This window comes from Rhea americana, unplaced genomic scaffold, assembly GCF_003343005.1.
Source record: "Rhea americana isolate MKP2758 unplaced genomic scaffold, rheAme1 scaffold_337, whole genome shotgun sequence".
In the NCBI taxonomy this organism is placed as follows: domain Eukaryota; kingdom Metazoa; phylum Chordata; class Aves; order Rheiformes; family Rheidae; genus Rhea; species Rhea americana.
In genome coordinates, this window is record NW_028186465.1 from 2,865 (window position 1) to 74,953 (window position 72,089).

Sequence of the window (72,089 nt, forward strand, 5' to 3'; positions counted from 1 at the left end):
GCAGACTGATCAGCAGAGATATAACCTATAGCAGGGGACAGTGACAAATAACTGAGAGTGTAGTGAGAAACGAAATCTAACAAGGATTCTTCTCGGCAGCTTTGAAAGATGGTCATAGCCATGGCCAGGTGCTCTGGAAAGCACGAAGTCTACTCTTGAAAATTGGACAATTTCTAAAATGAACAAAAATCCTTATGGCTTAAGGAAGTTCAGTTTAGAAAAAGGTTTTCTAGATGTCTAGGTTGAAACTCAGTCAAGGTCGGTTTATTTTCGAAAAGAAACAACAGAAAAGCAGCTGTTCCAGATACGACTCTGTGATACTTGGGCTAAGGGACAAGCTTTCAATCTACTTTTATACTGTAATCTGGAGGTTCCCTACTAAGGAGGTTTACCTTCTTAAAAAGCAATGTGTGCCAAATGCAGGCATATTTTCATCTTTTAAATAGCTCACATATAACCAGTTGTATCCCTATTTTGCACAGTTCTGATTAATGAAATTACAGATTTACACACTTACTCAAGAACTGTGTTTCACTGATTGGTTTGCTTGTTTACCAGTCTTTGCAAAACATGTAATTGATACAGCCCTGCCATTCATTATTTCCTGTTTTATTAGTAGGGAATGGAAAAATTAGCGTAATGCTAGCTATGAGACAAAATTCTCATAACTCTGTCCAGAGTAAAAAAAAAAAAAAAAAAAAAAAAAAAAAAAAAAAAAAAAAAAAAAAAAGGAACTTAATTAATTAAGAGGATCCATTCCCCAAGCCTTCTTACGTTTCTAAAACTGACACCAGTGTTCAAAGCTTCTAATTCTGTGGGAAGCACTAAAAGCTGTTACAGCTGTTGCTTTTCCAAAAGCTGTTGCCTGGATGCTGCTATTATATGCGTTCATCCTCATGCACACATGCGCAAATTAAAACCTTGCTTTTATTTAATATGGGACAGAGTAATCTGTGAAAAAAATAGAGTAAATATAGTATGTTTTCAAGTCACTTAATAAGGCGGTCAGGAACTCTTTGTTACCTGCAGTCTCTGGCTATGAACCCATTTTTTTTTTTCCCTGTACATACTGCTATCTGTGAAACAGTTCAGTCCTTGAATGGGGCAGTCACAACATTAGTGTTCTCATTGCTTTGTACTAGATTTTTAGGCTCCTTTGTTTTGTGCTTTCTCCGACTTTCATGAACCCTGCTGAGCCTGAACCAACACCCTCATGACTCATCCCCTCTGTGCAACACTAACCCGTTGCTCTGTTACCAGAACAAACTGACTCTGCAAATACAGCGCAGCGGAGCTGCTGCCAAGACATCCGAGCTAATCACTGCCTTGCTATAGATTGGGAGGGCAGTTACAAGTGACTAATGCAGTGATAAGTTATCCTTGCACATTTGTTGCAGAGTCTTAGCTCTAGTAAGAGCAATGAAGGAGGGGAAGTGTGACTGCTGCAAACCACGGAGAGCTAGACTGCAAACTTGCTAATGTACAAAGTTTGAACTTTCAAACAGGACTGCTAAAATGGTAAGAAAGCCAGTGAGGTTGATTTCTGCTAGAATATAGTCAATTCCCAACAATTTGTAGGCTACTCTGAACTGGGAACAAAAGTTGCTGGAAATATTCTGAGTATTTTGAAAGTGCTTCTAATGAAGTTATTTAGAGCTGTCAAGGTTACTGTTTCTCTAAAACATGGGAAAGGACACAAAGGACAGTGTTGCTTCACCTGCTTCAATCCCTTTGGTGTCTGACAAGCAAACTGGGATTTTGAGATCCAGAGGAGTAAGAGGAAGCAAAGCAGTGCTTTCATTTCTTTCCAGAACAGGGTGGTGGTGTCTTGGGTGTTGCCTTTGAGGAGTGGCTGTGTTGGCATCCCAGAGAACAACAGACTCAGACTCTTTGCCAGCTGCCAAACCAGCTGCAATTTCAGTATACCTTACAAATATTCATCTGCCCAGCAGCTCCTCAGGATGTTGTTTTCCCTATTTTACATGGAAACAGGCACTTAAAGGAGATAAGCAGCACTGGAAGATTCCAGCTCCCTGCCCTTGCACTCGCTGGTTTATTGGCCATGCTTTTCTGTTCATCCTTTCTATTCCTAATTGTAGGCAAAAATGAGATCTCCACTCATTAAAATCACAGCTAAGCTCAGCCTCCTGCAGATTGCCTTTTCTCCCCTCCCTTCACACACAACAAACTGCTGAAAGACAGAGGCTTCCCTGAATCAAATGCTAATAGCGAAAGCCCAGGGTGTACACAGAGCTCACTCAAACCATTCCCTGCAGTAAACCCGGGTGGATCACTAGCTGCAGTAGGAACAAGATGAAACAGAAAAACAGCATCAAGAGCAGTCCACCACAGTAGTAGAAGTATTGGCATTGCACACCAAGATGAGGAGCCATTTCAAGCTCTGCTTGCACTGCTTCCTCACCATCACATCATCCTTATCGAATGCTCTCGTTATGACCTCCTCCCCTCCTCCCTGTCCCACACCACTAGCTCCTGGCCTGACTGTTCATGGTCACTCTGTACCTCTTCAAAAACATAGCTGTTGATCCCTTTTTTAAAATTCTGTATGTTTTCAGGGTTTTCTTTCTCTAGGACACTTCTTCAGGCTGGAAGTGTATGGAAGAAAAAAAACTATCCTGAATTTCTACTATACAGATGACTTCAGGCATAATCAGGGAAGAACAGATAAAAATGAGGGTAAATATTAACTTGTTGAGCTGGAATGCACAATCTTGTCTCAAACATGTGCACTCGTCCTTTGCTCCCAGTTCCTCCTTAACTGATGACTAAAAACTCCCAGTTAGTACAGCTCCTGGTCATCCAATCAAACTTTTAGTTCAGGATAACCTGAAAAATCTGTAATGCTAATAACTCCTGAAAAGCTATAAGCAGAGAACTTTGTGTCTTTTATATGGGATGTGGCTGCTTGTTTATGCTGTAATGAAAGCTCTTACTAAATCAGTAACAACTCAGCTAAAATCATTTGCTAATTATACATTTAATAGTCTTCCCCTTGCTTGTAATCCATCTTGTACTATGCAGGGAGCAAAGGAAATGGCATGGATGCCACTCGGGTTTGAAGCAAAAGCCAATTCTTTGAAACATATTGTCCTCATTAATAACACCTGCGCTGGTCATCAACGGGTTGTGTTGCAACTTCCCCAATAATGAAGAAAGAGGTAGACTCTTACTCAGCTTTTTCTCTAGGTCCAGTTGTGCTTCCCCTTCAATCATGTCCTAAGATTTCTTCTCAAAGGAAACTGGTCTCTTACATCCAGCCAAGCAGCCGGCGGAGTCTTCGCCATGGGCAGCAAGCTCCGCACCAAGCACCAAGTCGCACTCCTCCAGAGCAGGGATGGACCGGGGAGGGGTTTCCAAATCCGCCTGTTGTGCAGGCATTTTCTAATCTTTTTGTTCCCTTAGTCCATCCAACCTACTCTCTGCACTGTGATCTCTTGCTAAACCTGGACTTGCCCCATGCAGATGACCCAGGGACCTAGGAGCTCCAACCAGCCAACGATGTAGCAAGATGCCATGCCTGTGCTAGCTTTGCTCAGACAGGCCCAGCTGCATGGAGTTGTAAGGGACTGTATGAAAAAGCAGTGCATGAACATTTGCCAAATATATGCATAAACATTCAATTAGCAAAGGAAGAGGAGGTAATTACAGAAATCCAGAATTTTGAAGTCATAAATATTTACTTAAAACGCTGTGGTGCCTCTGGACCCTGCCAGGATCCTTTCATCTAATTCTGGTTCTTACTCAGGCTTTAGCTCAGCTTCTATCTTATACTTACAAACCTGTTATTTTTATTTCTATTGACTGAATCACTCTTATCGTGGACACAGATGGGATATCAGTTTGAGCTTGGCTTCACTTTAAGGCAGTATTTAATCTATCCAGATAGGTAGGCAGAAGCTTCAYAAACAGAGCTTGAGTTTTGGTACTTACTATTCAAATGAATAAGATATTAACGGTTCCCTTCAGAAGAGATATTCTACCTTTGAACTGCATAATGCCTGATTACAGAAAATTTTCTCTTTTCCTCATTTATTCACATTTCTTTTTTCCTGTATAGAATTTGAAGCTCCTTAATGAAAAGTAATTTTTAGTTGATACCCCTGGTGCTAATAATCTGATCAGACTCAAAACATTCATGAAACTCATCCACAAAGATGTCATTTTTTGACCTTGCTTAACCAAGAACGTTCTATTCTTCAATTTCTGTTTTAATATTTTGAACCTTCCACCTGAGGTAGATTTTAAAAATCTAAAATAAAAATGATTTTATCAAAATCATTACTCAGGTTACTTTGATAAAATTAAGTTTATTTTATTTTGATAAGGTTAAGAACTCACCTCAGTGAAACTTTTTCATTTTTGCTGTTTCACCTGAATAAAAATAATATCAAAATTAAGTGCTTAAGTGTTAAAATGAAATATTACAGTCTAACCTAATCTCTTTTTGGTTGAAAGTCTCGATGAAACCAAACTGATTCATCAAAATTGTTTTGATTTGTTTTATCTAAATCTGCTTTTTGCATCAGGAAAATTTTCTGTAATACCATTTTTAACAAATTCTAATTTAATAGCCACCTAGTCTCTTACCTGATGAAGCTCTGAAACAGGCAGTTAGGTGGTTCAGTATGAGCCTATAAATATCTAATTATAGGAATTATATTTGTTTTTAGTAATATGTTCCACTGGTCACAAAAGGTAGAACAAAGATTATTAAGAGGAAACCTTTTATTATACAGATGAAGGGAGAAATTTCCTTTTAATATCATAATGGACATATCCAATTATTATTATTATTATTATGGGCAAAGGTGTTGCTTAAAATTATCCTCATGAGGTTATGGTCTTTTCTTAATTTATATCTACATGAAAAGAATGGACAAACACAGAGTAAGTCCCTGCTGTTGTGAAACCATCTTTCTTTCACCAGTAAAGAAGAAAAGGACAGAGTGTCAGAAGTGGGATCTGTATGTCAGAGCAAGGAACATTTACTTGGAATTTCCAATGTACTAACCAAGTAACACATACAGGCAGAGAAATGCTATCTATCCAGATGCAGTAAAACTGAACATTTTCAGCAGTTACCTACATCCTTATTTCCCGCTGAAGTAGGTTCTGCCAGCCTCCATTGCAAATCAAATGTAAACACACTCATCCTGATCTCATCCTTGCTATTTGCCACTCACTGTGGGTGACTAATCATTTAAGGCCACAGCAAAATTTATGTAGTTGACAAGATTTTTGAGATGCAAATTTTTTTGTATAAATTTTGAACTTGAATCAGGAATTGCAGATGTTTCCAAAACCTGTGTTTAAACCTGCAGTAAGTTATGAGACCTATGAAGCAGTTTGCAATATTTAGTAAATTATTATTACAGTATTAATACTATTAATTACTATTAATACAGTATTAAAATTTTTAGAAAATATTTTAAAATTCTATTAGTTGTACAGTTCTGATGTTGCACAACTCAGAAGATCGGACTACTGAACAGCATTGAATTCTCAGTGAAATTTCTGGGTCTTCTAGGATGAATTAGAGGTAACCAAGGAAGCCCTACTAGAGAAGATACAGTACTAGCATCTGGATACAGTTTGAAAGCTTAGATTAGGTTGGAGAAATAAGCTAGGAAAAGGATGAGCTTGTATGTTTGAACTCAGGAATCTGAAAAATAGAAATTCAATTGGATGTAGAAATTCTATGTTATATTACTTTGAGAGACAAGTAGAGATCTGTATAGAAGATCATGATGGTATTAATAGTCAGTGAAGGCCAGCTAGCATTTCATAGGCTGCCATGTGTTAATGGAGTCTATGAAGTGGGTCTTCGGTTACTAAATATTGATTATAATAGATTCAGGCTAAATGAGAGGAATCCATATGTTCCTTTTTTTTCCCATGCAGATAACTGAGCGCTTCCATGTACATCCACAGAGCAGGTGGCAAAGTCTGGTGAGAAGAGAAATTGTGGGGTCTCATGGCTGCAGGCACAAACTCTAGGGGATTATACGGCTTTCTGTGTCACTTGCTAACACATTTAGTGTAGGATTTCACTCTAGATAAATCAGAGTTGACTGACAGTGGAAATAACAGTCAGGCTGAATTACTACAGAATTTGCACTCTGATGCTTTGCTGCATAGTCTCAAGTTCCCTGTCCTTCCTTTCCTACCACATTTCCATTCCACTCCCTGGCCATTTTAACTTGTGGCTTTAAATGTACTGTCAGTGACTCTRTAAGAGAAGATTAAGCCACTCAGCTGAGAAACTCAAGGTGGCACATAAAGTAAATTTTCCAGATTGCACCCAGCTACTGACCTACGCAGAATAATCATCCTTGGCTTCCTTGCCCTGTTTGCAGACTGCTTGCAATCCTTATTTGGATGAGTACAACTGTTAATTGGAAATAAGGGCAAGAGGGTGGAGGCTCTTAAAGCATAATTATAAAGTGCCATGCTATGTCCTTGCATTGCCATGGGAAAGCAGCTTGTAACTTTAATTTCAGCGCTGTGATGGCTTCTCCGCCAACTGTCTCACTGCCCTCGAGCAACTGTGGGGGAGCTGCTCCCCAGAATGAAGTGTTAAATGACTGTACCTTATGCACCTTTCCCGAGGAAGGACCCAGCCCTAGCTCCAGGTACATTTTCTGCCTAAGAACTGATACTGGATGTCTCATCATCAGAGTCTCAGCCCAGGCTTTTTTTGCTGATTCAGCTTTTCAAGACTGCACAGCATGTTTCTTAATTTGTTGTGACAGTAGAAACAAACTGGCTGCCCCAAAGCTGAAAGAGAACCTTTCTTTGTGCTGCCCAGATTAACTCTTCCATGCTGGGCTTAATCTTTATAGAAGATTATTATAGKTTCCTAGTGTTTGCCTCTATGTAGAACTTTGGCAGTCCAATAATCTGATAATAATGGGTGTTTGACGGGTATCAGTTCATTTTCCTACAAAAGGTGAATTATAGCACTACTTACAATAGCAAAGATGGAAGCAAGGAGCACAGTGATAAAGTTCTATAATAAGAATACAAACTCTATTTTTTCGAATGGCCCCTACCTGCTAGTTCATTCATTCATTTTTATCACTAAATAGGCCTGCATTTTCAGTTTGTTAATGCATACTAAAGAAAGCTTCACAACATATGAAAACAAAAACACCTGCAGAGCTGYAGTCAGGCTTAAATCATTTTTTTAGGGGCAAGAGTGTATGGCAACAGTACTGCAATCATTTGGTGTTTGTCTGTAGTACCTCTCTGCCTTCAAAATACTTTTCACGGGCTGTCAATGAGACTTTATATTTGTATTAGGCTTGGCATGGACTCTCAAAACCAGACAAGCAAGYGAGGAGGAGCTCATATACAAGCYCAGTCATATGTAACCTTGCTTAGTCTTCTGCGATCGCTCATCCGATAACGTTCAAAGCYCTGCYGTTTGCTACAAAATGTTTTCGTTCRCTGTTCRTAGCTTATTGCTACTGACAGGAAAGAAAGATTCTCTTTAGATTACATTACCTTTACTACAGTTTTTAATAGCAAAATAGCTACTATACTYACAACTGTAGAATGAGTCCTGGTTTTGGACAGGTAGATTATTCACTAGAAAACAAATTGGATCTCCAGCTGACCTTAACTTCTCTCTCAAATTTGTTATTTGGAAATATTTCCTCCCATTATAAAATAAAAATAACTAAAATGTTTTATCTATATTCTTTCTTAATAAAACTTAAAYATGTTGTTTCAAAATGTTTATTACTCTGAAATTGGTTGAAAATGTAATGGCAGAAAGGAACCTGAAAAAATATTTTGTTTTGGACTGAACTAAAGTTCATGAAAACAGCCAATCAAAAAGAAACCCAAAGATAGTCTGAAAAAGCAATCATTTAGGTTAGTGTAATATGAAACTTCTGGATTTTTTTTGCGAATCAACACAGTTCAAATTGGAGCTATTCTGGCAACATTGACGTTACTGGATATCAAGCTCCCTTTCCAATATTAATCCAGTCTTGTACCCCACCTGTAGCAAGGTTTAATGCTTTAGAGCAAAGCGTCCTTCCCCCCAACATACATGGTGTATGATCTGTATATCATCTGTATAATATATGCAGATGAATAAACATGCAGTTGAATTTTCTTTTACCACCTTTGTAGTATAAATAGGTGGTCTCATGTGAGWGCTTAAGAGCAGAAAGAGTGGAGATGTAGCTCCAGAGCTGTGCTCAGAGGGAAGAAGACCAGACTGTTCTCCAGAATGAGGCAAAGGATAGAAGCTGAAGCAATTTGATGTTTCTTGTAACTCGGGAGAAAAAAATGGGAATTGCATAGGGAGAAAACTTCTTTTCCTCAACCTTTTTGCAAGCTTAGACATCTTTTCAATGTCTATAAATACTTTAACGGAGGGTGTCAAGAGGATGSGGCCAGACTCTTTTCAGTGCCAAGCAACAGGACAAGAGGCAACAGGCGCAAACCGAAACACGGGAAGTTCCGCCTGAATGTGACGGGGAATTTCTTCACTGTGAGAATTACAGAGCACTGGAACAGGTTACCCAGAGAGGTTGTGGAGTCTCCTTCTCTGGAGATATTCAAAACCCTCCTGGACACAATCCTGCCTAACATGCTCTAGGTGACCCTGCTTGGGCAGAGTGGGGGGCTGGACTAGATGATCTCCAGAGGTCCCTTCCAAACTCAACCATTATGTGTGTGTGTGTGTGTGTGTGTGTGTGTTTGTGTGTGAGATACAGGAAGAGATAACCTGCCACAAAACCTGAAATAATCTTTTCTCCTTGGAGATATTTTGGCTTTGATTATTTTATGTTATTTATACCCCCATTCCAGACCCAGAACAATCTTTTGAGTTGTACCTCTAAAAGGAGGTGGAAACGTCTGTTATGTTAAAAAAGAAACCCTACTGCTTGCTTTCAACCGTTAGAAGATACAATTCCTCTGGGCACTGCTGTCCCAGAGTGCCATCAGGAGTTTGGAAGATGAAGGCAGAACATGTCATTTCAAGTCCACCATTGCAAAAGCTTTTAACCAACAGTTCCTGTGTCCTTATTTGTCTTAACAGCGCAGGTGAAAATTGAAGAAGTTTGCTTTTACCTCATTCTTCACATTTTTTTCTGCAGTGTCCCCTCATGCTGACCTAGATGCTACATAACCGAGCAGTGCCAGAGAGAGACATGAAGCTCCTCTCCYGTCTGTGCTTGCACCACTAGGGTGAGGACTCTTCTTGGGCTGGCTGTTAACAGAAATGGTCAGTTCAAAATAATTGGTGCTGGAGACTGGGCAAGAAAGGGGAAGAACCTGAAGGACTGGCCCAGGGYACTACTCTGTAATTATCCGGGGCGGCACATGTGACAAGTGAGACACCAGGCATGACAGGAGCACTGGTTTTGAAAGTTTGTAAGCGCTCTTTGGGGAAGGACGCACTGAAGGAGATGGAACAGATAAAATAGAAATCCTTGGAGTCAAAACAGAAGTTCTGCTGGAGAAAAGCTCAGAGACAATTATACTGCTCCAGAGTGAGATCTGAGTATGGTTACCTCCATCAGCAGAGAGGGAGAGAAATTCTTTTGTCACCTTATTATTGATATATATAGGCTGGAAATAAGAGGCCAACTCTCAAAGCATGATATTTCAGATCAGCCTCCTATAAAAGTGGATAGCAAAGCAGTACTGGAATCAGATAACAAATAAGATGATAAGAAATTTCCTTTGATAGCCAGGGGCTGCAGTCAGCGTCTCAGGAGGACCCTTTCGTGTTCAGGTACCTCAGGGTACACTGTAAATGTTCAGCTTTTCCTACTCAATCTCCTATTACTARTCAGAGAGCATTTCTTGGTGCAAAAACACCAGATATAATAATTATGAAAATAAATGTGTGAGTCTGTTCCTTCCTTTTTTTTCATTTATTATACATAGGAATATTTTAGGAAGGTTGTAGCTCTTGGTGTAGTGAATTTCTGATTTTGTAGAATAATTTTTCTTTGAATAGCTCACATAGGTTGCTAAGTCTGTGCCTACACACAAACCCGTGTCAACTGGATATAATGGCACTTTCAACTCACTAGTAAGTTGTGTGTGACCGTCAGCGAAAACTGAGGGAAACTTCCACTCAAGTAGGTAATCATGCCATTCAGCAGTGAAGACACAAGCTAAATCACACTRGAGCTAGAGGAGTCCTTCAGGCTTCCCCCAAGAGTCCCTTGCCCAGGGCACTGTAGGAGGCAGGAGCAATGGGCAGCTCCACTTTGCTGCATACTGAAGAACTTGGAAACTAATGTCCTAAAGATCTGGGAACATTAGTGGGCAATTGCAGGTACCAAGTATACACACTCCTATGAAGAGGAGTTGCAAAGGTTATTTACGTGCTAACCATGCCATATTTTTCCTTCGTTACTGTAACTGCACTTTAGGACACAGTTTTCACACCAGATGAGATTTTTCTCTTAAGCCTTGGTTCTTGTTTCTTCCTTGTTTTGAAGGTTCATTCTAAGCCTGCCAGCCTGGGAAAATGGCCCTTCCTTTCTTCTAGTTTACCTAAGGTCAGTAAGATTTTATTACTTCAAACCTTTCTTATTTAAGAAGCAAGGAGGGAGGGTTAGGAGGTAAAATACTTGTTGTATTAACACTTAGTATGAGCTTCAGATATGAGTGCAACAAGCCTGGGTGTGTTTTAAGGGCTGGGTGTGGTAAAACTGGGACAGCTTACCAAGAGCTGTAAGAGCACTAAAGTAAGGTGAGAAAGTTTCTGTATGGAAGATAAAAAGAATGAAAAATGGAAATAACAATGCCAGCCCAAATATGTTTTACATAACCTTGGTGTACTATAAAATAACGGATGATACAAAGTATTTATATGTATATGTCTTTATGTAATACGTTCCCCAAACTGCTTTACTGGTTTGCATTTTACTTATTCAATTAATATTTCACTAGGCACAAGAAGTAGATTTTGTCCAAGGCTTTGGAGTACTAATTGCTTTGTGAGAAACTGTGAGCTGTGCATACAACCCAGGCCTACAATCAATAGTTGAGTGAATCTGCTTCTGTTGTTTTACATTATTCTATGGAAAAAACCCTACAAGCAACATCCCTACTTTTGCCTGAATCATGAGCAATGTGATCTGTATAATCAAGGGTTATTTAAAGGGGTTYATGGTGGGTTTATCATGGGTTCTCTATGGATGGCTAATATAATTTCTTTTAAATACGATATAATTATTAGAGTAGGTTTCTGAGAATTGTTTTTACAAAAGAATAGAAAGCAAGGTAAACTGTGGAACAAGTAAAAAGATGTATCAAAAAGCCATCCAGCAGAGGATACTTTGATCTAATCTCACCACATTTATCACAAATAGTGCAGTTATTTTGAAAGTTGTTGCTATAAATTCTTCTCATTCCCAAAAGTTACATTCAAAAATTCTCTAATGCACCCACTTTTTCTCTCTGATAACAAAAAAAGGTAAAAAACATTGAAAAAAATTTCTACATCATTTCATTTGCAGCCAATCTGGGTAACTAAACAGTGTGTATAGACAGGAACTCTACCCTGTAAGCCCCTTAAGGAACCATTTATATAAACAGTTCTATTGGCCTCTGCTGAACCATCTACAAGCTTAAAGATATCCATGTGTTTTCTAGATTTTGGCACTTAGCACTAAGGAATTTTATAGACAAAATTTAGACCAAGTCTTTATTATGCAGCTGCACCAGAGTAGCAAGTGCTCTTGAAATAAAAATTTSTAGTGATGGCAGTATTTTGACAACGAGGGAAAAGACAAAGGAAGATCCATGTGTCTTCATCCTCTCTCTCCACGATTAACCATTTAGTAGACCTTTATTTCTYGGTTTTCTTATTTGACTTTCAGATAAAATTCAGAACTAATTCTTTGGTTGTTTAGTTCAACATCATTCCAGTAGGTCTGTTTGATTTTGGTTTCCTACTAAAGTGTACAAATGGACCAATTATTTTCTCCCTTACCACAAGCTTGGTTTTTCATGATTTTCTTAGATCTATCATCTTCAGAGCACACATAAGTCCACTGAATATAAAAACATGCAAGTAAGTATTCCAAGAATGTGAATTATAAGAAATAATAACTGTTGCACAGTTGAAATGTGTCAAAAGGAAAATTTATCTTTTTAYTCTGGCCCCATGGTGTTTCTAACAAAATATAATTTTATCGGGACCCAGGTTCTGCTAATCTTGTGCAAATTGAATTGTCCTTTATTTTGTGAATGATCTCATCTGCCATGACTCTGGTCCCCTGGACCACTATCCTACTCCAGGAGTATAGCTGTTAAAATCAGTGGAGCTACTCACAGAAATGCAATTGATTCTGAGCACAGGTAGCAAAAATGTTTGTCCTCCAAGGATGAAATACCAGCCTTATGGAAATCAATAACAGTTTTGTGAGTGATGTCAATGGGGTCAAAATTTCACTCGTGGCATTAGTCTGTACAGCAAAATGTGCTGCCATCTAGACTGCATGGGAATTATTACTTAGATAAGCTATTTCTAAGAGCACATGGCAGGTGCCTGAAAGATGCATAGTGAAAGATGGAAATGTTTGCAAAGAAAATTGAAAGGACCAAGACATTCACACATTACACAAACTCTGATACAAATGTCAAAAATTAAATGGAACATATTAACTTACTGCTAGAAAGTTCTCATTATTTCTTTTGCTTCAGTTTCCAACTGAAAGGCTGCTTGACATTCCACTTGCTTTCAGAATGATTCTGACTTGTTTTTCTGTGATGTATTTGAATTAAATAAAATATATTTGTTAGAGGATGCTTCCTCAATAAGTCATTTGAAATGTTGACAGGAATAGCAGCAATGCCTTTGGCAGTAACATCTTTACTTTTCTTCTRTTGTTATAGCAAACCTTATGTTCTCAAAAACTGAATCTTGTATCTGTTCTTTCCTGATCTCTCTCTAGCATTTCTGTTGGCCACAGGGAAGCTTTAAGACTATTTTGCTATCCCCTTTTCCCTGACAGGTGGGACTTTAAGAGAGATCCCCACCTAAGAGAGATGCAGAACTTAAGAGATGTCTTCTTTTTCTCTAATTTCTCCTTTGTTTGAAAATACGGATGTTTTTACATTGACTTTACTCAAGATTAGTTCAACAATTAGTTGACAATGTTGCTGAACTATACCCTCTGCTGCTGGATTCAGCTTCCTTTTTCTGTCAAAAGTGATTGCCTTTTGCATGCCATTTTGCTGTGATCTCTCGAGTGGCTGCTTCCTCCACCACAGCAGTCAGAGGAGATGGCACTGGAATCTGTGCAACAGTGTCTGGAAAACAGAGAGCTTCATACTCTTTTTCTTACCATTTTTCTGTCTGTGGGGCTTAGAATTTTTCTTTTTTTTTTAATGAATCTGTCGTGCGCTGACCTGACATTACTGGAAATAAACTACCCTAAATACACACACTTGAAGTCTGGTATTTGTGATGCTTTTGTGTGTTGGATACCCACCTGATCCACTTTTTCTTACAGAAAGCTTTCCCTTACAAGGAGCACAGCAGACCYACGGTAGCGAGCTGATCTTGGCTCCCTTGTGGTTGCTCCTGGGTTCGACAACACYAATTTCCTCCCTCCTTCCCTCTGGGAAGAGGAAAATGGCAGTAGGGAACTGGGAGGAGAAGGAAGAGGAGGTGAAGGTGCTGAGTCCAGCAAGSGAGGAGTGAGAGGAGGGGAGATTATTTGTCACTAATGATTTTCTTTGCCTTTTAATTATGCTCTGCTCTGTCAGCAAAGTTGGTGTCCTTCTCGTAAGCCTCATTTTGTGCCCCTTCCAGCACACTGGGTCAACATWGAGCTARTATTGAAGAAACTGTAAATGTAACYRTTGGTTACYCAAGTTCCCTTTTGCTTTCTCCAAGGGATTGCCACGTCTGCTGGAACAAAGGTGTGGAGCAGGGCCACGCTGGCTGGCTWTTTGATGAACATGAGTTCACTGTCCTTCATGCCAGAATGAACTGTAATACAGACTCACGTGTATAGTTAGTTGAACCCAGATGGAGCATAAGTTTAACAGAGCAAGTTCAGGATTCATGTGTGCATRTGGACAAGGCCATAGGATACAATCAGAATACAGCTAAAGAATAATAAAAGCTGTTGTGAAGCTCTATTTGTAAATTACTCTCCTTTCCCAAAACTCCAGGATACCCAGATTGCTCCAAAATGGTACCTTAAGAGAGAATACTCTGGGGAACGTCACCTTTYCCTGTTCTTAGTATTCTAAAAAAAAGAACAAATCTAAGACTCATTTGTGAAATAGTACATACATACTGTCATTTATTGGGTATAATAAGCATAATAAAACGATTTGTGATAGATTTCTTCCTGATTAGRTAACATTATATAAAGAATTGCAAGCCATTTTATACAAACTACTTTCCCGACTCTATTTTATTTTCATTTCTTTCCAAATAGGAAACATCTTCTTAATGTGTTTGAAAGCTATTCTCTGGTGTGTATACACTGCACATTGGTCTGACATACTCATGTTTATTGATTAAAGTTAAAAGTGACTCCCTAGAAGTGAACGGAACTAATTGCTGGAAAAAAAGATTAAATCCTGTTCCTTTACTAATTTTAGATACTGAAAGCTTATTAAAATATTTTTCTACYCCTTATTCTTTGCAGTAAAGAACATTTGGTATGGCCCTTTACATAAAGTACAGATTACTGAAAAATTGGAGATGAGTTACAAGGTAATAAGCCTCTCTAGCTAACGATTTCAATGGGACTTCCTTTTACACATAGCAGAATTATCTATCTTGTTCACTTAGCAGAAGGAATAGAACATTTTAAAGTTAGGCTATGCAAGGCAGAAAGCAGTACTATCTTGAGTGTACTTTATTGCTTGCAATTTACTAAGGCTTGCAGCACTGTGGAGTATAAGATAAGATACTGTATGATGTGGTTTCTTCTCACTATGAGTCTTTGTATGAGATGGTAGGGCATATCTGTGCATTTTACAGCTATGTATTAAAATATATACTTAAAGYTCTCTGTTCTTAAAGTACTTACAAACAGCAAACTAATGAAAAAGAGGCCTTTGCATAGATGTTTCATATCTAAATTCAAACTTCTATGGTAGCTGCTACCTATTTCTACACCTAATGTGTTCCTAGATGGCTGAGGGGAATCATCCATCTCTTTAARTCCTTCCTGACCCTTTCAGGCTGGATAAAAGAGCTGGAATAGTATAAAGGAGATTTTAAAGCCACAGATTTTGATACAATGGATTAAAAGGCAGATGCCCATGAAGGACACACCTGGAGCCCGTTCAACCCAGATCTGTACTGTGYAGGGATGGCTTGAAATCTCCTCTCTTTTGGCCCGGTCTGGGCTGGCTCCAGTAGTGACATGCGAGGATTTTTAAGGATGCCTGGGTTACTGATGGTTCTTGCTCATATTCTAACAGACGGATAAAAGTTGGGGTGCTGGCTTTGGTGGGGGCAAGGGAGGTTTCTCTCTGCCTTATCTTACCCTGTGCCTGTACCTTAAATTATTGAAGGAAAACAGGAAGCAAAGCTATGAAGTGCTGKCTGACTAGTTTACCTAACTTACTACTTCAGCAGTCAATGAATGAAGATACTTGGCTCCTGAAAAACATGTAAAATCTTCAGGTTAAAGTAAACTGATATGTACAAAATAGGACTATTGTAARCTGCTTTGCTTCAGGCAGATGATATATGTTGTTTGGTTTAATGAAGATTTTAAAAACTTTTCTGAATTCAGAAATACAAATGCGTGTAATAAAAATCAGAATCCATATACACCCTCACTAATGGGCATGAATGAGGAAACACAAGGTTTTTAATTGTTTAGACTTAATCTAATCAACCCACCTCAGATATGAAGGTCCAGAATAGAGTAGATAACTTTATTGTAAAATGCCAGTACTGTTTCTATACATACATTTAAAAAGTTTCCAGTTTTTTCTACTAACATCGAATGATGATATTCTGGAAAATTTAGATGATCTGTCAGATATTTTTGGAACATAAATGCATTTTTCCTGGTGTTTACGGGGAAGAGTAAAAATATGTGGGCTTCACATTACCCAAGACTTGATCTTCATAGTTAGGAAGGCAGCAGAAGAAGAATCCCAAGCATATTTCCATAATGGCAGTGGTCCAGCCAAAGCCATAGGCCCAGCTGAACATATTGATTCCTGTCATTTCAATCTCAGTTGAGAACTTTACAGGATAAATGACCAGGCCCATGATGGAGAACATAGCTGAAGAAACAGGAGAAAAAGAATGATTAAGCTAGTACCCATCATATTGCTGGCCTCCATAATACCTATAGCTAAAACCACCCATGGTCTGGAGGATTTGAAAATTGATCTATGGTCATGATAGACTTTATATTATTTTTCATAGGGAGTTCAAGTATGTAGAGACACTAGAACGAGGTATAGAATCAACTGAGGGAGATATTGGTTCTGATTCCCTGTATAAGTAAACTTTACTTCATATATTGTCTTACCAGCGACAAAAAGCAAGCCGCCAATCCCTCTTATGAAGTTGAATCGGAGTGTATCAATGGCAAATGCTATGATGGCCAGAGCAAAGCAGATGACTAGAAGTATAAAGCCAACAAGGTATGTGGCAGCAGCAGCTCTTCCCCAAGCTGAAATCAAAAGAAAGATATATTAGAAAGACAATATATATATATATATATATATATATATATATATATATATATCTTGCAGTGTTTCTGGCCTATAATGAAAGGCTTGTTTTAAATAAATGTGAAAAGAAGGTTAACTCTCATGAAGCAAAGCATGGTAGATTTCTTGTATAGTGTGAGTGTTTCTGTTTCACAATAAATCATTCATTAAGTGCAGAATGCTTAAAAACATCAGGTCTGACCTCTCATATAGAATGCGATAAGACTTTCATGCAAGGTTCCTGTTTAGATTTAACTATTAAGACTGGAGATAAAAATGACTTTAGAAAAGTAATGATAGGTACTTCAATAACAAATGTCATTACCTCAAYAGATGCTATAAAACTAGAATCATTTTGCATAGACAGGAAGAATTAAATTGTCCCTGAAACTAATTAAATTCTTCCTTAAAAAAATATCAAAAAGTGTTCATACAAGCACTACCACTCAGGCATGCAAATTTAAAAGCATGGTGATACTGTACTAATATCAACATTCGACGATTCCTGACTTAGTACCTTTTGTGTTTTGGATTATAGATCTGTATCCTAAATGGCGGAAAAGATTTACAGTCTATTTTGTAGGGAAATTCGACTTCTGCTTTTGATCCAAAGTCAGATCTGTTTTATTCTGAAAACTTATTCAGGATATTAATACTTCAGTTTTCAAATTAGATAACTTTATGTTATGACATGCCACACTGTTAAGCAAATGTGTTGCCATAGCAACTGAAAATATTATTATTTATTTATTGTTTTAAGTATTTAGGAGCAACTACTTCTCAGAGGTCAAAGTAGCTGCTCTCAGTGTAAAAAAGCCCCATGTGACACTTGTTAAATTGTGCATGTAGATGGAGTAGGCAGTTGAAGTCTGCTGGGCATTTACAGGCTTCACCTCCTCGCCTACACTACGTATTTCTAAGATGTTGGCTTCTAATCAACTCCACACAGCATTAGTGCTGTAAAATTACCACAGCCCAAACAACCAYGAGGATAATTATAACCAAATTTAAAAGTAGTGCACGCTGTTCAGTGAAAGTTCCTTCTGGAACTCAGTGACTTGTGACTTCTGATATTTAATAACTTGCAAATGTATTTGCTTCAATCACAAGAGCTAACCCCCTCAGTCTCTCTGRGCCCAAGCTGAGGCCTTGCTGGCCACACTCTCGATATATGCCCTGTCTACACTGCTTGGCCTTTCTGCATGGGGAACACACACTGCCCACTGAGCAGACGGCACTGGACAGACACATAGAGGGAAGTAGCCAAGTTCACTAAAGAGCTTTTATTTATTCCACTTTCTCAGACACCTATCTTCTGCTTCCGTGACCCATATATACTTTATCGCTTGCCTGTCTGTGCAGGTAGGACCAGAAAATGGTCTTCATTCCAGCACCTTTTTCCTGCTGCTGTAGTAGCCCAAGGCATCRAGAACAGTCACCCACACCAGAGCATGTGAGCAATAAAAAGCCAAGTGCCCTGCCTTTCCCCTCCCAGCATAAAAGCCTTCTGGGCTCTGACACTATCCTGTCCTTGATGGGTGACACCTCTGTGCTCGACCTCTCTTCCCCCAGGCTCCACATCAAGGCAGCTATTAGACTAGAGAAACAGTCACAGTTTCCCAGCTGTCCTTTCCCTACCATCAGCCCATCAAAATGAATTTCCCATTTTGTTYACTCTTCACTCATCTCCCCTTGCTTTATGAACCCTGCTCTATTTCAATTATTTCACTGTAATTTCAATTTTATCTAGTGTCTTTCTTCCTTATGCCAAAATCTCTGTCTGCTCTAGGCCTTTCCAGCCCTATTGCCTATCCTACAAACAGTTGCCTACAAGGAGTCTGAAAGGGAGGGCAGAGACATGCTTATATCTCAGCCTGTAGTCCAGTATTTTAGCCTAAACTCTTCATTGGGAATTTACACAAGGCTCAGAGGTAGAACATGTAATGTGCCRACACTCAGCCCGGTATGGGAAGGGGCCATCTCAGGCAAGCTATCAAAGAAGGCAGTCAAGAAGAGAATGTTCTCATACTACACAGCTCAATTTAACCAGTTTAGGCTGCTCCTATTCCCAGCCTCTCTACCATCCTGCTAAAATAAATAAATAAATAAATAAAATAAAAGACACCTAAGTGTAACCTGTCCCATGCTGGAAGTGCTGAGGAACGATGACCTCACTGCTCTCTGCTGCAAGAGTTACAGCTTCTGGCAGCAGGGTGAAATCCAAAGAAGTTCTGGAAGTGACGTGTAGTGTTAGGGGCACACCTGGCTGGGACAGCAGAAATCCTGGGCCCAGTCCCCCAGGGCAACAGGCTGTCCTTTCCCAAAACAAATCCAGAAGGCAACTGCCTGGCAGCACCRAGATATGAACAAGACCTGATGGTGTAGCTTCAGCTACTGCCACCATCACTTTGGTGGGTCATCTGCCAAAGTACAGTYGAACTTTCCAAGAAGAGCTGATAGTACAGTGGATAGGAAAGTCACCTGGGCCAGGGCTTCAGAGGGTGCTGGGTGGCTGCAGCAGGTACTGGCCCACTCTGCCATCTGCCTTCACCACCAGGCCCGCCTGGGTGTTTTTCCCTAAGCAGTGTTACAAGTGCTCTGACAGCATGAAAGCATGTTTGAGGTACTCCCAGCCTGCAGGGCACTGGGCGGCAAGAAGAAACTTGTTGGCTGAAGGATGCTTACATCTTTAAGATGCACTGCTTAATCATGTAAATGCCAATTTTGTAACTCACACTTCCACAAAAAATAAAAAACTTATCTCAGTTTTGGAAGAATGCAAATACACAGCTCCAAATAAGGCAATAGGAGGTGTAGAGGAGACAGTATCTACTTTTATTTGAGGAATGCTATCTGAACTTCATTTGTTCTTTACAAAAAGTAGTGGTTTGCAGTAGCTAAGACCACAGTGCACAAACACTTTACCTCCCTAAGATACAAGGTAGCAAAATCTTTGTGTAGAAATAATTGGAACTGTCTCTGCACCCAAGACATTTATTTTTTCCTTGTGACAGTAGGAAAACTAGAGTAGCTTAGCATCTTTTTCTAGTATAACTAATACTTGACTTTTTAAAAATGCCCAAACTAGAAGAGTTAAATCGGTCATAAAACACGGATCCMATGGAAGGACAAATAGCTCCAGCCATTACAACTGCAAATGTCTTCTTTATCTCCAAAGAAGACTTCTCTAAGTCCTGACACAGAGTCCTAGTGGCRATGAGAAGCACCTCCCTTCCAAAGGGCTCTTTCTCCAAATGTTGCAAAATGCTTTGTTAAAWATACTGTTCAAGAATAGATGTTTTATTAGGAAATACTTTTTAGTGTTCTTCATGAGGTGATTTAATTGTGAGTGGCAAATCTAGTCCCAAATCTTTTTTTGTTTTGCATTGATTTTTGCTTTAACATCCAGTTGAAACATAAATAAATTATTGTAACTGCAAACCTTTTCCTGTAAGAATGTGAATGCCAGGCCAAAAAATTATCACAGGTGTCTCACAAGCTCAGTGTACACTTGCCAGTAGAGAGAAAACAATTGAAAACAGACAGGGTCCAGTCCACCTTTCATAAAATGGAAAACAGAAACAAAAGGAGCAGCAGATTCCAGGACACCAAGTTGAGTCGGTGAAAATATACAGCAATTTGTGAGATCTGCTTTCTCAGCCCCCATAAATGCAGTGATATTTTGGCTGTTTAGTGGTTTAAATGTGCTTGTTAGAACAGAAAGGTGCGTTTATGTGAGAATGTCCTTGAATATCAGCAGGATCCTGTAACACTTGCATGTTAGCTCTGTTTCTTCCTTTTCCCCCCTCCCCTATCAGCTGAAAGAATGCCAATGAGTATCATTAGAAGGTTGGTAGGAAGCTACGTATCGTACTCCCTTCAAAACTCCTCCTAGCTGGCAATTTTCTGAGCAGCTTTGTCTGAAAAAAAAAAGGCCTTGCCATCCGAGCAAAAGGAATCTACGTTTTCMTGCCTACCTCACGCAGAGCAAGGAGAATGCCCTTATTTGCCTTGCTTTCTAAATAACTTSGTAGCAATCCGTGAGAGTGCGAACCATCCAGAGTGAATCAATCAACGCAGGACTCCCGGAAAACAGCGTCTGGCCACGACAACACGCCGCCGTGTACCAAGACTCTTGAGCTATTTCAGGTGCCAGAAGGAGTCTGCCCATGCCAGGACACAGCTCATGGTAACTTTTGAACAGGATAATTAGCTGAGACAGAGCACAATAATAATGCAGCTTTATTACTGTGCTATTAAAATTAGCTTATTTCAGAGATAGCRTGACTGCACCATCTACACATCCTCTGAACACCCTACTGCTGACTGCGGCCATATGGAAGCTGACAGACTTTATTAGAGATCCAGTACTAGGACTGTCTCCAAGTTCCTGCCTTCCTGGTCTTACTCCCTCATACCTATTCCAGCTTGCAACAGCATGTGCACTGTTTGTGCTTCATACACAGGGAAACAAACTCACTTGCTCAGCAGTTAAGTTGAGCCAAAACTTTGAACAGCCAGATCTACTCTTTTCCTAGCCTGCCATATATTCAGTGTTCCAAATAGTGCTTTAAAAAAAAGGAGCAGTAATGCACTGGAAATAGAATATGAAGTCCCCTTCCCTCTATGATAAACAGGCACTTCTCTGTTTCYAGTGCACTTGGTTCAAAATATGGGAAAATATTCATATATGACATTCTTATGTCTTTCCTAATCTGGTACCCTCAAACCGCATGARCTACTGGGTTTCTCTGTTTGAGCCACATTTTCTGAAAGGAACCCCAGAGAGTTTAGAAGTACTTCTCCTGGTATAATCGATAAGAATATGCTTCTTCAAATTTTCTTCATGACTTGGAGCTAAATATGCAACCACCACTGAAAAGAAAAATAAATGAATTATTGTCAGCTYAAAGACATCAGCAGTTCTCTATGTTCTTGCCACCTGATCATTTTAACACGTCAGTCAGTGAACTGAACTGCTCAGCGAATTCAGGAAGGATAGTGTTAACTCAGAAGAAACAGAGGGAATAGGTCAAAGAAAATGCAAAATTGCATTGAAAACAGAATAATATTTCACTCAGTTATCCTTTACATCACAAAGGGAAAGAAACAAAAATCCCACAGTTCCAGCTCCAGTCTTAGTCATATAGCAGTTCTTCTGAGAACTTAGACCTGCCATAGCAGTGATTCATTTCTGTGTTGTACTTAATGAGAATGTTTCTAGTCCAAGTTTGGAGAGCTCAACCTGTTTTATGCCGCTCTGATTAAAGGGAAAGAGCATTATTTTGGAAACAAACCTGAACTCACTCAACTTAGATTTCTCCACCATTTCTTCATCAGGGTGTGGTGAACTCTGTAGAGCACATGCTACACTTTGAAAAGGTAGCGCTTTGGCCAGATTTCATTCATTTTCAACATTTCATTTTGTTTTGTTCTCCTAGAGAAAGTTTCTATGTGAAAGTGAACTTATCTGCAGAAAAATGAGCTTTGAATTTGTGAATGTTTTTGCAGTAGGGTCTTGGGTTTATTGTCATAGGAAGAATAAATCAGACTGGAAGTGTTTCCCCTAATTTATATCTCCTTAGCTTGAATCTTAAGTCCAAGTTGGATGACCCATCCAGCTCATTAAGCCACAGCTCATTTTAGCAGCTGAAGYGTATATGCAGGTGTATATGCAATATATACACCTCCACTGCCATTCAGCTGTGGAACAGGATCTGGTGAGTGACATGGCCAGGATTTCCTGTGTTCCGTGTGTGACATTGGACAGTGCAAAATCTCATCTTACGAAAATCATGATTCCGTATGAGGTATTTCTGTGCTCTTTTTGAAAGCAAGTTAACATTAAAAATCTCTGCAAGTGTTTGCTGATCATAACAGCTGACATTGTGAAACCAGTGTGTGTGTTTGTATACAGACAAAATAAATCAGAACCTATTAAAAGCAGTTTCTTATGAATAATCTGTATGAACAGACTGAAAGCTATTGACTGAAAATAATTTCAAAGGAAGGCCATACAAATGAAGAAAATTGCATTTTAGTCATGGGTAATTTATGAACAGAATAAAATGGAGGAGAAAAAAAGGGATAATTGGATGTATATTRTTCTCCAAGCTATCCTTCAGTGCTCCTCATGATATCTGGATCATTCGCAAAACAACTATATTTTCTGAAGGTTTTCTGAATATTTTTCCCTCAGGAGGTCAATAAGGTCAATAGTGGATGTTTTTCWTGGATTTGGGTAATTTTATTTCATTCAGAGCACAATACAAAATAAGCATTTTTGATTTTGCTGTTTGACATCTTTTCTTTTTCTTTCTTTCCTTTTTTCTTTTCTTCTTTTTTTGGTAACTCTGCTTCCTTTGCCGTAGCATTGCTTCTTCAGAATTTATTGGCAGTTAACATGGATTTTTCATGCCATAACAGAATATTAGCTCACAGCATGAAACCATTTTCATGTGAGCAGGAACCAGCTTGTTAGCTTGCCACTGCTTAAGAGACACCAATGGAAGCAGAGAACAACCTATTTAGGTTCACAGCAAGATGATATCATTGCAAAAGCTTCTCAGTGATTAATAGTAGGTCTCACGTAAAACAAGAAAGAATTAGGACTTCCAATTACCCTACAATGGAATCTTTAAATGACAGCAAACTGGAAAAGAATCTTTATGTATAGATCGTCTATCGGTAAAACGCTATTATATGAACAGAGAGCAGTGTCTTGAAGTGGCTTAATGCTAAGTTAATAGTTCAGTTTGGTTTGGTGGACTTTGTAATAAATATTTCCCATTTAAAGCAAGCAGCCTATAATTCCCAATCACTGGCTTGAGTCGCAAGCATATAGAGGGAAGGTCTACATCTGAGGCTTTACATACTTCTGAAAACTTCTTCTTTTACTGAGGTGAGCAATTCAACTTTGGAACTATTCTGTCATGAATCTAGGGGGAGAAGCAGTTATACCTCGAGGGAGTGGTTACGTTTCATCTCATTGTAAGCCCTAGACATGTACACACTTGACTTAGAAGTTGTCTGCCACAAATCTTGTGTCAATAAGGGCTCCTTCTTGATGCTTACTTAGCACTAGGAAGGTAGAAGTAGCAGAGGGTGTACAGCCATCACCAAAGGGAGTAGCAAGGGAGTAAGTTAGCTATTAAAAATAATACACAGTGTCTCAAAATTAGAGGTTGAATCACTAGAAAGCCAGAGTCCTATCTCACATTATCCTCAGAAGATGCATACATYCAAAGCATAAAAGATAAAACCTTAGTTTTATACACTTTTATGCTGTAACATTTTTTCCTCCTTTTTTTCCTATTTATTTTCCTATTTATTTTTAAATGAATCAAGCTGACTTCCACTTGGACATGTGCATGGTGGGGGAGAGAAGGCAAGATAAACAAAACAGGTGAAGTATTGATAAATCAGTATATATACGCAGTGCCAGTTAGTCAGAGAGTGGCATGATGCTAGTCCCAAGCTAAAAATGGATTAAAAAATATAGTGTGATTTAGACAGAATAGACTTGTATGATAATGCAGACTATGAACTGGGGCTTTTAATCAAAGTACCACAGTGGAACCTTTCCAAAAAGCTCTTTTTATGTTTTATTTTCCTAAGGTCATTTGAGGCTGAAGAACACTGCATTTACATTTCATTTCCATATGCACTAAGTGTTGCTCTCCTCACTATTGATCTGCAATTTTCATGTTGTGAGCAAACTTTGCTCTGAAACCTTGCCAAAACTCACCTTTTGTACTAGGGAGTTTCCTCTCATAGAGAGCAGCTGTAAATCTAGATCTAATTTTCTGGTAGAAGCAAAATTTTACAATTTGAAAAGCAAAAAGAGAAAAAATTCCATCTAAACAGAAGTGGTACTTTGAGTTCAGAAAATATCTCTTGCAAACCCTCCCTAATCTTCTTGTGAATGAGAAAGCAAGCTTTGGTGATGCATCTTAAAAGTCTTCATTGCTGGCTGCTTATTACTGATAGGGTTGTTAATGAACAAATGGGAACTGCACAGAAACTTCCTATATTTGAGTCCAGATTTATGAATAATATGCATATTCAACATAACAGGTGACATTATATGCATTCAGGTGCAGATTAGCACTTCAGCAGAAACGTTTGTGATCTGAAGTGTTAGTACCAGTAGAAGAAAGCCAGAAAACTTTGGGCCATATTCTGCCAAGCTGGCTCCATAAACTAGCTTGAATTCCTTGAATTTGTGACTGATGAGACGTCTTGTAATAATACCTGACAAAGAAGAAACACAACATTCTAATTTCCAGTCAATGTCTTCAAAATTGCTCAGAACGATAAAAGCTGTCAGTGAGAAGTGATACAGAAATGCAAAAGAACACAATTTTTTAAGAGTTCTGTTTCTTTTCCCAAGTAGCTGCTTTCCTGCTTAAATATTTTGACTATTTAACCCTACGGTGTAATTCAAAATTGATTTTACAGCCTTTATCACAGTTCACACTAAAGAAAGACTATTATAGTCCTATTGTACAAGATTATCTTAATAAGCTATAGAAAGACATGAGATGAAGAGAAATGAGAATTCAGCCACAAATTTTCAGAAATCTTCAGCAGAGATACCTTCTCTGTAGGAAAGGTTTGAAAAATAACTGAACGGTATACACGCAAGGACTTACAGCCCTGACAATGCAAAGCACAGGGGATCTTTGCAAAGTCCTCAGCACCAGCAGTTCACATCATTTGATGGGGAGATGAGAACCCTTCATGATTGCCATTTTTCCACCTAGTTTAACTGCAGTTATTAAAGGAGAGGTTGGATAATAAACAGAGGATGCCATTTGCAATTGCTGCAGAGTTAATTACTGAAGAGCATAACCATTATTTAGAAAAGAGTCTGATTAAATGAATCTGCCACTAAACATATAAAAGGACAAACCCTAAAATTACAAGGGAAAGCAAGTAATTGCAGAGGAATGAAAATTGCCATGCTAGTTAAATGCTCTGGGCTTGATTCTCTTCTCTTGCACCTATATAGTAACAATGGAATCTCTCCTACAAGCAGGAGGAAAATCAAGTTTGTTCTTTCTTTCTTTCTTGCATCAGATTTTCCTAAATATGCCATTGCTGTGATATTTTCATCACCACAATTTAAAACATTTAATAGAGCCCGTATTTTTTAGCATTCTAAGTTTTAGTTATTGAATTATTAATCTTGTAATCCTATTTTTCACTGGTTAGTCTTAGATAATGTTACACTTTTCGGAGACTGGTGACTTAGGAAAAGACATGCTCCAGCATACAGGGTCATTAAAACTACCAGAATTCACTATATATATATGTGTGTGCGTGTGTGTATGTGTGTCTGTGTGTGTGTATGTATGTAATGTACATATGTATGTGTGTAATGTACGTATGTATGTATGTATATATAATTGTTTCACGTTCTGAATGCAGTATGAACAGGACAAAGTTTTCATTTTCAGCTCATTCTGCATAAAAAGAGTCAAGGATTTGCCCTTTGGTTAAGGTAAAAGACAGAACATGGAGCTGGGCTCCATTCTGGACTCTTTCACAAGCTTTCTGGGCTAGCTAGAAATTACCCTTGCCTTTGCTTTTTGGCTGTAAAGAAACAAACTGTTCCAAACCTACCCAAACATTACCAAACTCTAGGGAAGCTGAAGTGCAGAACATTCACTTTAGGGAAAGTCTACAGTAATATCCCTGAACCTTGAACCAGTCTTGGCTTCAAAAGTAGTTACTTATTGTTCCGTGTTTATTCCCTCATGCAGACACCCTTATACCCAGAGGATGATTGGGGAAAGCCTCGTTCTCCTCCCAGGCCCTGGAGAGAGAGGCCGTTCCCAGCCTGGCCCTCTGGAAGAATTGCTGCGTCATTCTGCTCCTGGCTCTTGTTTGAACCAAATGGAAGTGAAGGCTCTCCCGTGCCAGGGATTGGCTGCTGATGGGAACACAGGGGAAGGGAAAACCATCCTATGTAGGCAGCGCAGGCCATGAGCCTCGGTGCCTGAGCTGTCTTGTGCCCTGGGTGTGATGAGTCTGACCAATAAAGTTAATTCTCCCGCAGGAGAGCTGTGGGGTGGCAGTCCTAGGCCATTACGTGCCATACCASTAAAGGTCCTTCGCTGCTCAGAGACTGCTCCTAGCCTGGTTGTCTACCACTCTGTTGCATCATTAGCTGGGGATCTTTGTCAGGTGATTTCCCTTCAATGCCTATTACCTCCAGAATCAATCAGTGGTGCTTCATCATAGTAAAAGATTCCTTGTACCCAAGCGCCCAATATAGACAGATAAGGAGAAAATCTACTCATCGGTGGGGTACTTACGAGATTAAAGTAGAATCTTTCTTTCTCTAAGAAGATATTACCTTTTGCAGCATTTCCCTCATTCACTTATGCTGTAGACATACTCAGCTACTGCCATACTAGAGCTCACAGTCTTCCCATTATAATCATACTATATTGCCATCCTATCTTGTAATATTACATTAACATTTATGGACAAAATAAAACGGGAATTAGCTAAAACATAGTTGCTTAGTATTTGCCTGGAAGACAAGGTGCAATAAGGTTTCCTTGACAAACCTAAAAGCATTTCCAGATGAGAAAAACATTCATCTCCCCGCTACTCTCCATAGGCAATAAATTCTCCTAGGATAAGACCAATATTAAATACTATGATGTGAAAATAACTGAATATCTGGATTCCACCTGTCATGTACCCCTTTTTTTTCCCCAAGATTTCTATTTGTATCATGCAAATGAGCTCACCACTTCAACCTAAATTTAGAGCTTTGAGCTTGCAGTTGCATCAAAGGAAGCATCTGTGCGTGGATGAGCTGCAGGGCCAGGTGCAATGTAAGAGAGGATAAGGGTACTCATGAATTTTTCATTTTATTGTGCACCACATTAGGACTAATAACACAAAATCAGTCATTTTCTACCAACCAAGAACATGCAAGTTTAAACATCTTCAAAGCCTGTAGTGGGATAAATTGCACATTGAAAAAGTGTCTCAGATCTGTCAGACACGCCTTGTTCAGGAGACGTCATATAGTCAAAAAAATCAAGAAAAACAAAGGAGTGTTTTGCCAGCTTCACAAAGGGATATAATCTATGCATTTTCTTGRCAAGTTCAGCCATGTCCCAGATACATTTCATACTGTGCTCATTATCTATTCATGAAGTCTTGGTAATAGTTCAAGCACTCTATAAGCTGAAGATCTTTATTTGTTTCAAGTGGCATAACATTGTAGAGCTACAGGTTTCATCTCTCAGACCCTCATCCTGAACTTCATTCATTTTTCTTAAGTGTCCTGATGCACTAGATTTTCTTTCCTATGACGTTTTAATTACTGAGCTAAATATGCTTGAAAAGCAAAAAACTTCTGCTAAAGTCTRGATGAGCGTCATATGGTTAACCAAGAAGACCTGAGCTTGGAGAAGATAACAGAGCACAGAAACCCTTTTTTCCACTTTCCATAGAGCTTATAAACTTTGCAAAAGCCCTAGGGTGTGTAGATGCTCTCATGAAAGATGACTGCACCAGTCATTCTTCTGGCTTTTCAAAAAAATGTATGGGCCTTTGTGAGCTTTGAATTTTGTCATTTTAAGAAACTATTCAGCAGATTCATGACTCCACTGATGCARTCAGTGAAACATTCAAACTTCTTCCCCTCCAATCCAGGATATCAGATTTTTTTTGTCTACTGTCTGTAAATACATATATGTTAAGCTGAAGAGCTGAGATTCAAGGGGAATTACAAACTTTGCAAATTATAGTATGATATAGATAGCTGTAATGAATTAAGATTTTTGTACCGTCTAAGTCATGTTGAGAACATTCAATGGCAGTCGCAGAGGTATACATGCATACTTTGTATGTCAGTGAAACCAGTGTCATGGGAGCACTGAACTGCAGAGCCCACATAACCTGTAAAAGATTAGGCAGGGCAGCTGGGGTCARATCGCAGAGGAAAGGATATGGCAACTGTGGAATAGAGGAGGGAAAGAAAGAGCTCATCACGCAGTAAAAGCATAAAATATTTCTGTCCTTACTGATGACATYGTATCTCATGCCACTGTGCTCAGGAAGGCATGTAATTACACTTCGTTTATTGTGCACTTTGTTATGCTTGGCCCAAGAGGAAGTTAAACATCTTACAAAACATGATGCTGAATTCTTGTTTTCTATGACTTTTTAGGAGCAGTGAGGATAAATGTAATCCTAAAAACAGTCTGCATCTACAAAAAACCTGGATTTCATCAGTTGGGCAGATAGAGTTAGACTTAATGCAAGRCTCATATGTGACAAGTGTGATGCTGTTGTGTGGCTTGGCCTTCTGAGTGGAATCCAAGACTAGTATCAGGCATCTGGACCCTGTATACAGCAAGATACAAGCCCTGGAAGAAAAATCCCAATCCTGTATCTATTGACCAAGGACAGAATAATAAGAAATACAGAGAACAGGGTTGGGTCTCTGCTTCTGGAGATAACGATTTTCCTAGAAATTACCTCCATCTCTCCGGGGCCCACAGCTCAGGACATCTCCTCAGAGACCACCACCTAGCAGGATGCCACTCTCTCATCCGAAAAACAGTTTATAAGCGCTCATTCTTCTTCCTTTTTTCTTAAGGGTACCTTGAAGCAGCAGAGAAAATAGTGCTTCCTGCCACCTCCATTGCTGACCACCTTAAGGTAACAGCTTTATGGCTGGTGCACTTGCCTGGAAAGGAAGAGACCTGGGTTCAGATTAACCTAGGGGCACTACCCAAGTCTTCCTGCGACAGGTCCTAACTACCCAGCGATAGGTGGGAAAGTCACAAGGCCAGAAGGAGAAAGCACAAGAAGAATTCCACTCTGCAGTGTAGAGCTGCAGATGCCCCACTCAGGTTGTGGGTGTAATGGGGAAGGGGGACCTACACCTACAAGGCTAGAAACAGTGGGGCAGGGACACRATTTTGCACCTTGCCAGTCAAGTCTACAGCACTCTTACATCTCTGGGGTTATCCATGCCTGCAGTGGCTGAGGTTTACACTGTGAAGGCTTAATCTAGCAGAGGCAGAAGCCTAGCAGTATAATCCGTAGACACTTGGACTGTGCACCATCACATATTCTCCTACCAGTCAAATAACTCGATTAGTCTCAGATATAGCCTCCTTTTCTGCCTAGGAATTTTGCCCAGGAGGATTCTGAGGATTTGCTCAGGATTTCTGGGTGTTGAGTAAACCTGAAGAGGTCAAATGCATACCCACTGAGAGCATACTGCAGTTACACAGCACATGAACAGCATTTCTGATGCTTCAGAAGCCAGGTGACTTTCTGGTGCATGCAACTTGAGAATTATTCTGCACGTGTGTACTAAGTCCAGCATCTTAGAAATGCTAGACATACAGTGCATGTGATTCATGGTAACCCCATATGTACTTTGGGAGAGAGTTTAAATAGAGGATTACCTGAATTTGTTCCTCCCTGCTTTTGTCTGTAGATGGTACCTATGGGAAAACTATGCATATGATTGCAGAAGAGTGAGGCAGGATAAGGAAGGAAGGGAGATGCTGAACAACCATGGAGGACCTGGAAACATTTGTATTACCAACAGAAGCGTGGTAAAACTTCTGAAGATTTTCTGTCCAGGTAACATTGACTTTTGTGATGCTAATAGTGCCTAACCAGAGATCAAGAGGAGGGCTCRCTTTTCATTGATGGGAATCAATGCCCTTTGCTAATCCAAAACAGAGAATGTCCCAGCCTTCTAGTCACTAAAGACTCCCAGCATGTCTATGAAGCTCTTTTATCCAGAGACATTTCCAGAGCTGTCAAGGTTCCAGCATTCAGAGGAAGACAAGGCCTACCTCATGCTCTCTGTACCCACAGCACACGTATGTATCTGCAACTCAGGATTGCAGTCTTTGTCCTGCTCACCAACTCTGCATACCAGATGCAGAAAATTGGCCTAATCTATGTACAGCCAAATTGCTGATGCAGGAGTTGTGAGGGCAAGACTGGGCACGATGCTGAAAGGAGCCAGTCTTGTCCTGGGAACCTACACTCAAAGGGACCTGCTATAACTAATTTGTTACAGCTAAACTTTGAGCATAGAAGGCAGAGTTTGACTATTGATGATAACTTTTCATGGATGATTTTGAAAAGCTGTAATAAATGGTCCCTGGGCTTGTTTCTGCAACTGCTTTTACATTGATTTTCCGCAAGTGCAGCTGAGATTCTGACCCTTAGAGAAAATCCTTTTTCCTTAGAATTTGAATTAGCATTATTATAAATCGTAAGAATGCTTGAACTTCCTTACTGGTTCAGATTAATAGTCCATTTCTCCCAATAACTTGTTTCAGATAGTGACCAGTCGCAGATATTTAGGAAAATACTGGGAAATAGGGCACATTTAGAGTGATCCTTCTCTTGGCCTACTTTCCCAGCCCATTTAAACTTTTTTCAAGCTGAAAGTTGCATCTGGCCCAACAAGTTTAACAGCACACTTAACCAACATTCAATACAAAAGAAATATTTTCTTCTTTTAAAAGCTTGTTTCATAATCACAAGAAGTTTCTTTCACACGACCCACCTGCCAGAGCAGTTTCAGAGCAGCATTCTGCAATCCAACAYTCCCTGAGGATATATTCATATCATCTTACACTTTACCTCCCAGTTTCTCACTGACACTCAGAAATGACTTACCGCACTAGTGCCAAGCTTACCGATGCAGCTTGCCATTGGACAGTTGTTCAGCAATAGCCATTAAATTTTGTACAGCAGCGATTATTGAGAAAAGGTTACTAGCTTCTTCTAAAGGAGGAAGGAAATATTTAATGCTGTAATGTTTTCTGCATTGGTACCTCACCACATGCATTTTTTGTGCCACAAATGTAATGCAACCCACCTTATAAATCACTACATTTCTTTTTTAATGRGGTGAAGACACTTTTCTTCTCCATTCTGTTTCTTAAAAGCCTTGATGTATTTCAGTGAGGATCCCTATTTTCCAGAATTTCTTATATAAAATTCAGATATTAGCAGGTATGTTTAGCAGGGCTGAGGGGACATGAGTACAGAGGTGTGACCCACTGCTTCAGAGACAGCACTCCTCCCCGCTCCCCACCCCCCACCATTGCAGACACTCACCATAATTCATGAGGGACTCGCACATCCATTCTCCACCTCCATTAGGTCTCCGACAGCTCTCCCATAACGATGCCTGATGCACATAGGGCAAGGTCTGTGATTCCAACCAGCCCCTGCCCGCTAGTGCGATGATACCAAAGATGACTCCTATGCCCAGGAGCAGAGGTAGGATCCATCTGCACCGTGTGTAGTCGAGACCGTACTTCACCATCTTCTGGGGCAGCCCGCAGGCTCACAGGAGGATGGCTTGGTGARAAGAGCTGCCTCTGCTACTGACTCAATGATGCAAAGCAAAGGGTGTTTTTGCAAAGCTCCTTAAAATGAGTGTGTGTATGCATGAGCCTGTGTGCGTGTCTTTGAGAAAAGCTTTTTAATCAGGACAGACATGGGAGGGAGGGAGCTCCACCTAGATTCAAATGAGTAAGAGCTGCAACTGAGTAATAACCAGTTGAGCTGGGGAGAAGTTGCAGGTTGGACTTATTTATCAGATCCTCTCTTCTCTGATGACTGGTAACAAATCAGGTGCTATTTACCCTCTGCATTTAACATTTCCCTTCTTCCACGCTCCATCAGAAGGACCATCTCACAGCAGATGTGTTTATAGCTTTGTATCATAAGGGGTTTGCATTGTAGCAGTCAAATACACAAGACAACCTAGGAATTTTTTGCATTGTAAATCTTTGCATTAGTGGCTGGTTGTTTCTGAAACTTGCCACCGGGAGCTTGAAAACTGCCTTTCTTGAACTCTATTTTTAAATGAAATGGTGTCTTATTTTTTATGATCGAAAAAAATCCTCAGGATACTATTAAGCAAAGACAATAAAGGATATGTGACAGCCCTCTCTCTTCTTTTTTGGATATAGCTGCAGGAAAAAGAAAAAAATCCCTACAAGTTATCATGAAAATACATCACGGTCTGGGTATAGCCTTTGTGGGAGAACGAAAACTGAGCTTTGATTTAGCTGTGCCTTAGGAACTCGCCCTGCATGTGGATGTGGCTAGATGTATGCTGCTCAGGGCCTGTCAGAGCCTGCCTGCGATGTGCTGTGAGGTGCAATGGAGACTACCATAACCTCCAGGGAATCCATGCAGCTGAGTGCTGTGCAGGTTTTYCTATCAGTCAACTCAGGAGCAGCATAGCCATGTTTGTATCACTCTACCTTTGAACTAATACRTGTTTCAACCAGGTATTTTGATGGGGTCCAGATGTCTTTAAATCTGGAGGCAGCTGCATCACTTGCAGACTGAAGACGGTTTCTGTGAAGGAAGGTTAGGCACAGAGGGAACCAAATATCCTCGTTTAGTCTCAGAGTTTTGCTGTAATATTGTAGCTTTCATGGTGAAATGTGACATTCATACTGAATTGAAAACTCCATTTTACAGAATTAATATTTATAAATGAAAAATGAACCAAAATATAAAATAATTGATTAATACAGTGCACCGGGCAATGCATGAGGAGCCCTTGAGCTTGCATAGACCCAGGCTGGAGTGGTCACACCAATGGACTGCAGCACCACAAGAGCTGTTAGCTCAGCCAGGAAAGCAATTTTAGTGGATTCATGTGGCATTGTGCCTCATTTCTAAGGGAAGCTACTAGCCTGGAAGCAGATTAGCTTTGGTCTGGCTACTTTGGCTCTCATTCTCTAGTCAGTGTAATTTTGCTAGCTCAGGCAGTCTGCCATCTGCTCCCCTGCAGTACTGACAAAGCCTGTTGCCTTGAGGTTGTCAGAGGTCCACAGGGGTGTTTGATAAGTCTCTGTTAGAGCAATAGGTATTTTTACACATTTGGCCATTGAATTGGAATGTTGTTTAAAGCAAGAGCCAGCTATGGAGAGGCCCCAGCTACCTTTTTGGAGTGGAAAAAGGGACTGCCTGAAGAAAAACAAAGCAATATTTTTTTAAAAAGGAATCACCCTTTCCTTAGGATATTATGTATTTTCCCTTATAGTCCACATTTTTATTATTGTCAAATTCAATTATCATTAACCTAAATAGAATGTTTAAAAGGGTATTTATCAATTCTAATACATTGAACTTGTTACCCTTGAAATTATTTGTATTTTCACCAAAACAAATACTGTTTGAAACTCACCCTTAGTACCTGAAGGCGTCTGCAACCTGTTCAGATCTGCTTATAAGCTTTCTTTTTGTTGCCTCTGCTGAAGTAGAGATGGACACAATAAAGTCCATCCATGAATAGAGAGAAGTTAAGATTTGGATTTGGATACAAGATAGTTCCTAAAAGAAGGCTTCCAGAACACTCATGCATGATCTTCTTGTGTGGCAGTAGGCTATAGCCCACACTCAGCTGTCTATATCCAGTCTCTTGCCAAGTAAGTTTCAAACCTTTAAGAGCAATTATAGTTTTCTAAAAACTCATTTTTTTCTTCACATACAATAACCAAATCAAGCTAAAACAATTATGTTAGATAAAATCCAATATGAAGTCAGACACTGTCAGGCATTTATGAGCCAATGTATGTTGAAGAATAAAAACGTCCTCCTTTTTTTTTTTTTTTTTTTTTTGAATGTCCAGCCATGTTTTAGGTAAGTATTTATGACTGAAAGAATTGTCATTTGTTATCATTCATAACTCACTTACGGATGAATGCATATAGTCATAAACTTTAGCATTTACAAGATGATACTGTACAACTCATTTATCATACTGTGAAAGAAAGATGAGTAGCAGTCAGTCACTGTAAGTGTTTCTGCATCTTTCCCATCTTTGTCATTCTTAAGTAACTTAAAACTACAAAGAATCTTCACATTCAATATAAGGATAATTTGTGATATCTGAAACAATAGAGAGGCAGATATACTCAAAGATGACAAAATGAAATATCTCCTGTAATTCTGAAAGACTTACGGCAAATAGGGAAAAATGATTGAAAACTTCTGTTACAGAGTCTATGAGCAGAAGCAATGACTTATCTGCAATGTGGTTCATATTATGCAGTGCACAAGCAGGGCACCTACATGAAAGCAGATACATGGTCTGCTTTTCTGGTATTTGTAGATAATCCCTCAGAGTTAACATAAGCATTTTCTGTTGAATATTATGATGATATGTTATCAGTGTTAAACCTGCTAGATTGTAGCACACTCTCAGTATCTGAAAAAAGTTCCCTATGAGCTTACATAGCTACTTGAAGCAATCAAGTAAGCAGTAGAATATTGATAAAACAAAGAATTTTAAGGCATCAGAGCTACAAAATAAAGACATGCCTTTTTCAGCCAAGGTACAAATAGTTTTCTCAGTGGAAGGAGAAGCTAGGAAATCAGTGGCATACATTTTCATGCATCTTTAGTTTACTAAACCAGTCAAGAGATCTGTATGAACAACTATGACTAAAGATCAACTGACTGTAGTGCATATTTATGACTGTTGCAGCAACCACATTTTAATTTTCTCGTATTTGCACCTCATAGGAACAAGGAATATTCCCCAGTGTTTGGTTTTTAAGAGTTTTACTAGAATTATTTTATGATCCGTTCTCTTTTGTACTGTCTTATATCTGAAAAGTCACCCTGAGCAACTGAGAAAAAACAATTATTGCTGTCCTCATTGATCCATTTACAATCATGGGTCCTTTTCTTCTGATAATGCCAGTCAGTTCCTTCCCTTTAGAGAGAGATGTATTTTCCCTTGCAAGTGGAATATTGCGTTATGCTTATTGTTATAACCACAAACTATATTGTGACGTAAAACAGTCAGCCAAATCCTACTTGTACTAAATTGTGCCTTAGAGTCACTCTTTTTTTTCTATACCTCCTGTGTTCGAGGGCAATAGATCACTCATACCATTCCCAGTATAATTAGTATTTCATTCATAGTAAGCACATGAAGAAAAATAGATACTGAAAGTGTTCMTAGGGTAATCCAAGCTGCAATTCTTTTACATTAATTAGAAGGATTCTGGAAATGCACCTTGAATAGGAGTTGACTTTACTTCATTGTAAAATAAGAACATCCACATTCCCCAAACGAACTCTGTTGAGATCTGTACTTTTAAAGGTGTTGCATAAGGGTTAACAACTCAGGGGGCTCAATTTGAAACAAGAATAGGATTGGTGAAATCACCCAGGCTTCAGCAAAGAGGGATTCAGATTTAGTCTCTCAGCTGTCTTTCTCGGGGAAGGAGGTGCAGGTTGCTTCTGAAAGGAGTTCCCACGTCTTTGCCTCCTTGAGCTGTGTTTCTGAAGCTTCATGGGTGAGGTTGTCCTTTCTCACATACCTTTCTCCTACTGATGTGCTGCAGAAGGTTAACTGGTTCAGTGTTCCCTCTATCCCTCAGACAAATGGCTGAGATCAAGGATGTCCTGTAAAACAATCCTGCAGTTATCAGATGAGTTGGGTTTTTGTGATCTGATATTGGCTTTGGTGATCTGTGACTTCCTGGTGTGTTTGTCAGAAATACAAGCTCTTTTGCAATGCATTTCCTTTGTCTGCAGCTTTTCTCTCCAGAAGTTCATTGAGAACCCAAAGCTCTCATATGGACATGGAGCTAAGGGTACAGACTGGAACAGTCAAAGGTCTGGGAGGCCAGGGCTAGTTCCTTGGTCTGCATGAACCAGACTGTAGTGCTGTTCTGAAGGGTTCAGGATCTACTTGGGAAATGTGCTTTAGASACCCAGAAGTGGTAGACTCCGATTAGTCCACGTCAAAACATGGTAGTGAACGGTCCAAGAGACGCAGCACACTCACACAGCACAGCCTGGGTTGAGCGGCTGTGCACCTGTGATCATGTAGTAAATGTATTTATGTATGACCATACCAGACAGCACTAGTGCTCCACTGCTAGGTTAGGGGAACGTTTTTCTTAGCTCTTTGGCTGGCCATATAACTGTATAAAGCATATTACACAGAGTTTCTATGAAACTGTATGTGAATAATTAAAGTGCTACAGTGCAGCTCCATTGTTCAGATGTGATAATTTTACCTAAGCAACTTGCTACTGGCTCCACAGCTTCTCTGTGGCATAGCTAGGAAATAGTTGTCCTATCAGAGTAGTTCATAGTATCTCCTTGTAAAACAGACAGATCAGCTGCCTCAGGAGAGGAATAAAATTAGCATTACGTAATTAAGATGCCACACTGTTGCTACTTACATTTCTTTATCAAACAAATCATTTGAAATTACTGTGCCTTATGTGTCATTTATGAATAGCACCAGCTACTTTTTTAAGTACTTTGAGATTTACAGGTAAGATATGCATGCCAAGCTTTATCTTTGAGAATTCCAGCCAAAAATAGGGTTTTATTGAAATCAAAATTGTATATGGAAGTGACCAGTTTACAATATTTAATATGGAATTTATTTGGGAATAAAGCTGAAATGAAAATGGTCTCCTACTAACATTTTCATATTTTCATATTGTCTACAGAAATTCTTTGTAAATATCATAATTCATCTAAATTCTGTTTTCATGATAGTTGCTGCTGCTTTCTTGTTTTATGGGTTTACTAACATGAAGAGGGTTTAAAAATAGGCTCACTTCAGAAAAGGGGTTGTAATAGCCATGTCAGCTCCTGCCCTAAGTGTATGCCTCCAAGTATGTTCAAGATTACAACAGCTGATTAAGGTACTTTAATTCATAATAATTTCCCGGGTCAGCACAACCGAGGATAGGAGTTAGCTGGGCTCTAATTCACCACTTGCAATGATCACAAAAGCGTTTTCAAGTCCCAACTTAGTTGAAGAGAATTAATGACATCTATTTAAGGTCCCTGATGGTGTAAATAAAGGCCTAGCTACAATGGACAATTCACGAGGATCAGTGCAAAGCAGTAACATGAGTCTCAAATTTCTGAGAGAGAGAGAGAGAGAGTTTCTAATTCCATTTTTCTCAGTGTAAACTTGAGTGCATTGGTTCTGGAAATAAGTGTGACACTAAATCAAGAGACAGAAGTAACAGTCTTGGTGATTTTCAGAGTAGATGTCCATTTTAAGCATTCTGCCATGTGACAGGGACAGTATCCTGGTGGTTCTTCTGGCTGCTTAGAATTTCAGTTCTGCAATAAACTACTTCTGTGAGCTAGACTCAGTAGTTTAAATACAAAAGTGCTGATTCCCTCCTTATACTGCCCCAGAGGCAACTATTCCAAGCAAATTACTTGCTACAGGCAACAACCCATCTTGCTTGCCTTCTACTGAGCTGTAGAAGTAGCATCCCACTATCCCTACAAAACATGCCAGAAGTTTCTCAAGCAATGCTAGCCATAAACACTGGTTTTGGCACTGCATTTAGGATACCTGTGTTTCCATAAAACAGAGCTACCTATTTTTGTAAAATGTTCCAACAGTCAAGATAGAAAAAGTACTATGATGCTGCTGCTCACTCTTATTTGAGTGGAGCAGCGTAAACTACTCCTTTGGGGTCCTACGAGCTACAGGGCTTCCTGCAAGGAGTCCCAGTAACCATCAGGGCTCAGTGCACATGCAGAGAAATGATGGGGAAACTTCCAAGTTAAGAAACAAGGCCTCTTTAAAGGCCARTTGCAGCTCAGTAGAGGATTTCAGGACTCCAGTTTTGCATGTGAGTGCTCACTCGCTGCCTTTCTAAGAGCTGGGCCCTCTTGACCACCTGTGTCTTGAAGAATGTTGTTTTCAGATGTGTTCTCTATGCTTATCAATATTTAATACTATAAAATACTTTGATATTGGCAAAGATCTCCGTGGAAAATAGTGTGTTGCATACATTACCATAAAGAAATAAAAAGCAAGAGACACACTAATTTGATGAATATTATCCAATCCTGCAAAAACTTTCCCATGAGAAATACCATTCGTGGAAAAGTTTACATTTTAAGCTAGTACTTACCAAGCACTTAGAAAGTTCTAGATATGCTTGCGTTTTCCACTACTGCATYTATTGTAAATTCAGCCTTATTCAACTCAGATATTCACAAATCTTAATAAAAACCTTCTGTTTATTTTTAGAACTCCCAAGTCATTTAAATATCATCACAGGCAGGCACGATTTGAAGGCATTGGATTTTTGCCTGGAATTTCTGGATGTCCAACTCCATTGCTAGAGTAGTTTGGCTCATATCTTTGGATGCTAGGAAATGCTAGGCAACAGGCTGCTTACTGAACGCTGACCTTCACAGTCCATGCTTTGGACTTACCTTATAAATATGCTGTACATGCCTAGCAAATCCAACGTATCTACAGAGCTAATCTCTGCTGCACATGTGAAGTAAGCCTGACATACCCCAGGTGCTATGGACTCATTGCACATTGATTTCACAACATCTCTGCGTGTACTTGTCACGGGAGTTGCAGCCAAAAACTGGCATTGCCAGCTTTGGGGAACACATCTTTCAGATCTAATTTGACTGTGCTTTATTCTACTTAGGATTATCAATGCTCAAGTTTATCTTCATTGTTTATTTTAAAATCTATGCAGCTTTACCTTTTGGCATGGAAAATCCCATCTTTTGAGGGCCTGTTCTATATTGCCAGCAATCTCCATTGCTCTGAGTTGTGACACTGCACTGTCTTGGCTGTTGTGGATATCCTAAAGCATTTTTGTTTCCATTGATGTGCTTCGTTGCTCATTAATTCATAAACGTTCAATAATCTCAACAACTCTTTTTGGGGGGGTCTGATTTTGTAACCTTTCRTTTATTATGTGCATTTTTGTTTCTGTAGTGCTTATCATCGTAACATGCCCTTCTAAAAAGCCATCTTGAATTATCTGGGCTACATTGTCATGATTTACCTATGTGTACTGACACCAAAAGTCCTTAGATACAGAAAGTAAAGGTCAGATGAATATTTGTAAGCGCTCTACCTCAAGGAATTGTCTGAAAAAGGAGTCACGTACTACATCAACTAGGAGAGCAAAATCTCAGTGAGGTGTGGCAGCAGTTTCCCTTATCCAAGAAATYTAATCATTACAGTCATCCCATTCAGGTCAGTTGGGTGTCTTTAGCATCCCATCACAGGAGTTATGGAGTGCTCTTAATTCACCCTAAAGCGAGCCAAGCATGCTGAGACTCTCCTGAACTGCTCTGTCCTTTCCAGAGTTACATAACAAGGAGCTAACCTGCAGCCTGTTCTTCAGGCTGCAGTTCTTCAATGTATTTTTTTTTTTCTGGAGTTTTTCAGTGGATTTTAGTGAGCATAGAATCAGGCAGTAGCTGAACAGAGTCTGGTAGGTAAGAATACATGTGTTYTTTGTGTTAAAAAGTGGTGGTAAGCAAGAATACACATGAACTTTGTGTTAAAAAATGGGTATTATACAAGTCTTCTGATCCTCTTCAAACCATTTTAGGAAAATCTAAGATGAACAAAAGTATTTGCCTTAATAATGCATTTAAAATATAAGCATAATTTAAATAGGGAAATAAAGGCCAAGGAAACAGCCAGAATCCAAGCGGGTAACTTTGTTTTAAAAATAAGACATTTAAGGAAGAGRCCAGCTCAAATGATCAGGAGAATGGTGAGCCTGTGTTTCCAGAAACTGGAAACCAGTAGCAGACTAGCATAAACACAGCAGTGGCTGACAGGGGATTTGCTCTCTGCATAATCTCAGAGGAAGAAAGAGCTGTTGAAGATAAAGAATCCCATCAGCGTAGGATTACACKTTGGCCAAGCATAAACTGAGGTTAGACATGGGAAAGTTTCTAATCATTGGAGAAATGTGGTCTTCCACACAGACTAGCAAGTGAATATTCATCTTTTTGTGCCTAGTAAAAAGGCTTAATGAGTACATGAAAGTAGTTATTTGTCACAGTTCTGTTAAAAAAGGAACAGCCTTCCCACATCTGAGACCAGCTGTAGGACTTCATGTACTTAAAAGGAGGATTCCTCCTAAAGTTGTTATGTATTCAAGAGATTTTGGCTTACTGAAGAGCTTTCTAGGCCTGGCACTTCTGCTGAAAGGACGTGGATGTGTTTTGCAGTGTATACTCAAACTTACGTGACTGGTAAAAGACACTGTTGCCACTCTGGATATGGAAATGCTATAATTCCATTTTATTAACCCAATAGTTCATAGATACTGAAGTTCACCTTAACAGAAGAATGGCTATTTACTTGATTTTATGAAATGAATCAATGAACCACAAACAACACCAAGTTTCTACAACCATCAATTAAAACAGCTTTAATTAAGTCCCCATGTTTGAAAGGAGTGTCACAGACATGAGCATCACTYGAGAGTAATTAATGACTTTGCAATAGCTTTTTCCCAGATATTTTAACTGCGTAATTGGTTATGCTTCTACCCTTCCAGTATATTCAGAACCAAGTTTATTTTACATTTACGCTTTTTGACAAGCTACGACAATGCTTATAAAAAACATACAAAAAATTTATACTAAATATTATTACTGTACCATTTGTCTTCTTATTGGGAAGGATGCCCATTTTCTTTTGCCTTCTATCCTTCTCAGTTTTAGTTGTGCAAGGATTTTCCAGAATTGGAATTCTCTTCTGCATTTTGAATTCATTAGAAATTTAAGTACTATTGTTACTCATAATATAGTAAGTCTATACARTATACCTAGCAAGCCAGTACTGTACAGGAAAAAAAAAAAGACATATCTGTCACAGGATTCTTCTCTTATTCAGCAAGAATCATAAATACAGTTGATTRTATATGCCATCATTGAGCTTGTAACACAGCTTTGAAGTATGCAGATTTTTACACTCTGAAAAGTTATAAAATTCAGGCCTGGAAGGTACCTTGAGAAGTCATATCACCTTTCCAAAACAGGATCACATACAATATACAGCATTACTAATTTAAAAAAGTTGTTACAAAACAGAAACACATACAACATATAATACAAGACATATCGGGCATTGAAAAAGCTTAGTTCTGAAGTACTTTAGTTTTACAGTATGCTGGTTAATGTTTCATTGAGCTTTATTTTGCACGTGTGCATAAATATATATACTCACACATTTTCTCTCTCCTAAGCATTGGGTTTATGACAACAGGAAATAAGTTCCCAGTTGYTTGTTACACAGCATAACAGACAGCATTCACTTCCCGCCATGCCTATATCCCATTTAGAAACCTCTCTCTACCGAAGCTACTTCTCCCACAGCTGGAAGAAGAGCTTCCCAGACAAGACTCTTCCTTCTTCTTCCCCACCCAAAGTTCTGACAAAGATTATAGATCATAATTAAATCTGCTGTAAGCTGCAGGAGCTCTATGACCAATAAAGACRAAGCTGTCTCACTGGATTACTTGTTTTGAATCACAGGGTCCAGAACCACCCTTGAGATACRTGTCTATACGAAGTTTGCGCATGTATATTGCTCACAGGACTGCTTTTGCTTTTCTGTTTTTACCTGTTATCCCTAGTAACTCAAAAAAGCCCCCTAAGTTTACTAAACTCTGGAGCAGCTAGAGTGTGCTTTAGAAGCTTTTGGAGGTTTTCGATACCTTAGGCTAAAATTTCCCTCCAAATGGCTGATAATTAAGACATGGCTGTTTTAAGAGAGTAAAGGGCATAAAGAACAGCATATGTTTGTACTCTAAGATATTTTCTAAACCAACTTCTCTTGAATACTGAAAAAAAAATGCACGTAGTTTAACATCTGAGGACTTACTGGTTCTTTTTGGGACAGCATATATAAAATTATATGTGGCTCTATCACAAGTCCTGCAACCTCCACAGAAACACCAGTATTACACTAGCCATCGTTATATACATATAAGCTCCATGCTTCAGAGAGCTCCATCCAACAGCAACAATTGGTGGAAAAATAGATTTTAATTTTAATTTCCCTTAGTTCAAATGGTTGATAGTCAACAATAGCCCAGTAACAGGAATAAGAAGACATTCTTAGGCACCATGTGTCTATAATACACTCAAGTGAAGTTCCTTTCTTAGGACTGACTTTGATGGAAGAAAAAGCATTCTTTGGAAGGGTATTTCTTCTGTTTCTGTTTCACACAATTTTGTCAGAGGTGGAATAATAAAACAAAATAACATGTAGGTCCCCTAAATGAGTTGTTTAAAATTTCTCCTCTTTCTTTCTGTGCTCGAAACACTACATTTTTATTTGTAAGCGAACGTTTGAATAAATTAAGGATGACTCAATTAGTTAGGAGGGGAAGGAGCCAGTAACCCACTCAAACAGAACTGACATGATAATGCGTAAATAATACTTTAGGTAAAAGCTATTTACTTAAAGATGCCAATATTTTAACTAATTCATTACCAGTACTAGTAAGAAGTAATTGGAGCAAGAAGTCTCTCATAACTACACCAAAATTTACWGCAGAGGAGCTCTTTTGTTGCTTTGATGGTTCAATGTACTTGAATTAATTCTTTCATCTTAAGTATGATGTTTTCTCTGGGGAGGAGTAGTAGTAGGTGGGCTTGATATTTCCCAGGACTTCATCTTCCCAATTGGGGAGGCAGCAGAAGAAGAAAGCACAGCCAATTACAACAACAGTGCTGGCCCAACCAAAACCGTAGGCCCAGCTGAACATATTAGCTCCGGTCAAAGGAATTTCTTCTGTGAATTTCACTGGGTAGATGACCAAACCTATGATCTGGAATGCAGCTGAAGGGCAGAGAGAAAGAAAGAAAATCAAGAGTAAATGACAAAGAATTGCACTGCTTTTTCCACTAAAAGTATATTTGGAGGTAATTGCATTGCCCTCGCAGATATGTAAAGATTAGCCCCAGTCCCACAATCAAATCTGCATTCTTGCAGAGACACGTGACTTCTAGTGTAGGCAGGTCCCACACCTACCTGATTGCAGCAGCTAAGGCTGACATTGGCACTTTGCTATAGTACTCATCTGCATGTTGAAACTAACCCTGTCCTACAGTTATGTGCTGTGATCCTTGTGGAACCAATCACCTCTTGCTTGTAATGTTGCCCCAGAGCTCCTCCACTCCTTGGGAAGGTGGGAAGCGCCTGGGGCTCTCAGCTCCAARGTGTTAGTACGTGACATGCAGGGTCAAAGATGTTGGTTATCCTGATATACTGCTTTTGTGAAAGTCCTAGCTGACAAAGGCCACTGGAACTTCCCTAACCCTTAATCCTCTCAGAATGTAAACTAAATTTCCCTTGTTCACCATGAAAAGGAATCATAAATCAGAGAAAGACAGCGTATTYCATGAAGGGGGCTCCATCTAGGATGTGTTTCTGATGATGCCTGTTTTACATCTGAAATAATCTTCTCTTTGTACTCAGCCTCACCGACAACAAACAGCAAGCCTCCAATTCCTCGCACAAAGTTGAAACGGAGTATTTCCACTGAGAACGCTATGACTGCCAAGGCGAAGCAGATGACCAGGATCACAAAGCCAACAAGGTATGTGGCAGCTGCTGCTCTCCCCCATCCTTGGGAAGAAAACAAGAGAGATGTTAAGATATAGCAGTGCACTGAATTGTAGGTCACTGTAGGTCTTTTGTTTCTTCTATTTATTTGCTGAAATCATTTACTGTAAAAAGGATGTCCTATGTCAAAGCAACACTGGATGTCTTCAAAGTGCAACACTGCACAGCAGAGAGGCACTAATGTAGATGTAGATGAAATACAGCTGCCAACTGTCAGTCAGTTCTCAGGTGCAAAGCACATCTCCCCCTGAATTTTTTCTTAAATTCAGGTGGAACTTCCTGTGTTTCAGTTTGTACCTGTTGCCTCTTGTCCTATCACTTGGCACGACTGAAAAGAGTCCGGCCCCATCCTCTTGACACCCCCCCTTAAGGTATCTGTAGACATTGATAAGATCCCCTTGCAGTCTTCTCTTCTCAAAGCTAAACTAGCCCAGATTTGAAGCCTTTCCTCATAAGAGAGCTGCTCCYGTCCCCTAATCATCTTTTTAGCCCTATGTTGGACTCTCTCCAGWAGCTCCATGTCTCTCTTGTACTAGGGAGCCCAGAACTGGACACAGTACTCGAGATGAGGCCTCATCAGGGCTGAGTAGAGGGGCAGGATCACCTCCCTCGACCTGCTGGCCACACTCTTCCTAACACACTCCAGGATACCATTGGCCTTCTTGGCCACAAGGGCACATTGCTGGCTCATGGTCAACTTGTACACCAGGACTCCCAGGTCCTTCTCTGCAGAGCTGCTTTCCAGCAGGTCAGTCCCTGGCTGGTACTGGTGCATGGGGTTATGCCTTCCCAGGTGCAGGACGCTGCAAGGTCAGGCAGTCAAGCTGGCATAGAAAAGGTTTTCTTTTCCTTTCCCCTTTCCCTTCATGAATCCGAGAGCTACCCAAGGCAGCAAAAAATTTTCAGACTAGCTCCCCTAGTCCCTACTCCTCCTTCAACCAGTTTTACATGTTTTATATCCCTGCCCTAAAAGACTGCTGTAGAGGGAGGAGGGAGGGAGGACATCTGATCAGCATTTGGAGATTGAAACTATGTCAATGGTCAGATAAAATCTTTTCATACACAATATTCTCTGATGCACCTAATGTAGATAGTGGATATTGTCTCCACAACAGGATTTATTTAGAGGTAGTTGATACAGAAGGATATTTAACCATAGCACACAACCWGTTCAGGAAAAATGATTCAGCTCAGACAAATTAGGAATGCCATTTATTGGTATTTGTCCAATTAAGAAAAAGAGTAACAAGAACAACAAAACTCATTTTTCATTATCAAAGTACTTTCCTCTTCAAATGCACTATATAAGCTGGCACAGTGCAGGAAGATGTGTCTGACATCTGCCTGATAACGTTTAGATTGCAGACTCAAATATGCAAGCAGATCAGACAYCTTGAAGTCTGGTACAACACAAACATGATGGTAAGAGACACAAGCTAGAAAACCCACAGTGCTATCTCAGCTATTTCCATATCCTGTGTTAGTTTACAAGCATAAAAAGCTTTTGTATATGAGTCAGCCCTGGCTCTATTTATTGGGAATTATTTGCTCATCTCTGGCAGTATGAAAGCAACAACACATTTAGCTGGACAACAAGCCAGGAAGTTAGTAAGATTAATATCAAATGCAGCGTCGTTTCAAATCTTCATATATTGGTAGTAGCAGGCAACACCACAAGACAATTCACAGTGGTTCTTTGAGCTTGCCTGTGACAAAATTTAATGCTGGCAACCCAATACATCCCTCTCCTTCTCCTCCCGAATTTTCTTTTCCAGTGGCAGTAGCAGTGAAATCATACTGAAAAGACGCATTAAGACTGAGGCTGACCGTTGGTGCTGGCCACTGTGTTGGATGGATCTGCTCTGGGCAGGACTAGACAACAGCTATTGAGTGGCCAGCCTGCCACATTAACAGCAGTGGGAAGAGTAGTAAAAAGTTATGGACATCTATACGCACACAATGTAAGACAGTCTAGTTCTCAAAAACTTAATGAGAAGTCTTATAATAAGTGACTGAAGTAAGAAGTAAGAGATTGGGGCTGGAGGCTGCACCCTCAGTGAGCATAGGGCAAAGGCCTGGCAGCCTCCTTTTCCGCACAAGCTTTTGCTACTCCCATGGACTGAGAGTTTTCAGTAGATGTGCTGCTGCAAGGTTCTTGCTGAACATCGCTTTTTTTCCCATGCAGGAACCTCATCACTCACAGTCTACTAATGTGAGCTTTCCTGGCTCTTTTTTGACCTAGGGACACCTGAGAGTTGTCTGAATCTCCCCAGCCACCCAGGGAGGCTCAATCTCTGCCTGCAAGGTCCTCCACCTACAGCTCCTGACTGTTYGAAGGGGAGAGACATGTATTTTCCCTCACAGTTTGCTGCTTTGAGAGCTGGAAAAYTATGCTCACACACTGAGAAAGACAGATCTGCCCCAGTTTGCAGTTAGGTTGTGCTCAGAAGAACCTTATCACAAGAGATTTAGACAGAATTTAAACCTCYCCCAAAACAGAAAAGACTCAGGTCYCTTAATTTGGCAGACAGAGTATTTCTTATTCAAAACAGACACAAATATGACATCTGTTTCTGAAATCAAACAAKTATACCCAAATATTCAGGGMTACATAAACAGAAAAAAATCACAGYACATAGTCTGAGGCACTAGTACTGCSCTGGTCAGCTTTACCTCAAAGAGTCGAGTTCTTGGCATCTCATCATAGAAAAGTACTTATCAATTAGGTGATGTTCAAAGCATACCAACAAAGCTGTTCAGGGGCTGAAGGGCTATAATTATTAGGAAGGATTAAATGTTTTATTTTATAGTTTGATTAATGATGACTATGCAAAGAAAATAAAGCTACAAATGTTGGCATGCAAATAACARGGAAGGGTTGGGATTATTTCAAGCTAATGATGATGATCAGTAAATATGATGAAGTTAATTTAAAAAAAAAACTTAGTGTTAGCTAAACTTCCTGATTTTGTTTGTCTGTGCCTCAACCTCAATAGGGAAGAGATAAAAGCTCTATAGTGTAGGGCATTTAAATCTAGATTTCCYATTAGAAATGAATAAAAGCACTGAGAAAATAATCTAGCATCAGCAAGAAGATGGACTACTATATGATTTGAAGTAACAAGCCTTTCTTATCCCTGTTTACTTGTTTACAAAATCAGAAATTTGTTTGTTAGCTTGTGAATATCAGGAATCTTAGGGTAGAAATTTTTACATTGTCATGCTTAGAWGAGACATCTTTTTGATACTGTACTACTGATTACTGTAACTACTGCWCTGCAGTTTTGACATTTTTCTGTATATAAATCACAGTATTTATTCAGTCTTGAGAGCTCATAACATGGCATGCTCAGAAAACATACCTTGTTAGCTAAAGAAAGCAATAGTCCATTGTGAGCAAGAGACTGTTGTCAACAATATTTTCTTGCTCACATAATGTGCAAACTTCCATGACAACATGACTGGTGAAGGAAAGGTACGTACATACCCTTCATGCGTACAGACAGCTCAGAGTCTAAGGTTTGCTGGGAGAGCTAGTTGGGAATTATCACCGGGCTGTTTAGTTATTAGGAGTCTGCAATAAGCCATTGCTATACTACCAAACTGTTAAATAAAAGCCCACCAATACAACTCTGTATCAGCTATCCAGCTCTGATCAGAGCTGAGCAGAGGCAAAATCCTGGAAGATTCCAGCTTTTAKCACTTCCCTGCTCCTTACAGTAGAAATGTGCCTGCCCACTATGCTAGCAAGCCCAAAGGCAGAGAGGCCAGTCTAGTCTGCTCATGCCCGACTTTTACTGTTTTTTTTAAAAAAAAAGAAAAGAAAAAAAAACTATCTTCACTTAATTTTTTACTGGGGAGTTTCAGCAAATTTTTTTKGGATATAGACAGACAGACAGACCAACTGCGACATCTCTTCTGTTAGCGTTCTCCAAGTGCCTTCACTGAGCAGACATTATAAACTAAGCTTGTTTGTCTAGAATTCATCCTGGCATCATATATCAGACAGAAATATGCCTGAAAGGAGGCAAGGGTGAGATGAGTGTATCTGCCACATTCCTCCTTTATCTGGCCTGTCAGTGAAGTCGACATGTGCACAGTTTCACCAATAATCTTAGGTAGCAAGGGCCATTCCTCCAGCAGTCCTGCTGCACTGACACAGCAGCAGTGAAACATGATTCACAAAGGCTGGGCTCCTAATATTAAGTTTCAACTTTTTTTTTTTTTTTTTCCCTCCTTTGGCACTTAGTAAAAATCCGGATGAATGCTTCTATTTTTCTAGTCAGAAGTCAGCTATTGTGTGCTTAATGAATACCAACAGGCTGTTAGGCATATAAGAAAGAGTTAACCACCATGGGTGCACCTTTACCACACACATACACACCCATTATTTACAGTGCTAATTCAAACCAAGTCACAGGGAGCAACCACTGAGAACTGGGAGGACATTGACATCCATAAATACTGTTCCTAAACTTACAGCYTCATCATTGTAAAGATAAAAGCTACCTGCCTTCCCCAAGTAACCACATTGCAAACAGCTCTATTCATGTTTGATGGCTTCCTGATGTATTTCAAACACACAGTCAACAATTTAATCCTGCAATGGTCGAGAGTAAGTCATTTTGAGTCATATTGTAGTGCAGAATGACAGCTAGGCATTGCAACATATTAATAATATACAGATGCTGTCAGGCAGGCACTTCCCAGGTACAAACCAGTACAGATTTCTACTCAAAATCCCTTCCTCACCTTCCTATCAAATGATATCCTACTCCTCTTTTTGCTTTTCCCCTTCTTTCCTCTCTTGTGGCATTGTAAATGTGTGTTAAGAAACAGTTTGGTTTAGGAGACATTCTTATTTGCAAAACTACATGTGCCTGCTCCTGCCCTTTCTTCCTCATTTTAAATAAGTGGCTCGATTGCTTTTTCTTTTTCTTGCCTTAGCATACATGCCACAGCTCAATTAAGAAACTCAATTTAATGCAGATTTCTATTAATGAGGATCCACTCAGAAGTTTTCTTTTTGTCAGGAGAGGCACAGGATGGTTGGTGTCTCGTACTTACCGTATGCAAAACACGAGTTATGCATCTCGGCTAATTAACTTCTACTTTCCTGTAGTAGTACTGTAAATTCCTGCTAGGCACTTTTTTCCCATGTAAATGCCCATGCTGATTTTAAGTTTAATTTCATTACCATAAAAAAAGGAAATGAAACCAAATCAAACCTGAACTCATGTTACATCCTGTCTCTAGATGTAAGTAGCACTGACGTAGAAGGCAGCATTCATTTCATCAAAATTACGGAAGAAGCAAAGTCAAACTGCTTTAAATAAGCTGCAAGTAAAGGATACCTTTCTTCTCTGACACCTTGTTGGCTAGAGAAAAAAAGCAGAACTGTGCTTTTGCCCCACCTGCTCAGGACTGAAGCACAGCGCACAGCCATCAGCACATCGGGGCATGAAAAGCAGTGTCACTACGGAAGAAAACAAATTTCTGCAACTCTACCATATTACTCTTCTTCACTGTGGAGTGGAGTTGACAGCTTTGTTGTCACAACAGCTAGATTTCCTTCGCTTAGGGTAAAACCTGCAGTCATCATCTGGCCAAGAAATGAAGCGGCTGCTCTGGCAATATATCCAGTTTTCAGCTTGCGCACAAGCGTCACGGTGAAAAGCTTCTGGAGGGCCAGCAGGCTTGGCTGCCAAGGGACACGCGACGGGGAAATACTTCCTGCAGGATCTGTGACAGGCTAACACTTTCCCTTTTTGTTTTCCAGCTTCACCACCCAAAGTACCCTAGCTCAGGCTCCTATGGCAGCTCTTCTTACTTATCTGTAAGTGTTCCAGTTTAGGGAAAAGCAGATGCAATCAGCGTGTTTTAGCAAAAAACAGTAAGTGCCCCCAAAACAGCCCCTGGGAGAACGTGGTGAGAATATAACACTGGCAGCACTAGCCATAAAAGCAGCTAAGCAAGTTAAAGCAGTGGCATGATTGTGCTCAGATTTATCGTGACGCAGTGGTACCGCAGCATCTCCCTAGCCACGGGGGGCTCGGGTCCCCTCTCCCGCCAGGGGGATGGAGGAAAGGAAATCTGGGTGCTGTGCCGGTGTGGCTCTGCACCGGGAGCCCTCCGTGAACGTTTCTCCAYTCGGGGTTTGCTCCATGGGGCCTGTGAGCCCCGGGCAGGGCACAGCAAGGCTGCAGGGCTGCAGCTGGCCAACACGTGATAAGGAGCAAGTTGGACAGCTAAAGGTGATTTGTGGCCCAGCGACTCTCTTCGGTTGCGAAAYAGAACTTTCTTTTTTWAAAAAATTGGCTTCTTACCACAGCACTGAYGGAAAAAATTGCCCTGAAGCAGTTTGAGGGCAGATTTTCTTTGCTGTTTTAAACTCCAGAACAACCTTACCACTGGTTCTGCTCCAAAACCCCAGTCCTACTAAGCACCTAAATCGCAAGAGCGGGAAGTGGGGGCACATCCATACTGCCAAGGTTCACTAAGGGACTGCTCCCCCCGCCCAGGCGGCGGGGAGACGCTGCTGCGGGAGCGGGCGGCGGTGGCCTGTCCCACACTCACCGTAGTCCATGAGGGACTCGCAGTTCCAGTTGAGGTCCTGCTCGCCCCGCGTGCAGCTCTCCCACAGCGACGCTTGTTGCACGTAGGGCTCCGACTCCGACTCCAGCCAGCCCCGACCGGCCAGCGCGATGATGCCCATGATGATGGCCAGGCCCAGCAGCAGGGGCAGGAGCCACCTGCAGCGCCAGCAGGCCAGGCTGCACGCCACCATCCTGCACAGCTGCCCGGGAGGGCTCCCGCAGCGGATGCACCAGCGAGGCCGAGCTTTTTCTGAGCCGGCGGGGTGGGGAGGCTGCTCTGGGAAGGCAGACAGGCTGCGTGTATCTGCCTGAGCTGCTTTTTAACCCRGGCTGAGGGAGGAGGGAGTCCCACCCACATTCCTGTGACTCAGGACAGGCGGCTGCAACCTGTGGAGCAGCGGCAGGGCTGGGCCCCCGCTCCTCCTCGCTCTGYCCCTTCTCCCGCAGCTGCTAAACAAACTGCGAGTCCAGTTACACTCCCTAATCCTGCACTTAACTCCTTGCTAGCTGGCACCCGCCACCAGCGCTTGCAGCCTCCTCTTTCCGCTCGAGGTGAGCGGTGGTGTCCTGGGTTCCCCTGCCTTGTGGCAAACTCAGCGTAGGGAAATCCAAAAAACATCTGCGATATTTTAATCCCCGGAGATGTGCACTTCAAACAGATTCAGCAGGGGAGCAGACTGAAGCGCTCAGTCTAAAAGTTGTTGTGCTAAAATGCGGAGCACTGAGTTTYGGCAAGCAACATATCCAGAAAGAAATTCTGCTTTTCTTCTGAAGTTTTCAGTATTCATAAGCATTGTTTCAGTCTCTATGTGGTTCTTCACTCACATGTTACCTGTGTTGTACCGTGGATCACTTACATTACACCTGACTCAACAATTCCCAGGAATCGATCTGTCATTCTCTTATCTCTGTGGGAGTCTTGTTGGCAACTGTAATTAAGCAGAGCAAAAATGTTAGTTTCTTACGATGTTTCATGAGCCCTGCCCTCTTCCCTGGTATTTAAGTTCATTTTTTCCTCTCATAACCAGAAAAAGACAGATCAGACTTACGTAAAATTGATAAAAATGTTAGTCACTTTGTGCACCGAAAGCTTATGACCTGTTGCTTTACAGTTGAAACGGTCAACTTCTTGCCCAGGTTTTGGACAATTTAATGCAAATGAAAAGGAGAAAAAAAAAAAGCTGCTATTTGAAGATGGGAATATGACATTATTAACAAGGAAGCCAGCTCATTTTAACTATCACATCCAGCATTAAGCTCAGCATTTCCAAGGGCTGTTTCCTAAGTGCTTGGTTGCAGTTGTGCTCAGACTTAGAGCCACCCTGGCCAGATACAGTCCAGGCATGGTACCCAGGAGTCACATGTCCTGACTTCTCTTATCCCATGTCAGGATATGCACCCCAAGAAGATCAGACTGAATGCTTTGCTGCCAAATAACGTGAATGCACGCCCAACAGTTTGGYCAGAGGAGAAACACTTCTCCACGATAAGATCTACACACATCCCATCATGTCGCCCCATCACCCAGCACAAATGCAGACTCTCATCATAGGCACAGGCATGGGCCTATCACAGGACTAGGGACAAATGCATTTTGGGCATCTAATTTATATTTAGAGGAGTGTCAGAGGAGCTTCAAGGTCCTCAGCAAAGAGGTCAGTAGGAGAACATTTCTTTGAGGTCAGTACCTGCATGTGTTGAAAGGACTTTCAGGAGAGTGGATGTCAGGGAATAGACTGTGTTGCATCTAGCAAGGTGGATCCAGTTGGCTGGCCGTACATCAGAATCTCTGCTTTACTGGAAAACATGGCCAGGAGGATTTAACTCAGCACTTGGCCAAAATTCTTAAAACTCTGATGCTATATGGATGTTTTTTCAGAAGGGCTGGAAAAGAATTGCATAAGTTTCAAAGAGGAAGAGAAAGTATCATTTTTTACTGGATTCCACCAAATGAGATTTTGTTGCAGCTACCTCAAGCTGCTCAAAATGCGCCCTACATCAGTTCCGCAAGAAACACAGGGGCAGGTGTCTTGYGAGGAGGGATGGTCAACCTCATTTGAATAATGTTGCTGGCAAATGCCAGGGAATGAGTTGTGATGCTAAAAACAGAACAAGGTGATCTCACCATAAGCAAGTTGCAAAAATCTTGGATAGGTTACCTCAAACTATGGGAAGTTTTACTAACCCTCACCAGAAAAATCTAGAAAGTTTGTATACTTATCTAGAAAGTAAGTTATACTTGTTAAATACCATTGTGAATGAAAAATTGAACARTGAGAAGTAATAATTCCAGCAATAATGATTAAAGTATATAATTCATATTACAAAGTAACCTTGAAACATTATTTGCATATTTGTTGCATAGCATGTGGCTTTTCTAAGAGTRCAAATGGAAAAAAGTAATCATGAATTATTGAAAACTGAAAAAAAAAAGATATTCGTAAGTTGTTGCTTTTAAGAATTCCTATATTTGAATACTGAGGCACCACTTACCACTTARTTGTCTCAAGGGCTTTTACTGGCAAGCTCAAATTGGCAAAACAATGAAAGGCTAGTTTTAAGATCTAATCTTACTTGAGGTCATCTATCTGGAAAAACTAATRGCCTGCTTATTATTGCATAGTAAGTTGTATTATGAAAAGGTATCAATTTACTATTTGATAACATACACACACATATATATACTTTTATATATATATACACACATATATATATGTATACACACATATCTTTTATTCATAACTCCTCCTCCACCCTTCAGTTMTTGCCACAGTTCCCTTACAATATTGGTTCAAATCATACCTCCTTTAGTATTATTCTTGCAGCCTTCACTACCACAACCTTGTCCCTCTCAGATCCATCCAAATCTTTGCTACCATACTGCACCCAAAATAATCTTCCTTGTTCATTCCTTCTGGTCATGCCCACTGTTCAGATTTCATCCCAAATTCATAGTAAAATATAGCTGTAAATTAAGTTTGCTTGAACYGCTAGCATGCATAATTCTTCAGCACATAATTTTTGCGTAGAGAATAAGTAAGAGCAGAATGTGGCACCATGATTATCATCTTTTTTTTCTCACTACAGCAGGACTTCTTTTGTTCATTGCTGACAGGTGATTTTCCATCAATCTCACTGTCAGCAGGAAAGTCACCTCAGAGGTAGATACAGAAGTTATTTTCTTCAGCACAAAAAGCAAGAGTTGTTTCCTATAGTCAGAAAAGAAGAGAGGTTAAATTTCATCCCTATTGTAAAAAATGGAGTAAAAGTTCATCACTCAGATAAAAACTGTTAGCTTCATTACAAGGGTTAAAAGTTAGGGAATTTCCTCAGTTTTCAAAGGAGCATAGAGCTGGTTACCGTTTTTATGAGTTGCATTCGCTGGTATCTGCGTGTGCCTGAGGTGCCTCAGCTCCCCAGAGCTGTGGTATTTGGAGGAGCGTGTCAAGTGCACTGGGGGGCTTTGGGCAGCAACTCCCCACTGTATTGCATTAAACCAGACCCCTCCAAGTTCACCTCWGGCAGCTGTCTTGGCCTACCCTGCTTCTCTCTAATAGAGAAATCTAATGTTCTCCTTTGTTTTTAAGCATCTGGCTTGCCACTGGAGACCAGAGTGCCGTCCTCYTATTCACTCACCTCGTGCTTTACCTCTTGCCTCTTAGCAGTGCTACCTTCTGTATGTTAATAATGYTTGTAATTAAGCACAACACTGAACTTTATGGAGAGGCAATAGCTTAAGATGAAAATTCCCCTTAAATTCTGCATTTCTGAATATTACTTCTGGAAATTTCACTCAGTGTGAGGAGTTTCCACTATGCTATACAGGGAAAAGGAAAGTCAGTTGGGAAGTCTATCTAAAGCTGAAACATAATATGCTAAAAATTTAATTTTTCTGTGCTCWGGGGCCCACAACACAGTCAATGAAGTCATCTGCCTTCAGCTCTGGTGTTGCTTTGATCTAGTAGTAAGAAAACATAGTAAACTAATGAAGTAGTGGTTCCTGTGGCAAAATAGACAGCTCCAATAGCATATGTAGCTTTTCTCACCTCCAGGTTGTGTAGCCAGCATATACAGAGATACCAGATGGTAGGAGTCACTTCTGTGGGACAGCAAAGATACACGCATGGAAAAACATAGTGATATGATCACAAGAAAAAGATGTCTGAATAAAATAAACTAGAGATTTGCTGCACTAAGCTGCCAAAAATGCCTAGCCATCTGAATTTATCTGATATTTTGGATCAAATCTAAGCCTTTTTCCYAAATTATTATTTCATTTTGGAAAAGGAATCATAAATAACCTTTGACCACCAYAATCTTTAATTATTTATTCTGTAAATAATCAGATAATTTAATATTCTTTCAGTAATCTTTTAGGTTCTATAGCTTATTTTTTCTTTGCAGCATAACAACTACCATTCAGATGGTGAAGTACACTCAGTAAATCATTTACCATTGCATATAATCATTTACCAAGCTATAAGAGAAAACCTGCTGGCCCTGAGTCAAGGTGTCAGCAATGCTGGCTAAGCCAAGCACTGAGCAGCCTCCTGGCACCAGAGAAAGTCCTCCCGCCTGAGGGTGTTTGGGGCCTTTGTGGGCTTTGCTGCCTTTCCTTGCTATCTGTGGCAGCTCACACCAGCGCTTGCTGCTGTTGGCCCTGTGTAAGATCAAGAAACAGCAGGAAGAAGATGTTCCATCAAGGTGGGGCTTCATCTTCATTTTCCATTTTATCTAAATATATTTCTCTAGCATATTTACTTCTCAATTAAATTTTTTAGGAAAAARATGTCTGCAGACTGAATACCTGTTGTAAAATCCAATTATTTATAACTCACAGGTGTTGGCCTTCAGCAGCGTCCTGTCCTTACTTTTCTCCATGTTGAAATGCCTTAATTCTACTTAATCTCTCTTGATGCATCACTGCCATAACACTAATGAGCATCACCAAAACAAGGTAGTCATTCAATACAAAAACAGGATAGAAATAGGAGGTACTTRGTGTAACTCCCACCAACAATTTCAGCAGTCCTTCGAGATTAAATTTCTATTTCCATATCTGTGCTGAGAAATTGCCATTATCTGAAGTTAAACAAAGCAATTTTTCTGGTCAGCGTTTGTCAGTAGTGCTTGGCTGGATGTAGCTTGTGTAGAAACTCGTCTGGGGCTGACACACCTGAAATAAACTGGCCCTGTGTAGTTGATGCAATGTTGAGACTGCTTCAAAAGCCAGGTGAAAATACTTGTTTGCAGGAAAAAGCAGCACAGAACACCTGCATGACCCACAGAGGCGTGGCTTTCTCTTTCCAGTGACTGACACCTTACGTGGCTCCATCTGCCTGAGATGACCTAAAAATCTGAAAAATAAAGACAACAAAGAGCCCTCCTCTTTCTCTACACACTGTCCCTGTGATTGCTGTACAGACAATAATGAAGGTGCATGTGTGGTCACTAACTCAACAGCTTAATTTTTCTGCATTTCTGTTATGGCAAAGACCTCTGCACTGTCTCAGAGATGCACTAGGTGAAATTCTGCCTCTATTAAAATACATGGCTAAATTCCTSGTGGCTGGGATTTACCCTAGAGCTTTATAGAGGACTTTGGCTCACTTAGATCATGCCCACACAATACCCAGAGATTCAGGACAATTAAGATCTACAGACACATTGTTGCAGCTTTTCCTCTCCTTACCTCTTCCTCTCACATTTTCAAAATGTAAGAAAGGAAAGCATCAAACAAATAACTGCATCATCCTTGACATCCATATTAATTTTGCTTCTATCAAGAAGTCCAAGTCTGCAAAATGACCATCTGTATGTGTGATGCTAAAGAGCAGTCACGAAGTGCTAGGAGTTGCCTAGCTAAAACTGAGTTTTCTGCAAGAATGGAAGCTTGGTGCAGCATGTGAACATTATTTCTTAGAATTGCTAATATTCCTTTTGAAAATGCCCCCAAAGAATACCCAAAGTGATAGTGTTTTCCAGTGCACRAGGGCTTGGAGTATTTGTTATTGTTGTGTTTGGGTTTTTCTTTATGCCAGCTTCTGTTCACCCAGAGGAACCAGAGAAGCTGACAAGTTCTTGCAGAGCAGGTTGGTTATATATATTCTGAGTTACACATTTGAGTAAGTTGAGAGAAGATGTGTTTTTGGAAAGAATCATATTTGTGCAATATCAGACAAAAATCTGGAAGTGTAAATATTGCAACACAGCCTGATCTATAGGAGGTAGTTATTTTTTTCATGCCATTTTGAGAACTGGATTCAGATTTGAAACTCTGTTTTAGTGAGACCTGATGTTTCCCCTATGATTATACTATTTTTAAGAAAACAGGTGATGCATGTAAGTTCCATATTTGATGTTTACCTGGCATCCAGCCTGAAGGAATCTGGGCTCGCAGTTCAAGCTTCTGGGTATTAGCAAAATAATTCATAGCAGTCAGAGTACTTTGAGTCATGATAGCTTTCTGTCCTGCCCAGAAGACCCAGGAAGGTCGGTGAGATAGTACCACCAGAGGGCAGAAAGCACCTTAAAATGCTGCTGAGCTGGAAGAGCCCTGGAAAGTGGCCTCAGCCCAATGCCAAAATCCTCTCTGGGCRAAGAGGTTTATCCCTTCACAGCCCCTTCAGGTTGTGACATGGAGCCTCCCAAGCAGTTTTGTTTAGCTCGGTGGAGCCCTCTTAGTTTGGCTCATGGGCATAAAGACAATCATCCTTATTTCTACTGCTGAGAAATGAGACATTTATGTGCCTAATTCCTCCTGAAATTGCAGACCTGGAACCTAACAYATCACTCAGCTATTTTAGACTTCTGCCTTAGGATGATATGAGGAGAAATGTCTGTTTTTCTCCCTACAGATGATGGAAAGTCATTCAGTCTATGTGATTAGTTCATGGCTAAACACTTACACCAGAGCCAGGCATAAGGCAGACTCTCCTGCCTTTATGCTTTCCAGTGAGAGCTTGACACTCCCCTGCATTTGTGGATATGAATTTATTTGGGGTGCTGGAAGCTGCTGTCCTGCTGTCCATTCTTAACACTTATCTTTTTACAATATATCATTTACTTGATATTTTCAAGTAAARAAAGAGGAGTTTTTCATTCAAGTATCTTGAGGAAAAAATGGCTAAATGGATTTACAGAAGCTTTCTTTTCCACTGATACTGAMATTTCCTTGCATTAATCCATATTTCCTGTCTCATTTCCTCTTTCCCTTTTGTAAAAGCATGCACATCTCAAACCTGCCCACAGAGCACTGTAGGAGAAGACCGTCATCTTTTTTGTTCTTTTTCATCTCAGCACAGGCAGCTCCTCTAAAATGATGTCTTGGTTCCTAGCAGTGGTATCAGGAGTTTGTGGGATGAGTTTAAGCTTCACATGCATGTCTAGAACCAGACAGGGTTTCATTGCACAGTTCCACATTGTAGGCCCTGTTTATAAATGATTCATCCAATAGTTCAATATGCTGGGGCCTGACTTCAAAAAGGCAGTTTGATCTTTAAAGTAAATGCCTAAATGAGAGATCTCAATACTTTGATAGTCTTCCCTGGCACTGACCCTTTTCTTATTAAAAATATGTTCTTATTAAAAACAATAGTTACAAATAATGCTGGCCTCCTCTCCCTTAGCACTGGACAGAGTGAAGATATTTGTTCTGCAGCAGAAGACTCATCTTTCTTCAAATCAGCCTGATCATGTTTACAAGGTTAGCTTTCCTTTTCAGAAACAGTTCTGTGCCTCTACTTTAAAGATCGTCTCTTTCTTTAACAGCTTGCTGTGATAGAAACAGAAGTAGCTGAGTACAGGAAGATGAAGGAGGACTTTTCAGAAGATAGTGTCCATAAATACTTAAAAAATGGGACAAAAATAATTTAAAAAACACATACACACGCACACACACACATACACACACACACATGACTAAGAGCAACAGTGTTGGGAACAGTAGGAAAAGGCTGAGAAATGGAAGAGAAGGGAGAAAGGAGTAAATTAGTGGCACTAGACATGGGGAAAATGTTTCCATCTTGGTAGGGGTGCTGTAGAGAAACGTCACTTTAGTTCATGAAGTAAGACAGTATCCACACGTGTCTTTCAAGCATTGGAGGGCGTATTCTGTAAATACTTCCGTTATTTACACTAGTAAGCACTGAGATGGAAGCATCAGATCTGTGCAGAAAAGAGTGAAGATGAGGGATTTAGTTTAAATGTTGTCACTGATAATGAGTAAGCACTGAAGATCTCTGCTTACACAAAAAGAGAAGGATAGACTGGGGAAAAATACTCTGCTCCTCTCTTCCTAGTTTATACATCATATGCTAAATAGTAAGTAAATTGAAATAGAATCTGTGGTACACTGTGATCGGTTGGGAAAGTGAGACCACAAGAGACTTCAAGTGAACACACAGTAACAGATGGGGTAATAAAACCCGGGACAATAAGGAATATTTGTGGAACAAATGAAAGATCAACCTCCCTTCTGTTGAAGAGGCAAGAAAATAGGCAAGTGTTAAAGAACATTCTAAAAGGCAAATTGATGAGGGAAGGAACATATGGCGAAGATGGAAAGTGTTAAATACACACAGAGGAAAATGTATGTTCTTAAACAGTCTTTACAGCATGCCTGTGTCTAGCCTTTGCATGCTTTTGCTTACCACCATTTGTGAAGGAGCAATTCCTTGGATCTCTGTGCTCAAAGCACAAAGGAACTAGGTCCAAAACATAGGTTCAGGAAAAGTTTAAAGAAAAGCACAATAGACTGAAGGAGGAGAAAATGAGGCTTTACCGCAACCAGTCTAAAGAAAAATACTATTGAGATCTTTTTTCCTACACCTATCATTTTAAAGGGGATTGTGCCATTCTATAGAAAGGTAATTAGAAATTGGCTCTATCTCGGCATTATGCTATACTTCTCAGTACCATACCTTGACAGCAATGTCCAGTGTACTCCATCATCCATAGTGCTGGGAAATGAAGAAACACCATACACATGAGAAGCATTGATAAACTCCTTAAATACTGGAACCTCTTTCAGACTGTATTCAGAGTCTGTCAGCACAGCCTGTTGCAGGCCAGTAGAGTCTCGCAGGCAAAATTTGGTGCCCAAGCAGAGGAAAAGCCTGCATGGGCAACTCCAGGCACAGAGTTTGCTCATTTCCCCTGGAAAATGCAGCAGAAAAATGCAGCACAGACTGCCCAGCGCATCCAGCAACCCTGCAGTCGCCAAGCCATCTGCAGCCTCTTTGCGCTAGGCACCCAGCTCAGCATTATGCTCACCACTGTCCTTAACACAGCTCGTTCAGAGCAATGCGGATGCAGCCAGCAAGTCTCAGGCAACAGTGGCTGCTCCTGGGCCTGTCTGTGTGAGGTTCATCGCAGGCTCAGCACCAAGGAATAGAGTTCCTAAAATGTCTAAGTAATTTGCTTTTAAATGTATGACTGAGCAGCATATTTCAGTAAGTTAGACATGGCCCTGTTCTGCCATGCCTAACTCTTAGCTAGGAGAGTCCCTCAGACTTCAGTGGGACTCTTCTATACTTAAAAGATAGACCTGCTAGTTATCCGCCAGTTGCAGGATTACTCAGAGTGCCAGAGCTCTGCCTTACACATATGCACTCCTCACTCATGTATTGGGATAAGAAGAATGGATGTATAAACCCTCTCCAGTTCTCACAGCTGCATCTTGCCATCTGCAATTCTTTGTAAGATTGGTAAGTACAGTTGAAATCAGAAGAAATCTTTTTTCTGTACTTCTGTGACTTATTTAAACAAGTAGCCCTTTTTCTTTATGCTGTAATTCCCCCATTTTAAGGTAGTATAAAAAAGCAAGTATAAGCAAATGAAAAGGAGAAGTCCCTACCAACAATTCCATTTGAATGTACCATAGTGAATTTTGTCATTCATGGTAATATGAGACTGGCAATATAGGTAACAGCAACACTGATGCTTATCACCTGGGCTATGCCGCAAAGCAGTGTGAGCTGTACTCTCAGCAGAGCTGTTTCTGGCTTATGACTCATGCAGAGCCCTGCTTTGCTACTCTTCTCCCACCTACTCTGACAAACAAGAGCTTTGCAAATTAATAAATAAATAATAAGCTATTATTGTCAACCAGAATTCAATAAAGATACCATCACATCTCTTGCATGCAAGAGATCCTGAATCTGGATCCTGAATCCAACGTCACAGCTGTATGCTGGCCTGGAGCCTTGCCCCTTCTATGCTGAAGCCTCAACCCAGGCTCCCCTGATTCAGGCCTTCCTTTCACTTAATGTCATTTATCTCTTATGGTAGGCCAGCCAAGAAGGGAGGTTGCAGAGGATTCTACAGCCAGGGAAGAGTAGGTGGAGAGGTGGGAGGAAGAGATGAAAAGCCTACGTGATGCAAGTAGGAGGGTAAATCAGAGACAAGTCTGGGCAGTGGGAGAGAGCTTGCTGACAGAATCTTTATCTCTGCAACCTTGTTTAAGATTTTTTCTATGATGAAGATAGGGCTTGGGGATTATCTGCAAGGATTTCACTTTTCTCTCTTTTAAAGATGGACATGCCTACATGTATCAGCATAGTTAAAGGTAATCAAAAGTAAGCTGCAAGAGTATAGAGAAGTGTATCTGAGATCAGTGGAGAGTATCCTTCACCATACTAATTCATGTGCTTGTAGAAGCAAAGCTGAGCCTGCAAAGGCTTCAGCGGCTGATCACCTCCTTATGGAACAAGTGGTCTTATACTGTCCAGTTAATTTAGACAAAGTTAGCAAGAATAGGAGGCATCTGCGCCTCTGGACCACAGAGTATCTGTGCCCTGTGACTCACGCACATGTACCTGCTTTCTGTCTCACTTGAGTCTCCACTGCACACCTTCTTTTTGTCAACTTAGTACGTCTTGACATAAGCCTAAAATCTTCAGTACCTGAGAGTAGGAACTGTCTTTACAAGGCCCACCAAAAAAAGGATCTCAATGTCTGCTTGAGATCTCTAGACACAATAGGAAGATATAATATTTCAGCTGTTCATGTAGGAAGCATTAGGACCCAATCAATTTGACAGCCAAGTGATTTAGCTTTGCATTAAAATACTTTTGTCGGGAGCCCATTAAAAATCAACTATAAATTCATTCTTTTGGCTGAAATGATGCCTTTGCACACTAAAATGTAGCTTAGTATGTTTCAGTTGAGTATAGCAACAAGTTTTCATTTTCTTGCATGTTAGGCTTTTGTGTTCATCTTTCTGAAATACTTACCCGTTTTCCACTCCTCCAGTCATTTTATGTTCCTCTTTTTTTTTTTTTTTTTTTTGGGGGGGGGGGTTGGGGGGGGACTGGTTTTTGTGTGTGTATGTGTGTGTGCTAATGTCACAACAGTGAAACTCTTCCCTCAGGCTGCTTTTAATTTATGAACATCTGAAACATTTGAGATCAGATTACATACTGGCAAGTAGGACAAAGGCATTGCCATAATGAGCTGGAAGCTAATTTATAGGCTTTGCAGATGTGAATGCATTAGCATGCAAATCATGACCAGCCCCTGCCCATAAATAAAAGAACCTACCTTGCCAAGAGATCGCTGTCCCAAAAATATGAGTACTATAAATTATAGACATGTGCCAGATTTCAGCCTCCTTTGTGTTCTTCTCTGTAGTTCTCTAAAGGAGTATTTAAACATAAAATGTATAATACAATGCATGGCAGAGGCAGTTATAATCTTTGCTACCCAGTGCCATTATTACCTTTTGCCAGCTGCCACTCCTTTATTTGTAAGGAAAAGAGTTATTAAGGCTTGTCAGCAAGTTCAAATAATATGTTATTACATGGTAGCACTCTGAAAAGGAAAGATGAACTGTGGTTAATGCACTGAACTGTAACTCAAGAGACCTTATGTGTGGCCTTGGACAAGTCATTTAATTAGTCCATGTCACTATTTCTTTATTTAAGAAACAAGCAAAAATAAAGTTTGCTTAACCTGTGCTTTCTGTTTAGATAGTTACTGTTTTGGGGCAGGGCTTGTCTTTACTACCTAGCTATAGAGGGTTGGCACACTCTGGGCACTTCTGGCAGCAGATGGTGCTATAATAGGAATTAACAGATCACTATCATCCTTAGACCTTAGTTATAATTTCAGAAGATATTTAAGAATTCACTTGAATCCCACGGGAACAAAAATCCAAGTTTTTCTTTTGATGAGAAGCACTTAATGAGACTGAACTTACATGATTGGCTCTGTCAAGTCATGAATGCATGCAGTGTTGACATTCCTATGACTTTGCCAGCTGCCTGCCACTCCCTACTTCCACTCCCAAATTTTAAATGACAGAAGAGTAGAAGCAGTAAAAATGAGGAAATTCTACAAAATTTGTCAAAACATGTTGCCTTCTCGAGGAGAATCCCCAAGTAGCACCTTCCTCCTCTAAGAGGGAAGCTCTATAGTTGAACTCAAACAGAACTGCAGAACTGTAAGTTTTGCTGCTTTTGGAACTACTTGTTTCTTCCCAACATCATAATTTTAGAGGTTCATTCCAGTGGAAGAAAAGCCCTGCTGAAAGTGGAATAAACTCCTGTTGGAGAGAAGGCTCACTGACAGCTCTGTTTATTTTATGCACATGTTACATTAAGCTAACCCTTTGCCATCTGTTCTGCCCCGTGATTGTAAATGCAAAAAAAAAAAAAAAAAAAAAAATCACAAGAGCATCAAGGAGATAAAAGTGATTTAACTGCCTATATATGCTCCTCCAACAATGCAGCTTGCACTGAAGATTTTCTTTCTCATGATTCAGACACAAATCATGAGGAGAACAGTTCATACATGACAAAGTAAATTTTCAGCTGAGCTTGAATTTTCTTTAAGCAAACCTGACTCCACAAGGGGCTTCAGCCATACTTATATCAAATTATGTGAGCTTTATGTAAAGAGGGTCTTTAAATATCTTTTATATTGTTTGCTGTTCAAGCAGCAAGACATTGGGGTGTGAATTATTTAAGGGCTAATGCCCTTAAGAATATGTGGAAGAATATATGAGGTAATAAATGGCTTTTGTAGGTAGTTGAACACCACAGTAAGACTGTGAGATAGCTGAGAAGCACAGAAGGCATTCATTGGAATTATGTCCAAGTGCCATGTTCAAAAAGAAAAAAAATAAACAAAAACAAATGTGAAGATTGTGTGTTTCTGGCCTTTTGAGGATTTAGGAAACCTATGCAGCTACATTGCTAGAAGAATAACCTTCAGAAAGCATCAATGTGAATCGATGGGGCAAATAATTAGGAGTGCCTTTGTGGAAAGAGAGTGATAAGATTCAGCATACACAGGTGTCAATAAAAATTCATCATCCATAGGAAGCTTGCATTATGCATTCTGTGATAAATCCTGACATTGACATGCAGCTTGTACTAAAGTATTCTTGTTGCATTGTTACACACAAAGACAAAAGACATGAACCTTCCAACATGCCAATAATCACTTGTATTGCCCATTTAAGCATTTTCTCTTAAGAAATAAAATTACAGATCCAATGTGTTGTATTCATTTGTGATGAATAAAATCTATTGTATTCTTATATAAGTGAATACCTATTCATCTACAAATTCCTATAGAATTGCGAGAATAATGGCCAAAGATCATTCATCGACAGATTAATAAGGAGCATATCTATTCCTTGTATTTCTCTTTAAGTTAATTAAATTAATAAAATATTAGTATCAAAAGATGTTTACTTTTTTCTTTGACCAGATCATGAACTAGAGACTTTAAATTGTGGTTTAGATACGCTTCAGCATAGCAAATACATGACTGCCTCTTCTGATGGTGTAACTACTGAACTATTTTCTGTGTGGACCTGTGCCAGCTCACAGCATCCAAAGAATTGATTGCTCATGATACAGTTCTGTGACATGCCTTGAATGTCTTTCTCAGAGCTGCATATTGATTGATGACAAGGCACATAGAAAATAAACACAAACAGTCTTGCAAAAATGTTCAGTGTCTAACCTCTATTTATGGCAGTAGTCTTTAAGAACARCAGTAGAGAATACAGGAATTACTGCTGACCTCCTCACGGACAGAACGTACATACATTGAAGAATCTGGTAACTGCATGAAATACCTGAGATATGTTAACTCACATTTCTGGAGAGGGTTGTGATAACTACAGAACTCACTTCAGCTGCTGAAGAGAAATCCTATAAAAGTGATTGGTCTTCGCTGCAGAAAGGTGTGCCTGGATTCACTGGCCAGTAACAGTTAAGGAGTTTACAACATCAGGCTGAATGGGAACAAGCAGAACTTGGGAGCTTAAGTTTTCAAAAAAAAAAAAAAAAAAAAAAAAAAAAAAGATGATTTATATTTCATACACATTGTATTTATATATGCTTAAGTGATATGACTAAATTCTCTTATTCTGATAGCTGTACTGCTGTTCATTCATGTGTCAATGATGGTCTGCTCTTCTGCACCATGAAGATCAAACTTACCTTTGAGATGGGCAGTTATTGGACTAATTTGTTCCTGGATGAAGAAATCATTCAAGTTAGACACTTGGTATTTAATACAATGTTTTAATCTCTCACAGAAATCAGAAAAGGCACAGTAAATGAAAAGAATAAGATTCTGATCATTAATGTGATGTTGTGACTGTATAAAATAATGATTATTTCTGTGATATATTTGCAATTTATAAGGTTGGCTGGCACTATAGGTGAAATTTTTTTAAGATTACCTGGCAACTGCCACAGTACTATCTCATTTTCGCTTGCACTGCCAAATATTAACTGGGGCTGACATCTTCCATCTGGATGGGAGCAGGGGTGATTGCTTTATATTTCAACTAGATTAGTTTCACCGTTTTCAGACAAAGGAGAGAAGATAATGTTTTGCCATTGTTCATACAATCTGATTACCTTTGAGAAACTGTACTGTCCATACTTCTTGCCATGGATAACTAAAATAAAGTGTAACAGTGGCTTGTGTATCAAGATTAAGCTTTCTGCTGCATTTCTGAAAACTAGTCCAAATCTGGCTAAATGTCAGAATATCAGTCTATATATGGGGGACCACTAAATTATATCAGCTAAAATCTCTGAAGAGTATCATTATAATTATGTGCTAATGCTCTACACTGCAAGGGGCTGAATATGAGTTTTCCTGTATTTGTATTATACTGTACTTGTATTTGTACATGTACTGTAATGTTGTCCATGTAATTTAGCAATGCCCAGCTTAGATGTAAATTGGTTACTTTGTCCTAAAAGGAGAGTGCTGTAGCAACACATAGCTCAGCCCAAGTTATTCTAATCTAATGTAAAGTAGAACTGCTCCACATGCAGGAATATGTCATCTAACACTAAAGATGATCTGTGAAGGGACAGATTTTTATTTTTTAAAAAAGAAAGGCATAGGTAGAAGAGCTGACTGAGGTTGGTTAGGCATTGGCAAGGGGTAAGAAAGACCAGTACTCGTACAATGGGGACTGTTCAAGAGGTCTGGGATAGGAAGATGGTCAAATTAGCTGAAAGAATTTACAGAAAGAGAGAAGAAGCACAGAAGAGCTGGGGCAGAACCAGGTCAATTGAACAAGGAGGATGGGACTCTGTGGAGGCAAGAGATTGGATGAGTATCTTGACTTTACCATAATGTATATGCGCAAAGTGAATCTCAATGTTCTTTTAATAATAGTGCTTTTGTGTGTATATGCTAACTAAATACTAGAACAGGAACTAGGAAGACAGAATACCAAAGACAGATGAGAAAGAAAAGAGGACAGAGCCATCACCTCTTGTAAAGCAGCTGTCAGGAAATCATGGCATCATTAATCCAGAAGATTGTTTATTCAAGCTAAACCTCAAATATTATTCTACACATCTGAACATACATTTGTGTTTAAATTTTACACAATAAAAAAACAATTGTTTTCAATCCAGAGAGTCTGGCTTCCTATTACTCCTATCTCCCTATCCCTTATGGGTCTAGGAGACAAAATGGCCTGTATAGAAACCCACAAACACCATAAAATCCATTTTGACTATTAGAAACCAGATGAATCTGCAGCCTTGATTATGAGATCCTTTTCCCTACACCTTTTTTCCCTTCATGTTTTTTCATTTATAGACCAAGTATTTTTGATCTGGAAGCTAGTAAAATTCAATCACAGAACTCTGCAATGCTGTTCTTTGAATTCTCTTTTCGAAATAGATATTGGGAAACACTGCGTCTTTCAGCTAGATTACCCATTTTAAATAAGAACAACTTCCAAATGAGGTCTTTAAAAATGTAAGTTTGAATATGAGAGCTCTCCTTCTACCCTACAAAAAGCTGTGTGCTTGGCAGAAAGATGATTACAGTGAACTCCTATTGCTGTAATAAGAGCTTTAGTGTGGTTCAGTATCCACTTAGCATTGGATTTTCAGACTATGACTTAAAGGCAATTACTGTCTACTCATAGCAAGTTGGAAGCTGAATGCTATATTGCCCAATTATTTCTCCAGAAAGGATATGCCAATAATAATCTGAGCATTGATTTCACATTGATTAATACTAGTAATAGAATATGAAAGGGCATCACTCAACGTGCAAGTTCATCGGTCAGTTCATAGCAGTGCTCTCGTGGAGAAGAATGCTCCAAACATGTGACCTTACCACAGGTCAGCTAACAATAAGGCTTTACTGTTAATTTGCAGATTTACGGGGTCGAATTTAGGAATTCAATCCTGTGCCCAGTCAGATGGCGAGGTAAATATATATGCAACTGAGAATCTCCTGACTCATGTTAGAAGCACTGAATATGTTTTACCTTCAAGATGATGAGAGGTAGTGCCTGGACAAAAGCACAGGGGTATGATAGATCATTACGGCCTTTCGAAGAGCTTCAGAAATTCAGGACTTACCTTTCTTGAAATAAGTTTCTACTTACTATTGTGAAGTAAAAACATACTAAATAGAAATCCAAGTATGTTCTGGAGCTAAGCTGACCTCTTAATTCAGAACATTTTCAAGTCTTCTAATTTAGTCTTTTACACTGGCAGAACAAGTACCACTGATTAGCAGAGTCAAACCRTATCTCAGAGAATACTGGGGGTAGCACAGGGAAGGAAAAAGAGAAATTTTCCGATGTTTAATCTTTATTTGTGGATATTATATGAATGCATAAAAAGGAGGCTCAGATTTGAATTTTGTCACTTGCTCTGTAAAACTGACAACAATCCCCTAAAGCTAGGAGAGTCATTTCAGATTGATCTGTCTGGCAGATAAGAAACTTCAAATCAACAGTATTAAATAAACCTCCAGTTAACCTGTCTCCTTCTATTTCTGCTTACTTCTCACAATACTTAACAAATTTAGGCATCTAACTCAGAGGAGTGATGTATTAAAATTTGAAAGACTGGTAGGAAAATCTATTTTAAGAAGAACATATTAGGTCAAAACCTAACACAATTTCAGCTATTCTGGAAACATTTCTAGTATTTCATCCCATTTATTTATATGCTTAACACCAAACAGGATATGTAAATCACAATCCATTTCCTGCGTGGCAGAGATGTATTTAGTTAGGACTTGCTGACCTTTTCTTGACTGTGCTTCACTAGTAGCTGACAGCTGCAGATGCCACAATGTCCTTGTTCCCTCATAATGAGAGACATCTTTTTCTCAGTTAAAGGCCACAACAGATTTCAAAGTAGTATATGGCCCTGCAAATTATGTATAATGCATTTGTAACTTTGAACGACCTACATTTTATACAGCAACAGTTCAGTCTCTTTCTAGACTCAGCTTCAGCCAGGTTGGTTTTGCCCATTTTTAGCATTTCTAATATATCAGGCCAGATGGTATAATCCTTACTTTTGCATTCAGCTCTTGAAATTAACAACAATACTGCTGTTAGTTTTTAACTCTCTTTGCATAAATTAAGTCTATGAGAATCCTCTGGATATGCAGCCTAGAGCAGAAATATACTCTATATTTTCATTATGTTGATTTATATCTATGTAGCAAAAATTATATGAGTGAGGTAAACCTATGTGAAAAGGACACCAATAATAAAATCACACAAAAAAGCCAACCGTATGAATAAGGCAACTGCATCTTTAGAGGGAGGCAGCCATACTGATGCTTTTGTTCCCCGTTGGTCTTAATTTTTGAAGCAGACTAAAAGATTTCACTGGGAGAAAGGAGGTGAAGCATCATCATTCACCTTGTCCCAAAGGTAGTCAGAGACAGGCTTTGAAAGCTTTGTAGCTTTGTTGTTTGTTGTCTCATATGCCCAATCTTTATAGGGAGAAAAGTGGATACAATCCCCTGAAGTTTAAATTTCTGGTCAACTTGGAGTTCTTGTGATATTAAGTCTAACTCCTTAGTTACTTCTAATTTCCCTTCCCCTTGAAGCCTTCACGGTAGAGTCTGACCAAAGAAAGAGAACTACCATAGTTCAAACCTTTGTGCTGTCTTTTTCGCTCTTCTTTTCCAAATTCTTTTATGTCAGAGTAGAAAAAGAACTGCAAATGGTACACAGAAGGGCAACCAGTATGACCAAAGATCATGTATGAAGAAAAGTTAAATAGACTGGTCATCTCTAGACTGGAACAAAAGCAGCTGAGGGAGAACATGCATGAACAGAATCATGAATGGTGTGAAGGATATGAATGGGGAATGCTTGTCCAGTGCTTCTCGCAATATAAGAGCGAGCAAATGTGTAATTAAGCTGTGGAAATTCTTGCCACAGGATGGTGGTGGAGGTCAAAAATACAAAAAGGTTCAAAAGGAATAAGATAAATTCATGGAAGAAAAATCTGCCAGGTATTACTGAATATATAAAAAGATACACTGCTGGCTCAGGAAATACTGAGCCTGCATATTAACAGAAATTGGGAGAGTTTAGCAGAGGAAGAGGCTTTATATACTTTCTTTCTATCTTTAAAAATATTCAACAAACCTTTGTGGGTTGTAAGCTGTTGGGCAAAAAGGACCTGTTCTTTCAGGCTCGGAATAGCCACTGTGTTCCTGATACTCTCTTTGATTATCTTTGCAATTCCTCAGGGTGACAAAAATATTAGATAGATTCAAGGTGGCTAAGRGGATTTTTGCTTTTCATCTCTCTTTGACTTTGCAGAAAATATGTCTCAGCACGGCCAGAAGATCTTGTCTCTTACTTCTATCCAGTCACGGATGTTATTMATTTACTTTTGCTTCAAGTGTTCTTTACAGAGCAAAAGAACTAAGGTAACGCTGAACAGACTGTGCTGAAAATATGCTAGTTATATTTGCAGCTCCCGTCCCAAACAGTTTTTCTCCCCAAGTCTGCAATCCCTGCTCTCAGCACCACTATGTCACTGAGCTTTGCAATGCTTTGCCTTTGTTTAGCAAGGTCATGCTGGGAGCAGGGAGGAAGTGGGGAAAGCAGCAGCACTTGCTCAGGAACAACATTAAATGAACAGCATTCAGCTAGTCTCTGGTAACTTACTGTGTAATCAAGCAAAAAATTACAGATGCCGCCCTATCATCAATGATGTGATTATAATCTAGAAAACCAAAACTGAAAGCAAACCCACTAAAGGTCCTACTTGCCAAAGTCTTGCTGCCTTCTCATCGAGGAATGGAAGGGACTCTCGTATCAGATGTCAGAAAGGTGCTGGTGAGCCCCTGTCCTGGGTATGGCTCCTTTCACTTCATGTTTTCTGAGCAGTTTGTCCTGCACAAGGAGAGCCAAATATACAGAGTTTTCTGAGGCAAATTGAGTACAGGATTCTTTCGCAAATCTGGTCAGTCCACTGACAGGTCAGGCTTCTGGGAGAAAAACAATTTTGAAAAAATTGGCTCTACACCCTTTTTGAATCCTGGAACCAGGCATTTTCCCTGTCATTGAAGGGCATTTCTTAATATTTTCTAATTAGACTGGAAGTTCTTCGGGACATGGTCCATCTCTCCGATCTACATTCTCCAGTGTCAACAATGTACAGTGAAATCCTGACCCAGCACATTGTTAGCATGGCCAGAACACAGAATATATTAATGGTAATGACAAACAGCAAATATATGATATTACCTTGCAGTATAACATGTCTCTCTTTCATACTTCTCCACTGCACATTTGGTTCCTTTTTAGGATCTTAAAGACTACAGTGACAGGAAAGGCATGTGGGTAGAGGGTATGACTATATGCTGTGGGAAGACAAATGTCTTCCCAAAAGCTGGTACCAAAAAGCCTTGCTTGGGTACTGAAAAGAGCAGAGCCACAGTAGTAATGAGATCCCTGAAGGCCAGCATATACTGCTCCTTAACTCTGTTTACTAGCCTACATGGAGAATTGGGTTCCTTAAATAGTTTGGCTTTGCTTACACACAGGTATAACCTGTGTTCAAAGCTGTGGATATATTCTGGGATATAATCTGCAAAAGATCAGTAGCACTGCCGGGTGAGAGTCCCCAAAACACCATGCATACCTGTCACTGTGAGTTAGTGGACATATAACAACTGCATCCTGCAGATACTAGGTCTGCATAGGATCCTTTAAACTCCCAATGGACAAGATTTGAGATGGTGTAAGCCATCAACTGAGATGAGTCCTCTCAGGTAGCCTCTATCGCCATATAAGTCTGCTGGCTTAGGACAGCAGAGATAGTTTCTTCATTAAAAATACCAGAAACATCATGAGTCCTTGTTGTTGCTTGTCCTACAGGAAAAACATGAAAAGACCAGAGAAGCCAGAAATTGTTTCTCATGCTCATTCCACTAACTATATCACAGAATAAAGAGGAAATGGACAGGTTGGGAAAAATTCATCACCACTGCAATTTGAGCCTTGAATTACAGCATCATACTGCTCTGACCCCCTGGCTGAGAATACTGTTTCTAGCTACTGCCAGTAGCAGTTCATTCCAAAAAAGATAGATGGGCATGATCAGAGAAAAGAAACTTTGGGTTTTCCAGGGTCTTGGAAGCTGGTTTATACCCTGGAATCTGAAGCTTAATGGTCTTTCTTTCAGAGCATTTGCTTTAATCTGTATTATTGTGACTCTAGACATTTTCCATCCAGCGCCAGATCATTCTGGCATCATGCCAAATTGTTGTCTTCAGAGATGAGTTTTTACACTCTAGCTTTAAAACATAGCTACAGATTATGAACTCATTATATTTCCAAAATGCAAGCAGGATCAGCCCTGTCAAGTATTTGGATAAGGGATTGCCTCTGAAAGCCCCCAGTCCTCTGGGAAATGCTGCAGCTGATCCACTAGGTGCCAATGTAATGTCCAGTACCTCACAGCTGGTGCTCTTCCAACAAGCAATAGCAGACATCACCTCTAATACAGCCAGCTCCTACCTGGACTGCTTTTCTTATCTGTTGCCTTTYGGGT

General features: G+C 39.9%; 2 protein-coding genes across 2 annotated transcripts; both read right to left on the reverse strand.

Annotated features, from left to right (window-relative positions):
- Nucleotides 1-14,322: 14,322 nt before the first annotated feature.
- On the reverse strand, nucleotides 14,323-32,219 carry LOC146592306 (p53 apoptosis effector related to PMP-22-like). The gene is made up of 3 exons (XM_085311256.1): nucleotides 31,843-32,219; nucleotides 16,527-16,670; nucleotides 14,323-16,275 (listed from the first exon to the last, which is right to left on the reverse strand). The coding sequence occupies exons 1-3, from the start codon at nucleotides 32,051-32,053 to the stop codon at nucleotides 16,061-16,063; spliced, it is 570 nt and encodes a 189-aa protein (XP_085167382.1). The 5' UTR covers nucleotides 32,054-32,219; the 3' UTR covers nucleotides 14,323-16,060.
- An 8,715-nt stretch (nucleotides 32,220-40,934) lies between these two features.
- Nucleotides 40,935-51,093, reverse strand: LOC146592307 (p53 apoptosis effector related to PMP-22-like). The gene is made up of 3 exons (XM_085311258.1): nucleotides 50,744-51,093; nucleotides 44,027-44,170; nucleotides 40,935-43,381 (listed from the first exon to the last, which is right to left on the reverse strand). Exons 1-3 carry the CDS (start codon nucleotides 50,952-50,954, stop codon nucleotides 43,146-43,148), a joined length of 591 nt encoding a protein of 196 aa, XP_085167384.1. The 5' UTR covers nucleotides 50,955-51,093; the 3' UTR covers nucleotides 40,935-43,145.
- Nucleotides 51,094-72,089: the final 20,996 nt, after the last annotated feature.

Excerpts from the sequence above, each read along its gene's own strand:
- LOC146592307 (XM_085311258.1), bottom strand. The coding sequence starts at position 50,954 with ATGGTGGCGTGCAGCCTGGCCTGCTGGCGCTGCAGGTGGCTCCTGCCC. Across the intron at positions 44,171-50,743 it reads CGAGTCCCTCATGGACTACG|GATGGGGGAGAGCAGCAGCT; the intron begins GTGAGTGTGGGA and ends TTTCTTCCCAAG. Across the intron at positions 43,382-44,026 it reads AGGCTTGCTGTTTGTTGTCG|CTGCATTCCAGATCATAGGT; the intron begins GTGAGGCTGAGT and ends TCTGCCCTTCAG.
- LOC146592306 (XM_085311256.1), bottom strand. The coding sequence starts at position 32,053 with ATGGTGAAGTACGGTCTCGACTACACACGGTGCAGATGGATCCTACCT. Across the intron at positions 16,671-31,842 it reads CGAGTCCCTCATGAATTATG|CTTGGGGAAGAGCTGCTGCT; the intron begins GTGAGTGTCTGC and ends TTTTGATTTCAG. Across the intron at positions 16,276-16,526 it reads CGGCTTGCTTTTTGTCGCTG|CTATGTTCTCCATCATGGGC; the intron begins GTAAGACAATAT and ends CTGTTTCTTCAG.